This window comes from Oncorhynchus kisutch, linkage group LG4, assembly GCF_002021735.2.
Source record: "Oncorhynchus kisutch isolate 150728-3 linkage group LG4, Okis_V2, whole genome shotgun sequence".
Classification (NCBI taxonomy): domain Eukaryota; kingdom Metazoa; phylum Chordata; class Actinopteri; order Salmoniformes; family Salmonidae; genus Oncorhynchus; species Oncorhynchus kisutch.
Genome location: NC_034177.2, coordinates 48495420 through 48567508, shown reverse-complemented (window position 1 = coordinate 48567508; position 72089 = coordinate 48495420). Strand labels below are relative to the sequence as shown.

Genomic DNA, 72089 nt, shown 5'->3' with positions numbered 1-72089 from the left:
TCGAACACGCAAAAGGAGAGAGACCATTGGCTGAGCAGGGGAGGGTGTTTCAGGCGCATTCCACCCACACAAGTTGCTGGCTCCAGGTGGTGGGGTTGGCAGAGACGAGGCAATGAAGAGTTGTCTCAGGTCCTGATTGGCTCGCTCTGACTGGCTGTTAGACTCGGGGTAAAACCCGGAGGACAGGTTTGCCGACGACCCAATGAGCATACAGAATGCCTTCCATAATGGGGATGAGAACTGAGGACCATGGTCGGAGACCATGTTCACCGGATGTCCATGGATCTGGAATATGTGGTGCACCATGAGCTGGGCCATCTGCTTGGCTGAGAGTAGCTTGGGGAGGGGAATGAAATGGGCTGCTTTAGAAAACCTGTCCATCACTGTGAGGATAGTGGTGGTGGGAGACCAGTGACGAAGTCCAGGGATAGATGTGACCAGGGACGGTGAGGGACAGAAGTGGTTGAAGGAGGCCAGCCAAAGCTTTGCGAGGAGTTTTATTCTGGGCAAACACGGTGCAGGTGGCGACGAACGTGGAGATGTCAGGAACCAAGGTGGGTCACCAAAAATGTTGTCGTACAAAGGCCAGGGTCCAACAGAAGCCAGGATGGCAGGCCAGTCGAGAGGAACGCGCCCCTTCCAGAACCAGGGAACTGGCAGAGTCCGGGACAAACATCTGTTTAGCCGAGGGAGGAGAGACTCGGGGTCCGATGGTGTAGCAGAGGTGCTATAGAGGCATGACAGCGCATCCGGCTTCACATTCTTGGATCCTGGTGGTAGGAGATGGTGAAGTTGAATTAAGTGAATAGCAGGGCCATCGAGCTTGCCTGGAGTTGAGGAGCTTGGCGGTGCGGAGATATTCCAGGTTCTTGTGATCTGTCCATACTATGAATGGGTGTTCTGCCCCCTTTAACTAGTGCCTCCACTTCTCCAAGATTATCTTCACCACGAGTAGTTCTCAGTTATCCATGCATGTCGTAATTCCTTTCCATGTTTTTTTGACACGATGGGAGAGGAAATGCAGGGATGCAGCTTTTGATCTTGGGCCGGATGCCGGGACAGGACAGATCCCACTCCGACGTCCGAAGCGCCAACCTCCACCACGAACTGGTGGGACAGATCCGGATGGATTAGGATGGGGGCGGTAGTGAATTGGTGCTTGAGGTCCAAGAACGCCGGTCTGCAGCTGGAGACCACGTGAACAGGACCTTGGAGAGGTGAGTGCTGAAGGGGGGGGGGGGGGCCAGTGTGCTGAAACCCCGGATGAACCATCAGTAAAAATTGGCGAACCCCAGGAAGCATTGCAGCTGCACTCTGGAGGTAGTTTGCGACCGATCTCACCTTTCCAGGATCCACTTACATGCAGCTATGATTTATCCAAGGAAGGAGATGGTGGTACGATGGAATCTGCATTTTTCTGCTTTGACTAACAGCTGTTTCTCCAGATGACACTGGAGGACTTGATGGACATGTTGTTGAGCTGAGCGGGAAAAACTAGGATGTCATCAATGTAAATGAACACGAACCGGTTCAACATGTCATGGAGAATGTCGTTAAAACCTCTTAAGCCTACCCCCTACTTTTTCGAACATTCTGTTAAAAATCGCGCAACATTTCAACGTCCTGCTACTCATGCCAGGAATATAGTATATGCATATGATTAGTATGTGTGGATAGAAAACACTCTGACGTTTCTAAAACTGGTTAAATCACGGCTGTGACTATATCAGAGCGTGTGTTTCATCGAAAAGCGCAAGAAAATCTGGTCACTGAAAACTGAAAAAAGTATCAATGCGCCACTTGCATGTATTGTTGAATGGAAACTAAATTAAATGGGGCCGAAAGATTGCAATTCCTACAGCTTCCACACGATGTCGCCAGTCTCGTCATTTGCGGTGCCTTTGTTTCTTGGTCAAACGTACTAGAGAGATCACTTTCCATCCGGCCTCCGACAGGAAGTTTTGGAAGAGAGATTTTGGAAGATGATTTGAAATCGTGGAGCTATTGAATACACATCGCCCCGTGATCAATTTGATAGATTATTAACGTTTACTGATACCTAAAGTTGGATTACAAAAGTATTTCGAAGTGTTTTGTGAAAGTTTATCGTCAACTTTTTTAATAAAAAAAAATGACATAGCGTTTTCAAACGGTGTTTTTTTCTGAATCACACAGTTTCCATAGATGGCTATTTGGGGTATATATGGACCGATTTAATCGAAAAAAAGACCCAATAGTGATGTTTATGGGACATATAGGAGTGCCAACAAAGAAGCTCGTCAAAGGTAATGAAAGTTTTATATTTTATTTCTGCTATTTGTGTAGCGCCGGCTACGCTAATTATTTTGTTTACATCGCATTCAGGTATTTTGGGGTGTTGCATGCTATCAGATAATAGCTTCTCATGCTTTCGCCGAAAAGCATTTTAATAATCTGACTTGTTGGCTAGATTCACAACGAGTGTAGCTTTAATTCACTACACTGCATGTGTGTTTTAATGAACGTTTGAGTGCTATTAGCATTTAGCGTAGCGCATTTGCATTTGCTGATGGCTAGATGAGACGGTTGCGTCTCAGGTGGGCTTAACAGTTAACCAGGGCCTGGAACACAGCAGGAGCATTGGTCAGTCCAAATGGCATCTCCAGGTATTTGTAGTGCCCGCTAGCCATGTTAAAGGCAATCTTCCACTCGTCCCCTTCCTGTAGCCGTACCAGATGATAAGCGTTCCGGAGGTCCAACTTGGAAAAGATGGTAGCCCCCTGGTGACGCTCGAAAGCCGAGGCAATGAGTGGAAGCGAGTAACGTTTTTTAACCGTGATGTCATTCAGGCCCTGGTAGTCAATACACGGCCGCAGGGTTTGGCCCTTCTTCTCCACAAATAGGAACCCTGCACCGGCAAGGGAGGCAGAAGGACGGATTCCCCCTCCTAAATGTACCAGGGTAGCGTCCAAAAAACTATTGTCGGCCCCAGAGTCAATGGGTACCCGGAGAGATTTGAACCGGTTATCACAGCAGGATGGCATGGACAGGAGTGTGAGTAAGCCGGAGACTGGACATTCCCCGTAATGCCCACCAACATTCTTATACCTCCTTATGATCCGTGTCCTTTTACATGGCAGGTAGAAATGTAATGTCCTGTAGTCCCACAATACAGACAGCTCTTGGTGTTCAGTCTGTGTAACCGTTCGGCAGGAGACAATCTAGCTCTGCCAAGTTGCATAGACTCCGGAGGACGCGAGTCGGCAGACCTCAGTGATTCCTAAGGGAACTCGGGTAACCTCCGATTTTCTCGGCAATGTAGAGGTCAGAGACTTCCCGGGATACCTCGGAGGTGAAGTGGAATATATGGACGAGCGAGGTGGAGTGCTAACAGACCTCCACTCCCTCCTACGTTCCTGTAGTCACCCATCGTACCAGATGGTTAAGGCGATGAGAGGGAGGAGATCGATGGGCAGCTACTGGGCTGTGAGTTCGTCTTTCACCTCCTCCATGAAGGAATGTGTCGAACAGGGCTTCTGGGTTCCTGGCACTCTCGGTCGGCCAACGTGTGGAAATCGACTGCATAGTCTGCCACACTACGGGAGTCTTGCCATAGCCAGAGTAGCTTCTGAGCAGCTTCTCTTTGAAAACAGAGAATCAAACCCTTTCTTCACCTATGCCATGAACTTATCTAGACTGTAGCCCTGGCAAGAGCCCTCCTGGACATTAGTGTTATAAGACACGCTACCTTCGAGCAGTCCGTGGGAAAAGAAGAGGGCTATAGCTCAAAGATGAGGGAGCACTGGGAGAGAAACCACCGGCAGGTCCTTGAATCTCCAGCGAAGCGTTCTGGATGAGGTAAGGTGGGTTCTCGGCAAGTCGGGATGCCAGGGGGGGACGTGCTGCTGACAGTGGGGTTACTGAGAGGCTGGGAGGTTACGGTAGTGGCTGGCTGTCTAATACACAATCCACAGACTTGTTCCAGCAATGGATGGAAAGCACGGTCGTGGCGTTCTGTCAAGGTCTGGAATTCTTCCAAAAGACCTCAAAGTAACTAATCGCATCTCCCAATGGTGGCTCCTTTGGAGGAGACGGCGTTGAGGAGCTGGTCCAAGTCTGCTGGGTCAGTCATGGCCAGTTTGTACTATCACGACTTAGGATAAGACCGACCCAGATGCAGACAGTTCTTATCACAGATGCTTATTGACAAAACAGGAGGCAAGCAAACAACAGGTCAGGGGCAGGCAGAGGTCAGTAATCCAGGGCAGAGTCAGAAAGTTACAGAATGGCAGGCAGGCTCAGGGCATGCAGAATGGTCAAAACCAGAAGAACTAAAAACAGGCACTGGACAGAACAGGTGTATGGGGAAAACACGCTGGTAGGCTTGATGAGACAAGACAAACTGTCAACAGACAAACAGAAAACACAAGTATAAATACACAGGGGATAATGGGGAAAATGGATGACACCTGGAGGGGGGTGGAGACAAGCACAAGACAGGTGAAACAGATCCGGTTGTGGCAATGTTAGCTGAATCCAAGTTAAAACCAACTGACTGCAGCATTACTGTGAAAATGGAGTAGGCAAGTGGAAGGGGGTGAATGTAGGAAACTTGTTTGTCTGCTATATACTAAGGACCAAAATTGCCTGAAAAAGATTGGCATTACTAGACAAATTTACCAGTTTCATTTGAGGACAAAACTGTTTCCAGCTGTGACATACAGGTTGCACAATAGCTTGGAAGAAATGTTTGATGTACAAATTCCATGGCACATGGTGTATGAACTGATACATAAAAAAACAGCGTCACGTTCGTTGTACGGAGGAGACCAAGGCGCAGCGTAAAATGAATACATACTTTAATGAAGACGAAGAACACTTAAACTATACAAAATAACAAAAACGAACGTGAAGCTATGATACAAAAGTGCAAACACAGGCAACTAGACATAGACAATAACCCACAAAAAACCCAAAGCAGATGGCTGCCAAAATATGGTTCCCAATCAGAGACAACGATAAAACACCTGCCTCTAATTGAGAACCAATCTAGGCAACCATAGACATATATAAACACCTAGATGATAAACAACCCCATTAACCTACCAAACCCCCTCCCTGACCTAACCAAAACAATAAAGAAAACAAAGAATACTCAGGGCGTGACAGTACCCCCCCACAAAGGTGCGAAAACCAAAACCGGGTGGGCCTTTTTCACGGTGGCGGTTCGGGTGAAGGACGTGGACCCCGCTCTACCTCAGTCTTGGCCCAGTTAGGTGGCGCCTCTGGAGCGGGGACCCTCGCAGCGGATCCCGGACTGAAGATCATCATAGAGGGCGTCACTGGACTGAGGAGCGGCTCTGGCAGGAGGGAGATTCCAGCATCGCCGGCGTGACAGGCCGCTTCGGCAGCTCCTGTTTGGCTGATGGCACTGGCGGCTCCTGGCTGGCTGACGGCTCCTGGCTGGCTGACGGCTCTGGCGGCTCAGGACAGGAGGGAGACTCTGGCGGCTCAGGACAGGAGGGAGACTCTGGCGGCTCAGGACAGGAGGGAGACTCTGGCGGCTCAGGACAGGAGGGAGACTCTGGCGGCTCAGGACAGGAGGGAGACTCTGGCGGCTCAGGACAGGAGGGAGACTCTGGCGGCTCAGGACAGGAGGGAGACTCTGGCGGCTCAGGACAGGAGGGAGACTCTGGCGGCTCAGGACAGGAGGGAGACTCTGGCGGCTCAGGACAGGAGGGAGACTCTGGCGGCTCAGGACAGGAGGGAGACTCTGGCGGCTCAGGACAGGAGGGAGACTCTGGCGGCTCAGGACAGGAGGGAGACTCTGGCGGCTCAGGACAGGAGGGAGACTCTGGCGGCTCCGGACAGGAGGGAGACTCTGGCGGCTCCGGACAGGAGGGAGACTCTGGCGGCTCCGGACAGGAGGGAGACTCTGGCGGCTCCGGACAGGAGGGAGACTCTGGCGGCTCCGGACAGGAGGGAGACTCTGGCGGCTCCGGACAGGAGGGAGACTCTGGCGGCTCCGGACAGGAGGGAGACTCTGGCGGCTCCGGACAGGAGGGAGACTCTGGCGGCTCCGGACAGGAGGGAGACTCTGGCGGCTCCGGACAGGAGGGAGACTCTGGCGGCTCCGGACAGGAGGGAGACTCTTGCGGCTCAGGACAGGAGGGAGACTCTGGCGGCTCAGGACAGGAGGGAGACTCTGGCGGCTCAGGACAGGAGGGAGACTCTGGCGGCTCAGGACAGGAGGGAGACACTGGCGGCTCAGGACAGGAGGGAGACTCTGGCGGCTCAGGACAGGAGGGAGACTCTGGCGGCTCAGGACAGGAGGGAGACTCTGGCGGCTCAGGACAGGAGGGAGACTCTGGTGGATCCGGACTGTGACCCGTTGTGGTAGGTTCCGGACTGTGAACCGACGTATGAGGTTCCGGTCTGCTGCCCATCGTAGGAGGTTCCAGTCTACGGCCCGTCGTATAAGGTTCCGGTCTGCGGCCCGTCGTAGGAGGTTCCGGTCTGCGGCCCATTGTAGAAGGTTCCGGTCTGTAGACTGTTGCCGGACGCTCTGGACTGGGTACTGTTGCCGGACGCTCTGGACTGGGTACTGTTGCCGGACGCTCTGGACTGGGTACTGTAGCCGGACGCTCTGGGCTGGGTACTGTTGCTCTGGACTGGCGAGGCGCACTGTAGGTCTGGTGCAAGGTGCCGGCACTGGTGGTACTGGGCTGGGGACACGCACCTCAGGGCGAGTGCGAGGAGCAGGAACAGGGAGTACTGGACCCTGGAGGCGCACTGGTGGCCTGGTGCGTGGTGCCGGCACTGGTGGTACTGGGCTGGGGACACGCACCTCAGGGCGAGTGCGGGAGGAGGAACAGGGCGTACTGGACTGCCGAGGCGCACTATAGGCCTGGTGCGTGGTGCCGGCACTGGTGGTACCGGGCGTACGGGGGGGGAGGAACAGGGCGTACAGGGCTCTGGAGACGCACAAAATACCTAAAGAAGATGGCTGCCAAAATATTGTTCCCAATCAGAGACAACAATAAACAACTGCCTCTAATTGAGAACCAATCTAGGCAACCATAGACATATATATAAACACCTAGATGATAAACAACCTCATAAACCTACAAAGCCCCTAGACAGTACAAAACACATACATTACCCATGTCACACCGTGACCTAACCAAAACAATAAAGAAAACAACGAATACTCAGGTCAGGGCGTGACACAGCGCTTGATTTAACACAGAGTTTTTACATTTAAATTACTATACAAAATTCTTACCACCAACAGAATATTATATAAGGGTTCATTTTAAATGAATGTTGTGATTTGTCTGCCATTCCTGAACCTGTGACCAAAAACAAGCTACATGGAGACAATATCAGAATAAATGATCTAATGCTCTAAGGCTGAGATTGTTGTATGCCCCATGGGATGTTTTTGGTCACAGGTTCAGGAATGGCAAAAAAATCACAACATTCATTTAAAATCAACCCTTCAAATAGCAATGTTGGGCAATTTGGTAAAGCCATCAATCAACAATATAATAATTCTCTTGTATCTTTAATGTACAATCTGTGGCTAGTCTGCGATTAGAGGAGTTCAAAGTTCATGTGAGACATCACAGCACAGTTGAAAAACACATGAAAATCAAAGGTTGTCTATGGATATAGGTTGGATGGGCCGAGAGTAGCAAACGGTTGGGTTTAAAAAGCTCATGATCGGTACTAGTTATTACTGAAAACACTATATAGATGTCCAAATACTAACTATCCACAATGTTGTGTGTGTGTATAAATACATAAATACATATGCCTATGCTCAAAAAGAAAAAAGAAATAGCTACAAAAGCATTTGGTATATTATGAATTTTGAGAAATTAATTCGGATTATATTTTGAACACCTGCCCCCTGAAAGGTCTGTGCACGGCCCTGTTTCCCACACATGCCTGAGTCATATATGCTTCATAGCAGTAGCTAAAGCTACAAGGATGTACAGTACTGTACATATCCTGCTCATATCTACAAGGTACACAAAAGGCCTAACACAATGTTGGTTGTGGTCGTAGCCGTTTCATAGCATGGACTGACATTGGCTAATAAATAACTACAGTGCCTTCAGAAAGTATTCACAACCCTTGACGTTTTCAATTTGTGTTAAAGTGAGATTCAAAGGGATTTCATTTTCATTTTTGTCAACGATCTACACAAAATACTCATCTGATATGGATGAAAATATACTCAAATGACTTTGAGGGAAAATGCTTCACTGTCCCAATAATTACAGAGGGCACTCTATGACATAGTGAATTCACAGCCATATCAAATATTGTGGTGTGACAAAAAGCATGCAGGACATATGGATCTCAGAGGATGAAGAAATTAGCCATTAGTTAGCCACCTGACCCATGACCATACCCTTGGGTTTACCTTAGTTGAGGTCGATAAGTTGCTGCAGTTTAGGTCAGTCCTTTCTTCGATAGTCATTGTCAGAAATGTTACAGTTCTGTACTATATGTATATTCACAGCAACACAATGCTGTATTCACACTGACATATTCAACATGTTTGTTGGCTCTTTATTTACTCATGACGATAACAATGATATGAGATCAGATGCTGTTATTTAGATGATGGCGCCACCCATAAAATGAGTAGTTGTTTGTTTTAATACATCTTTAGAAGGAGTGAAGTCAGGGGAGATGTGTTATTTCATAGTTTTGATGTCTTCACTATTATTCTACAATGTAGAAAATAGTAAAAATAAAGAAAAACCCTTGAATGAGTAGGTGTGTCCAAACTTTTGACTGGTACTATATATATATATTTCCTTTGCTCTACAAGGGATACTGCATTTCTTTATATCAACATTTATATAATGATCAGCAAATACAACTCAGCAACACTGCATATTTGGATAAGTGTACTTTATTCATATCATCATATATATATATATATATGTCTGTTTTCATTTATACAATAATACAGTAAACAGTAGAGTGTTGCCCAGCTTTCGCCTGGGCAACACAATTACGTTTTCTTTTGGCACCCAGACTTACTTCCTGGAACACATAGACACAGAATTCCTCAATTAAAATTCTAACATTAGAAATAGGCTAAGCTAAACACCACTGTTCAGGGCACAGCTATATTTTCTGCCAAAATAAGCTAAAGAACATATCAGAACTGATACCATAACATATTTATGGCTCTTTAATTTTACTGTTATTTTACCAGGTAAGTTGACTGAGAACACATTCTCATTTAGAGCAACGACCTGGGGAATGGTTACAAGGGAGAGGAATGAGCCAATTGGAAGCTGGGGATGATGGTATGAGGACCAGATTGGGACTTTAGCCAGGACACCAGGATTAACACCTCTACTCTTACAATAAGTCCCATGGGATCTTTAGGAACCACAGAGTCAGGACACTCATTTAACATCCCATCCGAAAGACGGCAACCTACACAGGGAAATGTCGCCAATCACTGCCCCCCTGGGGCATTGAGATATTTTTTAGACCAGAGGAAAGAGTACCTTTACTTACCTACTGTTCACCTAACACCTTTTTTGCACTATTGGTTAGAGACTGTAAGTAAGCATTTCACTGTAAAGTCTACACCTGTTGTATTCGGCGCACGTGACAAATAAACTTTGATTTGATTTGACCACCTACTCGCCTCTCCACCACCACTTCCAGCAGCATCTGGTCTCACATCCAAGACCAACTCTGCTTAGTTTAACAGGCAAGCCAGCAGTGGGATGCATGGTGGTATGCTGCTCACTATTGCTCTCTTCACTATGGACTGCAGGGCTGTTGAGGCTCTGTGTAAAGACATCCAAAATAGCACCCTATTCCCTATATAGTGAACTACAGTGTATTCAGACCCCTTGATTTTGACATTTTGTTACATTACAGTCTTACTCTAAATTGGCAGATTTTTTTTCTCCCACCAACAATTTACACACAATACCCCATAATGACAAAGTGAAAACAGCATTTTAGAAATGTTAGCAAATGTATAAACATTTTTAAAATATTTGCTATGAGACTGGAAATTGAGCTCAGGTGCATCCTGTTTCCATTGACCATCTTTTCTACAACTTGATTGGAGTCCACCTGTGGTAAATTCAATTGATTGGACATGATTTAGAAAGGCCTCACAGTTGACAGTGCATGTCAGAGCAAGAACAAAGCAATTGGGTCGAAGGAATTGTCCGTAGAGCGCCGAGATAGGATTGTCAAGGCACAGATCTGGGGAAGGGTACCAAAACATTTCTGCAGCATTGAAGGTCCCCAAGAACACAGTGGCCTCCATCATTCTTAAATGGAAGAAGCTTGGAGCCACCAAGACTCTTCCTAGAGTCAAACTGACCAATCGGGGGAGAAGGGCCTTGGTAAGGGAGGTGACCAAGAACCCGATGGTCACTCTGACAGAGCTCCAGAGTTCATCTGTGTAGATGGGTGAACCTTCCAGAAGGACAACCATCTCTGCAGCACTCCACCAATCAGGCCTTTATGGTCGAATGGCCAGACGGAAGCCACTTCTCAGTAAAAGGACACGACAGGCCGCTTGGAGCTGGCTGAAAGGCACCTAAAGGAATCTGACCATGAGAAACAAGATTATCTGGTCTGATGAAAGCAAGATTGAACTCTTTGGCCTGAATGCCAAGGGTCACGTCTGGAAGAAGCCTGGCACCATCTCTACAGTAAGGCATGGTGGTGGCAGCAGCATGCTGTGGGGATGTTTTTCAGCGGCAGGGACTGGGAGGCTAGTCAGGATCGAGGGAAAGGCAAAGTACAGAGAGATCCTTGATGAAAACCTGCTCCAGATTGTGCAGGACTTCAGACTGGGGCGAAAGTTCACCTTCCAACAGGACAACGACCCTAAGCACACAGCCAAGAAAACAGAGGAGTGGCTTTGGGACAAGTCTCTGAATGACCTTGAGTAGCCCAGCCGGAACCCGGACTTGAACCCGATCTAACATCTCTGGAGAGACCTGAAAAAAGCTGTGCAGCGACGCTCCCCATCCAACCTGACAGAGCTTGATAGGATCTGCAGAGAAGAATGAGAAACTCGAAAATACAGGTGTGCCAAGCTTGAAGAGTCATACCCAAGAAGACTCTAGGCTGTAATCGCTGCCAAAGGTGCTTCAACAAAGTACTGAGTAAAGGGTCAATACTTATATAAATGTTATGTCTGTTTTTTTGTTGTATGCATTTTGTATAAAAATCTGTTTTTGCTTTGTCATTATGGGGTATTGTGTGTCGATTGATAAGGAGAAAAATCTATTTAATTAATTTTAAAATAAGGCTGTAATGTAACAAAATGTGGAAAAGTCAAGGGGTCTGAATACTTTCCGAATGCACTGTACATAGGGAATAGGGTGCTATTTGGGACTCAGACCTATAGCTCTGTGTTCATAGGCTCTAAGACGGACAAGAACATAGGTGATTCCACCACATTTCTGTTCACAGCTTAAACCACGTTTCAACCACGCAATATTCATACAATATGTAAAACACATGCAAACCTTCTGAAGTTAACTCTTTAAAAGCTGACATGAATGTTTTGTTGTGGCAATTTTTTACATTTTTTTATTGTATCAAGGGGGATATGAAAAAGAATACTCTTGTATCTTTTAACAAAACAACACTTACTCACACCAAGCATTTTAGGCTGCTCATGCTGAAACTGTCACTTTATGAACACCAATGTGTTTTTTATTTTATTTTTACCTACACTCCATTTTGCATGATAAAAACACTCTTCTAACAGAAAAGTGCTAGAGGAAAATGTCCCAAATACACTTGGTGAAATAAACAGGTTTTACCATTTGAACCGTTTCCTATAAAAAGAGTACAACAGCTAAAACATTACATGCAGGCAGGATTTTCTAAATTAAAGTGGAGTTTAATGCATTTTTCTGTCACATGTTATTTAGTGTAGAATTGCATTATAAGAGCTTGGTGTTGTGAAGTATAAGTGTTCAAATGAAGGAGGGTTATTGCTCTGACTGTGTCCTGATATTTAATATGGTTTACACTTAGGCTTAGGGTCCATTTGTTTGGATAGTATCAAAATTGTGTATTGAAATGAGGGTAATGGGTTATCATATAAGGGCCACAATGACAAGTAACAAGTTGTTTCCATTGGTGTGAGATCATTACAACCAGTTGGGCAATGATTCAACACTCTCTAGGTATGGTCCACAACACTTTCTAGCACTTTCTATACCATCGGTTCATGGTCACAGCGACAACCAACACCTATCAATGAGACGGGTTCTTGGTCTCAGGTCCTCCATGTTGCTGTTTTTTTCAACGGTTTGCCTCAATTCTTAGTAGTCTCCTGATGAGTTGGTGAAATGTCATACAAAACATTTTGGGTATAATAGAATGATGGCCATGACTGCGGACCCGACTTTTATTAGACTAATATTCATAATTCGGCTGCAATATCGTAGCCTAGGTTGCTGAGTACAACAAGAGTACCACACAATTTGATAGACAGTGGATAAACTGCTAGACACTGTCCTCACAGATCATATCACTTTTCTAAATAATGGTGAATTTTAGAGTCTGGTCCTCTACAAACTTTGATATATTCTGGCTTTTGACGTGCGTGTTAAGAACATTTTCTAATATTGTTACCTCAGAAATAAACATTTTAGCTCACTTTCTGTATAGGTTACTGAAGGTTATTTGGAACACAATTCATTAGGGTACTTGGTTACTGGAGTGACAAGTATATTGTTCAAGTAAAAAATTTTGAATTTCAATTCATAGCTTTGAACCACCTTAACACATTGTTAAACTGTACAGCTGTGTACATGCAACATACATAATATACCTTATGGGTGGTGAGGCTGCAACATACCAGAGCGGAGTTATAATTGCAGAATCTGATGCAAAACTGGTTTACTTGAAGCTAGACCACCTCTTTCTTGTGCATTGAGGGCATAGAAAAACATGGCGTTATCAGATCCTCAATGTCTGATCTAAATCAATATGGATATGTAAGATTTACCCTTGATTGCTATAGGGACAATAATTTTTAACTGTATATAATGGGATAAATGAAAGTTAGTCAAAGTAGCACATTCTTTTTTACATTTACAACAAAAGCCTTTCATACAATCCATTCATAAGCAATTAACAACACCATCATACATACATCATTCTATGGCTGTCTTAATATAGATAACGCATGTGTTTATAGATTCCAGTGTGCTGTTTAAGGAGGCTTTATGCATTGCAGAATAATGAGTTATATAGTCTTTATAAACCACCCTCAGACCTTTTCCTGCTCATTTAGTATTTCTATAGATGAGCTGAATCACTGACAGTTTCTTTCTCCAACTGCAGCAATATTATGCTGTCAGCATTCCGAGTAAGCAAATAAATAAATACATCACACAACCTCATCCCTTCCGTACGTACATAGCCAAAAACATCAAATAAAACAGATGGTTAAATCTGAGAATATTTCTAGATAACTCTAGATAATAGATTCTCAGGGAACGTCCAATGGAAACCAAGATGGAGAAGGAAGTGGAGTGGAATGCTGCTGAGAAGAAGTTGAGGAAAGTGAGGGCAGGGCGACTAGAGGTAGTCATTTATGCTTCAGTCCTAATGAAAGAAAGCCATTTATAGGTGTTTGTTCTATGCTGCGTTCTTGGGTAGAACCAGTGTCCATGCTCCAGCCAAACCTACAAAAAGTGCAAACGGGGGAGTGCTTGTGAAACCAACATTGTCCCGTGAAGTTCACTGTGTTTTGAACAGTTATTGGAATCTCCAGATGTTTCCATACGAATCACACTCTCCTTTTCAGCTTCATTTGATGAAATTTGATAGTAGATGACAGGTTAATATACTCTCGCAGGAACAACTCCCAGCTTATTGCAGGAGTGATAAGACAGCACATTTTTGTGTGCCATTATCTGGTTCTGGTATGAGAAGACTGTCAGTTTCTGGACAGGAAAGAAGCAAGTCTTTCACCGTAAGAATTGTAGTTTTATGTTTGCTCGCTCTTTCTTAGATGACTCCTCTGTACACCTAAGAGAGAGAGAAAGAAGTGGATGAATAGTAAATTAGTGTTAATCTTTACATACAGCGAGCTAAGAAAAATTATCCTAGTTCCATACTCTTTGTTGTCAAATATGGTTTTCCATCTGAGGTCACATTGATATGAAAAATCTCACCAATTTCCAAGGATTGAACAATTACACTGCCTCAATGATGTTCAATCTGTTCCTGTAATGGACAAAACATGTAGCATAAATCTATTGACATAACTAGATAACCTCACCACAAAACAACTAAATTATTTCGACACACGCAAACCTGTCAGATATTAAGATCAGTGAATTGATAGATTCAATTAAACAGATGAGTGAATGTCTTTACTTTTCAGAAATGTCATCTAGTGGAGGTGCCAAACTCTCTTCTGTTCCTGTGAAGTGGCCTCCTTCCACTGATTTCAGTTCATCTGATTGATGTTGGTTGCTCCTGGATTTCACCTGTTAGATAAGAGTACTACTTTGTTAAATGCCCAGTGCATTCAAAAACGTAATTTCCTGTGTTCTACTGTATATGTATTTCCACACTGAGATTGGAATAATACTGTGCAATTGTGAAAAATATGATAGTTGTTTGAAAAGACCACCTGAAATGTCTACTTGTTATGGTGGGATGTAGTTTTGGCCTGCCTGGTGACATCACCATGCTTTAAATTAGTTAATAAACTGATAAGAAAGAGTTCCAAACCTCTCTGCCAACAACATATAGTTTTCCCCTCCCCACCCAGACCACTCCCAGACAGTCCTAGCTAAATTCTTGCTTGAGAAATTACTCTTTGCTAAAAAGCAATTTTTGTTTATTTGTTACTATTTTCATTTAAAACAATCACAGTAACGTATTTAATTGTTACCCAGAAATGATTTCATATTTAAAAAAGGCTGTGTTGGACCTTAAAACACCAAGGAAACCCATGTTAACCCACAAAGACAAACAAAGTAAAATTCCCTAACAAAAATAAAAAAGAGAAGTCAAAGTAGCAGTTACTGGGAAAGAAACACCCACAGTCACAGACAAAACAACCATCAAAGACCAAAAAATGTACTTGCAATCAAAGAGATTGACAATTGCCAACAGTCAGGTTTTAAGTTGCAGGTCCTTAGTGTCAAAGAACAGCTCACCTTCCACACAAACAGAAACACTATGGCCGCAATAGGAATTACAAGTAGTGACAGGAGGCTTCTCTCCACTACTTCTGGCAGGAACCTCAGAGGCTCTTTCCCTGTAGGGACAGAAATGTTATCGAAAAGGTGCAAGCAAAGGAATCATACGAAATCGGACCATTCAAACCATTTGTATTTGAAAGCTGGCAAATAATTGTAATATATATATATTTTTTATTTCACCTTTATTTAACTTCTTTGGGACTGGGGGGCAGTATTGAGTAGCTTGGATGAATAAGGTGCTCAGAGTAAACTGCCTGCTACTCAGGCCCAGTTGCTAATATATGCATATTATTAGTAGATTTGGATAGAAAACACTGAAGTTTCTAAAACCGTTTGAATTATGTCTGTGAGATAATACATATATTATCACCTAATGTTGTGTTAGATCTTTTTATCAACTTAAGTTCTTATGAACACTACAAGTTTTGAACTTCTATTTGCAATTTATGACCTGTAGGACTCAATGATCTGAGCTCATACAACTCGTTTAAAAAAGCATAATGTATCGATTAGTTTGACAATAACAAATACTTAGATGAAACATATTGTGCTATTTATCACAGACTTTGTGTCAAAGTTTAACAAGGACTCTCTCCTCCTCACCAGTGTCATGATCAAAGATATTATCAAGAGCCTCACATACAGTATATTGTTTGGTCATTGTGCTGCCACAGAATGAATTGTGCGCAAGGCCACAAAAACAATTATATACTATTTTTCAGAGAGAACTTGTAAATCGGTCAAAATCGACAGGAACACAGCAGGAGGGTTAATGGAGAGGTACTGGTGCCCATCCACCAAAGAAGACAAATAGTCGTTTTTAATTCTGGCATATGATAACCACCACATTATATTTTAGACGACTTAACAAGATCGAAACAGAGCTGACTCCTATGACCATATCAGCATTGACCACTATCTGAATATGAGCGAATGCAACAATGATGTAAGATAACATTTACACTTAAAAAAAACACTTCAACATATACCTGATGTGGGGTATTGTGTTGTTATTGTAGTTGCTGATGCCTTTGTTGTTGTTGGACAGGGAGGTGGATCGCATTCTTCTGGCGAATCTCTATTCGAACGGGCCGTGTTTAGAAAATCTTCAACAAACTGAAAATAGTGTCCTGTCTGCCATTTCTCGTCTCTATAGTGGCACTCAAAATCAGACGTGATCACCTCCTATGGATAAAAAAAGGAAAAAATAATCTCAATGATGTGAAATTCAAAACATAAGCATTGTTAGCTTTAACTTTCCCCCTCCCAATGGTGCTCTCATTTAGCGATGCAGCAAATATTTCAAAGAACACAGCAGGGCAGAGATGTTTGAGCCCAAAATTAAGACATATAGGACAAGGGGGACTCAACTATCCCTATTGGATTATGAGCGAAGTTAATGAGTAATATGCTTTAACAATTTATTACATCTGCACTACGAACATATTTCTTCACTCTCATGAGACTACAAGAGATCCCCAGGCCCCAGGTCCCTTTGTGAATACCTGATCTACCTGACAGATGACCCAGTCCTCACAAGACAATATTGCTGAGAACTCAGATGTGAGCTGATGTGGTCACCGGGATATTTTTGCTAAGAACTTTTGTAAACTTGTTTATTAATTTATTCTAGTCTCTTGTATTTCTCTATTTCATGTCAATGGGCCAGAAAGAATTGCATTAATGTATGTGTTATTGGCCAGCTCCACTAGAAGCAGCTAGGTAGTCATCCCAGTCAAAGCCTCCAACAAGTTCTTAGCCAATTCAGTCTTCAATGTTTTGAAGCAGTTGACGTGTTCAACTAACCCATTGCACTATGGGTGGTATGCTTATTGCAATAATTGTAATTGGTAATGACATATTGGTATCATAAATATTATATGTACAGTAATGCACTTCAAAGGTGCATTTTTTAATAGCCTTAAACATGTGTCCTCATCAAGATAAACCTGTCATAGTAGCTATTGCAGTTACATTATTAGTATTAGAACCCAAGCACCAAACGTACCAAGTTCTTCATGTGATATCGCGTCTCTTTCAGCATTTCGATCAATATGCTGATATTATATTTGTTGGATGAAATGTTTCCAAACTTGTCTGCCAATCCTCGTAAACTGAGTTCCAAGTGGAAAACATTTAGCGTGACCCAACACATTCCACCCTGAAAAAGAAAACAATAATCAGGACATAAGAATCATGGCTACTGGACAGTTTTGACATTTAGGCATCACAGACAATCAATTATATTTTCTAGGAAATACAAACATTTGAAGTTATAATCATAGTGTAATCATGCTATTGAGAAGAAAACAAAATCTTACCACTTCTTTTGGAATATATGTCACAGGAATCTTGTAATCTTTAGGTATATTTTGTTTCTGTTCAAAAACAGACAATATCAAAACATTTTACCAGAAATGTTTGTTACCAAACTACTGATTTACATTAATGCAAATTAGTGTTGCACAGTATATCAAAACATCTGTACTTTTTTGATACTAGAGCATGAAAAACGGTTACTGTCGTCACTTTTCTCAAATGTGTCTCATGTCGTATACTGATTGAGAGGATCAAGTCTGCCTGTCAGTGCAGCCAATGTCCCCTTAGCACAAGCACACCATTCATGCAACATGTTGGCTCCCCACTCATGCTGCACAAAAGTTAATACACTTTAATAATGCAACAAGGCATGTTGAAATGTTGATACTGTTAATTACTTATTGTAAAACAATGTTCATACAGGCTAGAAAACCATACAAGATGATACCGGTAGCTTCCAGCTTTGTAGGCTAACTTTCCTTGCTAGCTTACAGATGACGCTGAAATCTATTCACTATCCTAGTACTTTGTTTGTGATGCAAAATATGATGATTTCAAAGCTAATTGTCACCAAAAACTTTATTAATTCACTTAATCATCTCCATCCCAAAGATACTTTCCCCCTTCGTCTGTCACGTCTCTTCCCCCCGAACTAAACTGACTGTGTGGGCGTGTGACTCATGAATGACGTCATTACTGGGTTTAAAGAGACAGCGGGCACTTTTATAAAAGAAGAGATTGCTACTTCTATGAACATTTTGTTGATTGGTACAATAAAATAAGTCCCAAATGGAAGGGAAACAGATTGTCTGTTATCTGTAGCCATATGAACGCAACGAAAACAAGCTCCAAACTCAATGTACAATATGCATATATCCTATTGAATATATATTGTATATATATGTATTGTGGATAGACCGCCTAGACTACATCTTGATTTCCCAGTTTATCAATAATGATTTACTATTCAAATAAATGATTCCCATTATGTTATTTATTTAGATTGGTAAAAACAAAGCCAAACATTAATGCAAACATAGCTGGCCCTGAAACATGTTGACATCAAATTTAAAATGTAATGATATTGAACTCAAAAGATTCCCAACTATTGAAGAGAGCAGTAGCGGAATGTATCTGTCTGGATCAAGTGCCATTCTGTGACTTTGGCTAATACGCCTGTTTTGCCGTGGTATGATGATGGTATAGTGTATTGCGATATTAAACCTGGTATCGGTATCGAAGTAAAAATTCCGGTTTCGTGACAACACTAATGCTAATGCAGGAAGTCCAACTGCATTACAATACCCATTAGGATAATAAGTGGTATTAGGAAACAATGACTGAATCTAAATGGATCAACGTATCAAAGTATAAAGTTCAAATGAATTGTGTGCAACTGGCATTGCAACAATGTTACGCATAAGCCTAATGGTTGATTTCGAAAGTATCCCTGGTTGAGAATAAAACTACATACTGGCAGTAACTGGATCGAGACAGCTAAATGCAATAAGAGCATTAGCCAAAGAGCTTTAATTTGCAGTTTTGGTGGCTTGAAGTAGTAAGTACTTCCGAGGACCTTACCAATAGTGAAATGCTTGTGATGTCATCTGTTACAGCATCTCCAAATTCACTTGAGTGAACTCCAAATGTGGTGCACACCAATAAATGGACACAGATGCGTATCCAAATCTGAAAACCAAGAAAGACAAACACACAACATCATGAGAAATGTCTACAGATAAATATTCTATTAGCGTAACTAGCTGTTGCCTACAATTGAAGAGTTTCATTTCAAAATGCTATATATCCATTTTCAGAAATGTTGGTATATTAGCTTTTATTGTTTTAAAGACATTCTTAAATAGATTGGTGTGTTTTGTCACTATCTAATTATGACATGGGGTTGTTAAATGACAGACGTACTGTATTTGTTTCAAATCTGTCACTTGATGGTTTCATTTCAGAGAATGTAAGGGGTGCGTAACTGGTGGCAGGGAAGTCAAATGCAGGAGAGCAGAACTAGGTAATAGCCGGAGCAGTTTAATTCCAAAACCAATGGCATCAAGAAAATAACAACTTGGGTACAAAACCAGACGCGTGCCAGTCAACATGTGCACAAGCACTTATAAACAAACAATACCACACAAAGACATTGGAGGAACAGAGGGTTAAATACACAACACGTAATGAGGGAATGAAAACCAGGTGTGTGGGAAAACAAGACAAAACAAATGGAAAGTGAATCGGCGATGGCTAGAAGACCGGTGACGTCGACCTCCAAACACCGCCCGAACAAGGAGAGGAACCGACTTCGGTAGAAGTCGTGACAGAGACAATCATGTATTTTTTGGGGGCAAAATGCTACTTTTCCACCTGACTCACTGATAATTGTTTTATAGAGAACAGTACAAATTTGTGACAAACATTATACTTTTTATAATTCAATACAGTAATATGAGATTTGTATGTAAAACATTTTACATTTGAGTAATTTAGTAGATGCTCTTATCAAGAGCAACTTACTGTAAGTGCATTCATCTTTAGATAAATGGGTAAGACATATCACAGTAAAATATACAGGATACCAACACTTAATTCCAGCTAAACAATGAATATATAGCGTTTCGCAAAAAAAAAACATTCTTATACACATCTAAAATCTATGAATAAAATATATGATAAACAATCATTTCTATAGAAAAAAAATGTAAAAATGTGGATATAGCATTTTAAAATGAATGATTTAATTAGACATAATCCACTAAAGTTAACCCTTAGGCTGATCTTAGTTGATCAAAGGTAGCAACCTGACACTTAAAAACCATCCTAGGCAGGAGAAGAGCACGTATCCACACAACTCACCATGGTGATGATACTGTTCCCTTAGAAGTCTGTCTTCAAACACTAGGCTCCGTAAAATAGACGGTGACAGACCATTAGTGCTCTAGTCCTTTCGAGACACAGCTTGACATTATATGGTTGTCATCAGCTAACTTGGATGCTTCTCTTTTGTTATTATCTAATTGGCCCACTTCAATCTTCTGAATTGCAGCCTTGGTATCCAGACTAGGCCTTTCACTGTCCAATGCCTGTAGTGTTCCAGGGAGGCCTGTGTGACAGTCTGTCTACACCTCACCCCTGGGGCATTTCCTCGCCCCTGGGGCATTCCCTCGCCCCTGTCACCCTTTCCCCCATGACAGTCTGAGCATGTTATGGGCAATTCCACAGTAACGGAATTACGCTTTGACCCAGTATTTTCACTTTTTTTTATGCCCCAAAAAACTAATTGAATTTAAAGTTTAACAAACCATAAAACTCTTTGAACAAGGACTACTTTTAACAATCGCCACTGAAAAATGTACAAAAACGAATTTAGTGATATAAAGTTGCAGATGCAAACTTTGGTAATGGAATTATGGTCAAATTTCCCTCAGGCGATGAACTGTTAAATATCTGCGCCGAATTAAGATTCAACGATGTCTGAAGAAAGAATGGGGTGTCAGCTGTGACATGACACCTTGAGTTTGAAATAATCTCGCTAACACTTTATTTTAAGGGGTCCTTATTACATGTGTAAATACACTGTAACAAGTATTGTAATTAAGTTTAATACTTCAGTTACACTGTAATAACAACATGTAACTGGTGATAATTGCAGTCTGTAATTACAGGGGTGTAATAACAAATGCTTGTTACCATGCCTGTTAAATGTTTAAAAAAATCCGATACCATCCCAACGCACCATATTTCAGCGTTAGCCAATTGAAAACCGACCACCTCATTGAGACAACTCTGCAATAAAGGTCTGGCAAAAACGTGTTCAAACGGTTGACATATAAAAATACTTAAAATTGTTAAATCATTTAATGTTCATTTGAAAATGGGTCAGTTATTTTAACCATCAATTACATTTTTGTAGACACATTAATAAACAGTTATGGTCAAATTGTGAGAGAGTCATTCGTGCTTGCCAAATTGTAACCTATGAAGCTTGTTTGAATAATGGTTTATAAATGCACTTAAAAATGTCATTAGACAAACTGTCGATCATGTAACCTTGCAAGGGTTTTCACTGTTGGAACATTCTCACTTTTGGATGGGATGCATTGGTGCAATTATTTATTTATCCAAGGAATTAAGGCATCATGTCAAGATCTGCCCATCTGCGCAACACGTTCGGAATAATGGCTACCTCGAACATGCCCAAGTGTTGAAACTGACTCCATGTAACAGTGTGTAAAGAACGGGATTGAGAAGGTCAGTGTGCAAATTCCAGACATGAAAGATTGCTTTAAAAAAACAAGGTGTTGTGTCAAATGTCAACACACGAGACAGAAAGTACATTTTCATGCAATTTGTTTAGCTTTTTTGGATACATTAATTCTTCCTTGACGATTTAGCGTAGGTAGTAAGCAAACGTTTGGTAGCTAACTGCAGCTAGATATCTATCAAACGTTAGCTAGTTTTTGTTGGGCCTACCAACTAGGCTAGCTAGTTAGTTAAAGAATAGACTTTCCATGCAATCTGTTTTTTTTGTTGTTGGATTAGCTAGTATGCTAGCTAGCTAGTTTTATAACCTTGACTTGCTAGCTAGCTACTTAAAGTTGGCAAATATGCTATGGTTGCTAGTCACTAGCTAGCTAACGTTAGCTGGGCTCTTCCCTGAACCTTTTTCTAAGAGTATCTGTTAGCTAGTTACTTGTGTCAACACAAACACTATTGTTGCTACCTGGATAACGTGAGAACTAGCTAGCTATCTAGCTAGTTGCATAAACTACAGAAATCATGAGGATGATAACTAGGGGTAATGAATAGAGTCTATGCTAAATTGTCAATACATTCATCTTCCCTACCACAGATTCCCACAAGGTCTCAGACTCCAGGATGGGAAAATGCTTACAAGAAAGAAACAGATGAGGTCAGAGACAGAGTTGTCCATTCTTACTTGTAATGTTAAAAAGGGAAGAAAAAGACATTCCCATATTTCTAAATTAGCTAGCTATCTAGGCTACTCACCATAATTTAGGCTAAAGATTTGAGTCACCACTAGAATAGTTGTTTTTTGTGTTATAGGCCTATATCTTTGTTTAATCTAATTAATACAAATGTTAATCTAACAATACAAATCTGTATTATCTCGTAAGATATGTAAAGTATTTTAACATGTTGCAATAAGGTTGACTAAAGTAGAAGCTCATCTTTTGTTTGTAGGTATTTTCACTTGGTAATGAGTTATAAATAAGTAAGTATAACTTTATAGTGAGCTATGATCAATATCTATATAATTACTTATTTATTTAAAATAGCTAAATCGTGTAACCAGCAACAATCTTGTACTTATTCCGATATTACAGATATGTTCTCTGTGGTATATTACTGTGTTTATTTTCTTACTTGGACGGTGCATTCAGAAGCTGACGATTAGATGAAGCTGACGATTAGATGTACGAGTGTTTATCCTCCCACTTGGATGACGCTTCCGGAAGTCTTAAAATAAGGGCCAGGTTCTCAGGCTATATAAGTACACATAAATTACAAGTAAGTACCATTCAAGATGCACTTCATTTTAAGTAGCTAAATCATGTGTCACGTTCTGACCATCGTTCATATGCGTTTTCCTTGTTTTAGTGTTGGTCAGGACATGAGCTGGGTGGGCATTCTATGTTGTGTGTCTGGTTTGTCTATTTCTGATATGGTTCTCAATCAGAGGCAGGTGTTAGTCATTGGCTCTGATTGGGAACCATATTTAGGTAGCCTGTTTTGTGTTGGGTTTTGTGGGTGATTGTTCCGGTCTCTGTGTTTGCACCAGATAGGACTGTTTAGGTTCTCACTTTTCTTGTTTTGTTTAGTCTGTTCATGTATAGTCGTCTTTATTAAAAACATGAATAACCACCACGCTGCATTTTGGTCCGCCTCTTTCACCAGAAGAAAACCATTACATCATGTGTAACTGCATGCACTTATGCAGATATTACTGTACTCTGTGGTATACTTGTGGGTTTATCCTCTCACTTGGATGGCAAACGGGTAACGTACACATTAATTACAAGTTATCATTTTATTCTAAACTGGGATGACAACCATATGGTAGACCTCAGTCAGTGAGGTTGACCTCTATCTGTAAACTCAACCAAGTTAAACACAGATGTTACACTCTTTTGGGGCAAGTGCTAATAACAACGAGTGGAGATTTTGAATAGTGCGCATTCACAGGTAGGTAATTAGAGTTTATTGAGCCTCTAACCTTTGCAATCTCTGACACCCAGCACATCTGTCCACAAGAGATTTACAACCTTGTGACAGGCATTACTGAATCAGATGCAGCTGAGAAGAAACTAGAGACTAAATTGGTGAATTTAGTGGAAATTGCCCATTTGTAACAAGCATGGTAACAAGCATTAGTTACACCTCTGTAATAACAGACTGCAATTACCACCAGTTACATGTTGATATTACAGTGTAACGATAAGTTATAATTAACTTCATGTTAGTGAAATTACATGTGTAATTACACTGTAATAAGAACCCATTCAAATGAAGTGCTCCCAAAATCTCTTTTGGTTAATGAACTACAGTAAGTGAAGTGGATTTACACCCTGGGTCCCTGATCTGTTCTACACAGTAATGTATAATTATGGATATTAATGTAATTTTCCTCATTTTTGATACCGATTTTTGGGTAATTCCATTACCAAAATTGGTAACATAATTCCGAGATTTAATCACTGAATAATTCATAAACAAAATTGTTATCAGTAAAAACACTAACTAACTGGTAGGTCTGCCTTTACGTGTTACTTCAGTGAACTTTCATTATCCTCCCTCCTGAGGGAGAGAAATTAGAAAATATCTTAAAGATATGTGAGTTTTGGTCACAGAATTACAAGACAGTATTTCTTAAACTTACAGAAGGTAGACAATTTCTCCAAAATGAAATATAAATGTTTACATTAGTTGGTAGGGGTCTTTACGTCAACATTATTGTAATTTGATGTATTTCTGACACCTTAAGACTTTCTGGTAGATGTTTTCTAAAATGTATGCACACATGACTGTAATTGCTTTGGATTAAGGCGCCTACTAAATGGCATTTATTATTATTATATATTCAGATCCCATTTCTATCTGTTTATCCAGAAATCAAAGTCTTAACTTATGGCACTTTTTTACATGGAAAATGTTTGAAACATGTATCTATGCCATTTCCCAAAACTATAGACTCTTAGCTTTCATTTGACATGCTCCTATGAACTTCAGATGTTGGTGCTCATGGGTCCTTTTCGATGGAAATTCCCTTATGCAACAGACCGACCTGACCCACCACTTACCTCCTCATAGCCCAGATAAAAACCCAATATTAGGAAGGTGTTCTGAACATTGTGTATATTATCAAGGGGCGGTTGCACCAGTTGGTTGTAAGTGGGTCATAACTCTACATCCAATGTAAAATGCACTCAATGCCGGACCTACAAATTTGACTTGTGGCAACACCTGGGTGTAAGCCCGTCTAGAGGTATGACTGGGCGTAGATTATACGCCTAGTAGAGAGCAGGAGTAGGTTTTCAAATTGGGACTATCGTCGTCATGATACGCACAGAAAATAATAGGAATCTATATTTTCAAAAGGATGTTTTATTTATTTATTTATTTTTATTTTTACAGGGACAGTGCACATTAATCAACATTTCAGTAAAAGTGCCGGTTTTAGCCAACCGGCTAATTTTCAACCGCAGTCCCTGGGCAGGTTATTAAAAACAATTACAATATAGACAATAGCAACATAGAACAAGCAAGACATAGCAACATAGGACAAGCAAGACACAGCATACAGACAGAGCAACATAGGACAAGCAAGACGTAGCATACAGACAGAGCAGCATAAAACAAAAAGCAGCAAGACAAAATTCATAAAAGCATGTGAGCATGTGAGTCTCGTGTTCATATTTCACAACCTCCACATAGTTTGAGTTGCCTATGAGTCGATAGCAAAAGAAATACACCTGATTTATTCTACATTATAGCATTCTGCCCTTTTCTGATCAGTGATAGATTAGCAAACAAATAGATTAGCTACCAGCACTATTTATTAGGCCAGCCAGAGATAAAATAACCGCATATATGCTACAGATGGAGATTCAGTAAAACCAAATCAAATTGATTGATTATCCGACAAGTCAAGGGCTTTTGGTTGGGATAAAGGCTACTACGTGTGTGAAGAGCAAAATAATCAACTTGTAGCAAAGTCTGACCAGTGCTAAACAAGGTAGACTAAAGATTATGATCATGAGCACTCACCTCAATATAGCTAATCGTAACCAAATATCCAAGCAGAGATTCAGTGAAAAACATTTGACATATCAAGATGAGTCCCCACACTTGTCTCAATCAAAAAACTGTGGTGAAATGATACACTATATGACCAAAAGTATGTGGAAACCTGCTCGTCAAACATCTCATTCCAAAATCAAGGCATTGATATGGAGTTGGTCCCCCCTTTTATGCTACAACAGCCTCCACACGTCTGGGAAGGCTTTCCACTAGATGTTGGAACATTGTTGTGGGGACTTGCTTTCATTCAGCCACAAGAGCATTGGTGAAGTCGGGCACTGATGTTGGGCGATTAGGCCTGGCTCGCTGTCGGCATTCCAATTCATCCCAAAGGTGTTCGATGGGGTTGAGGTCAGGGATCTGTGTAGACGAGTCAAGTTCTTCCACACTGATATCAACAAACCATTTCTGTATGAACCTCGCTTTGTGCACAGGGGCATTGTTATACTGAACCAGAAAAGAGCCTTCCCCAAATTGTTGCCATAAAGTTGGATGCACAGAACCGTCTAGAATGTCATAGTATGCTGTAGCATTAAGATCTCCCTCCACTGGAACTAAGGGGCCTAGCCCGAACCATGAAAAACCTCCCCAGACCATTATTCCTCCTCCACAAACTTTACAGTTGGCACTATACATTGGAGCAGGTAGCGTTCTCCTGGCATCTGCCAAACCCAGATTTGTCCGTTGGACCGCCAGATGGTGAAGCGTGATTCATCATTCCAGAGAATGTGTTTCCACTGCTCCAGAGTCCAGTGTACACCACTCCAGCCGACTCTTGGCATTGCGCAAACTGATCTTAGGCATGTGTGTGACTGCCTGGCCATGGAAACCCATTTCATGAAGCTTCTGACGAAGAGTTCTTGTGCTGACATTGCTTCCAGAAGCAGTTTGGAACTTGGTAGTGAGTGTTGCAACCGAAAACAGCAGATTTTAATGCGCTACGTGCTTCAGCACTCAGTAGTCCCGTTCTATGAGCTTGTGTGGCCTACCACTTCGCAGCTGAACTGTTGTCGCTCATAGATGTTTCCACTTCACAATAACAGCACTTATAGTTGACCGGGGAGCTCTAGTAGGGAAGAAAATGTATGAACTGAATTCTTGGAAAGGTAGCATCCTATGACGGTGCCGCGTTGAATGTCACTGAGCTCTTCAGTAAGGCCATTCTGCTGCCAATGTTTGTCTATGGAGAATGCATGGTTGTGTGCTCGATTTAATACACCTGTCAGCAACGGGTGTGGCTGAAATAGCCGAATCCACTAATTTGAAGGGTATTCCACATACTTTTGTATATAGTGTAGTTGACCACACACGGCTATTGCTTTAAATGATTTAAGACAGTTGGATGACTTTGGGAGTTTCGGGAAGCAACAATTTGATACATGCTTTCAATTGCATTAACCTACTTTATTCCAATATTTTCGCCATTCAGTGATATTCGAACTCCCAGTAATTACTTATTGATCCATCCAGTTGTAGTTAAGAAAACGTGCATGCATAGTGGTGGGCTTTGCAAAGTGATGGGCGAAGTGACAGCATCGCAAAGTTTAGAAATTCCACAAGGATGGTATGAATGTGCATAGCTTATGCCAGACTTAGTCTCATTTTGATTGTTGCAACAGGTGTAAATTCTGATCCCGAAGTCGGACATAGCTACGCTCGACCTAGCATTTAAGACCAACTTATTTACACTGATGTGCTACTGGCAAAAAGCATTATCGCCTGTACCCCAACTGATGAAGCATAGTGCCTATAAAATGTACACAGGCAAAAGCATGGGGTTTATACATCTGCATCCTGATTGTTATTATTAATAATTTTATCATACAGATGAATATATAAATAATAATAAAATGTTTATGTTGTTTATATTACAAAGTATGTTATTGCCCTTTTAAGGACATTGCCCCTTTAAGAGCTCTGTTAGTAGCTACACCTAAGCCATGCTTGAAACTCCATGCTACACAAGCAGATGAAGGAGTAGAGAAATAAATGTGGTAGCTGTTAACTGTTATCCCTCTTTTTTTAAAACAAAGGACAAAACTATTTTCAAAAGGTAAAGTCCCAGGTTTAACCTGCTAGGTAAAGTCCCCCCTTATCTCAGCTCGCTGGTCACCATAGCAGCACCCACCTGTAGCACGTACCAATTCTTCCTTTGGCCGCCTGTCCTTCCAGTTCTCTGCTGCCAATGACTGGAACAAACTACAAAAATCTCTGAAACTGGAAACACTTATCTCCCTCACTAGCTTTAAGCAGCTCACAGATTACTGCACCTGTACATAGCCCATCTAAAATTTAGCCCAAACAACAACCTCTATTTATTTAGCTCCTTTGCACCCCATTATTTCGATCTCTACTTTGCACATTCTTCCACTGCAAATCAACCATTCCAGTGTTTTACTTGCTATATTGTATTTACTTCGCCACCATGACCTTTTTTGCCTTTACCTCCCTTATCTCAGCTCACTTGCTCACATTGTATATAGACTTATTTTTCTACTGTATTATTGACTGTATGTTTGTTTTACTACATGTGTAACTCTGTGTTGTTGTATGTGTCGAACTGCTTTGCTTTATCTTGGCCAGGTAGCAATTGTAAATGAGAACTTGTTCTCAACTTGCCTACCTGGTTAAATAAAGGTTAGATAAATAAATACAATTATAAAAAATCCACAATCAGGCATGTCAGTTCAGTGCACACAGGGTAACAGAGAAAATACAATATTTGAGAATACATATTTCGTAGAAAAGACATGCTTCTGTCTGGAGATTTTATTGTGGATCTACAATGATCTCAAAAACAATCTCTCCACAATCCATATGAGGAAAATGTTGCAGTGACGGAGAACTTTATGCTTCAAACAAAGGAAATAAAACCCAGGTGTTGTGGTCATTATTTTACAATTAGCTATACCACAATTGAGCAAAAGTTCAAACTACTTTGGTGTAGCACTTGGTCTTAAAAAAGTGTCACGTGAGGCAGGAAAATGCCAGGTCCTGGTGGAACAGATGCCTGGGGACTATACACAGTGGCAAACTGTCACTGGTAAGATTAGGAAATGGATATAATAGCATCATACAGTGGCTTTGACATCTGGCTTTGGATAAACTGAGAGAACACAATGGTGTCAGAGTCTTGTGAGGGATGTTATGAGGGCTACTTCAGAGACTCAGCATGAATTGAGATTCTGTTTGTATCCCAAAAAAATCAGATTGGAATGAAAAATTATCAAGACAGTATAATAGTTCAGGGAACAATATTAATGACGTAAGTCTTGCAAAAAAGCCCCCTTAGGGCAAAGCATGTTAAGTTGTTAATTATAGACTTTAGAAGCATTTTTATAAACCTTGAATACACTACAAGTTCGCATTTCCAGCTGTGCATTTACTGCAACAGGGTTATCAAATTAAGATCCACCATCTGAATATGATTGGAATTTGTTTCCGGTAACTGCTGGGGTGAAGTGATCTTATCTGTAATTTGCATATTCTGGAGGACATTCCTGAAACATGATAAATCAGTAGTTTAGAGATGGTAAAGTTATGTTATCACTCAAAAGTTATACCGATTCAAGTTTACTGTAAAAACAAGGTAGTTACATATGATATAGTTGTTATTAACCAAGAAACTTAATGTAAATTAAAATCCAGTAGTGTATAACCTTTATAATTACTATGTAGTTACAATGTAACAACTTTTTCAGACACTACTCTAACTAGGTCAATTTAGGAGACAGGAGAGCACTAGGTATAACAATCTTTACCAATCCACTCTGTAATTACAATATTGTTACAAGTGAATATATAAATATATTGACAATGTACTTACCCAGGAGCAAGCAACATAATGTAAAGTGAAGTGCCATTTTGTATTACTTGTAGTTACAATGTAACAACCTTTGCAGGCAACAGGCTAACCAGGAGAAAAATAACATTTTCCCGTTTGACTTTTCTAATATGGATTTGAAAAATATTCATATTCAAACTATTAAAATTCAAAGCAATAACTATTATTAAAACGTAATAACTAGTTAGTAAAACATATGCACACAGGTTTGTAAAGCAAGCTATCATTTCCCCTCTTTTCACTAATAGTAGGTAACAGCTAGCGAAGCACTGGCACAATGTCAACACGTTTTCCAACACTGTCACTGGTTTAATCAGGAAGTGCATAGAGGATGTTGTCCCTACAGTGACAATTAGAACATATCCAATCCAAAGAATGTGGATGAATGGCAGCATGCATGCAAAAACTGAAAGGGTGAACCACCGCATTTAACTCCGGTACGTTGACTGGGAACATGGACAGGTACAAACAGACCATCCATCCACCTCTAAGTCAATCAGAGACAAAAATACATCATAGGGAAAAATTCAATGGCTCAGACACAAGACGCATGTGGCAGGGATTCCAGACAATCACGGATTATCAAGGGAAAACTAGCCACGTCACAGACAGACATCGACGCCTCACTCTCAGGAAAACACACCGCCGTCTTGGCTGTAACCGACATGAGTTGGACTTTCAAGTGTGTTAACCCTCGCAAGGCTGCCAGGATGGATGGCATTCCAAGCCGCATCCTCAGTGCAAGCACAGACTAGCTGGCTGGAGTGTTTAAAGACATTTTCAACCTCACCCTATCCCAGTCTGTTGTCCCCACTTGCTTCAAGATGTCCACCTTTGATTGTTCATGTAACCAAGCAAGCTAAGGTAACTGAACTAAATGACTATCGACCTGTAGCACTCACCTCTGTCAAGATGAAGTGCTTTGAGAGGCTGGTCAATGACCATATCCCCTCCACCTTGCCCGACACACTAGACCAGGGGTATTCAACTCTTATACTATGAGGTTCAGAGCCTGCTGGTTTTCTGTTCTACCTGATAATTAATTGCACCCACCTGGTCTAAATCAGTCCCTGATTAGAGGGGAACAATAAAAAACGCAGCGGAACTGTCTTTGTGGACCAGAGTTGAGTTTGAGGACCCTAGACCCACTACAGTTTGCATACCGCCCCAACAGCTCCATGAACAACGCAATTGCTGTTGCACTGCACACCACCCTATCCCACCTGGACAAGAGGAATGCCTATGTGAGAATGTTGTTCATCGACACCAGCTCTGCTTTGAACACCATAGTGCCCCCAAGATTGTCACTAAGCTCAGGGCCCTGGGTCTGAAACCCTCCCTCTGCAACTGGGTGTTAGACTACCTGATGGGCCGACTTCAAGTGGTGAGGGTAGCCAACAACACCTCCGCCACTCTTAATCTCAACGCGGAGGACCTGAAATGGTCCCACCACACTGACACCATGGTGAAGGTGCAACAGCGCCTCTACAACCTCAGATGCCTAAACAAAAAAGCCCCTAAAACCCCCAAACTTCTATAGATGCACCATTGAGAGCATTCTGTTGGGCTGCCCGATGCGGAATCTACACCGCCGTCAACCAAATGGCTCTCCACAGGGTGGTGCGTTCAGCCCAACGCATCACCGGGGGCAGGCTTCCTGCCCTCCAGGACACTTACCGAACTTGGTGTCAAAGGAACCTCAGACACCAAAGTCACAGTCTGTTCACTCTCCTACCATCTAGCGGAAAGAGACAGTACAGCTGCATCAAAGCCAAAAGACTGAAAAACAACTTCTATCTCCAGGCCATCAGACTGTTGCACAGCCACCATGTCATCTCCTGTAATAAGTGAGAGTATTAAGTAGAGGCAAAGATGAAGAAGGGGAAGAGACCGGTTAAATAAGGCTGTTTAAGCCTCGAGACAATTGAGACATGGATTGTGTATGTGTGTCATTCAGAGGGTGAATGGGCAAGACAAAATATTTAATTGCCTTTGAATGGGGTATGGTAGTAGGTACCTGGCGAACCGGTTGTGTGTCAAGAACCGCAACGCTTTTGGGTTTTTCAATCTCAACAGTTTCCCGTGTGTATCAAGCATTGGAGTCAACATTGGCCAGCATCCCTGTGGAGCGCTTTCAACAACTTGTAGAGTCCATGCCTGGAAGAATTGGGTCTGTTCCAAGGGCAAAAGGGTCTGCAAATCAATATCAGGAATGTATTCAGACCTCTTGACCTTTTCCCAAATTATTTTTACGTTGCAGCCTTTTTATCAATCTACACACAATAGCCCATAATGACAAAGCAAAAACGGGTATCATTCTTTTGCAAATGTATCAACAACCCCCACCCCCCCAGAAATATCACATTTACTTAGGTATTCAGACCCTTTACTAAGTACTTTGTTGAAGCTCATTTTGCAGTGATTAAAGCCTCAAGTCTTCTTGGGTATGACGCTACAAGCTTGACACACCTGTATTTGGGGAGTTTCCCTCATTCTTCTCTGCAGATCTCTCAAACTTTGTCAGGTTGGATGGGGAATGTCACTGCACAGCTATTTTCAGGTCTCTTAAGAGATGTTCCATCGGGTTCAAGTCTGGGATCTGGCTGGGCCACTCAAGGACCTTCAGAGACTTGTCCCGAAGCCACTTCTGCGTTGTCTTGGCTGTGTGCTTAGGGTCGTTGTCCTGATGGAAGGTGAACTTTTGCCCCAGTCTGAGGCCCTGAGTGCTCTCAAGCAGATTTTCATCAAGGATCTCTGTACTTTGCTCCCTTTTTCTCGATCCTGACTAATCTCCCTGTCCCTGCCGCTGAAAAACATTCCCATAGTATGGTGCCAGGTTTCCTCCAGACTTGACGCTTGGTATTCAGGCCAAATAGTTAGATCTTGGTTTCATAGATGAGAGAATCTTCTTTCTCATGGTCTGAGAGTCTTTAAGTGCCTTTTGGAAAACTCCAAGCGGGCTGTCATGTGCCTTTTACTGAGGAGTGGCTTCTGTCTGGCTACTCTACCGTAAAAGCTTGATTGGTGGATTGCTGCAGAGATGGTTGTCCTTCTGGAAGGTTCTCCCATCTCCACAGAGGGACTCTGGAGCTCTGTCAGAGTGACAATCAGGTTCTTTGTCACCTCCCCGATCAAGGATTGTCTCCCCCGATTGGTCAAGAATGATGGATGCAAATGTGTTCTTGTGGACCTCACCTCTAAACTTCTTCCATTAAAGAATGATGGAGGCCACTGTATTCTTGAATTCTTCAATGCTGCAGAAATGTTTTGGTACCCTTCCCCAGATCTGTGCCTCAACAATCCTATCTCGGAGCTCTACAGACAATTCCTTCGACCTCATGGCTTGGTTTTTGCTCTGACATGCACTGTCAACTGTGGGACCTTACATAGACAGATGTGTGCCTTTCCAAATCATGTCCAATCAATAAAATGTTCCGCAGGTGGACTCCAGTCAAGTCGTAGAAACATCTCAAGGAAGAGCAATGGAAACAGGATGCACCTGATCTCAATTTCAAATCTCATAGCAAAGGGTCTGAATACGTATGTAAATAAGGTATCTGTTTATTTGAAATACATTTGCAAAAATGTATATTAACATGTTTCAGCTTTGTCATTATGGGATATAGTGTGTAGATTGATGAGGTAATAAGGTATTCAATCCATTTTAGAATAAGGCTGTAACGTAACAAAATGTGGAAAAAGGCAATACTTTCCGAATGCAGTTTGGGGTCACTTAGAAATGTCCTTGTTTCATATATACAATGGAGACATTATTAATGTTGTAAATGACTATTGTAGCTGGAAACGGCTGATATTTTAAATGGAATATCTACATAGGCGTACAGAGACCCATTATCAGCAAACATCACTCCTGTGTTCCAATGGCACGTTGTGTAAGCTAATCAAAGTATCATTTTAAAAAGGTGAATTGATCACTCGAAAACCGTTTTGCAATAATGTTAGCACAGCTGAAATCTGTTGTTCTGATTAAAGAAGCAATAAAACTGGCCTTCTTCAGACTAGTTGAGTATCTGGAGCATCAGCATTTGTGGGTTCGATTACAGGCTCAAAATATCCAGAAACAAATAACTTTCTTCTGAAACGTCAGTCTATTGTTGTTCTGAGAAATGAAGGCCATTCCACGTGAGAAATTGCTAAGAAACTGAAGATCTTGTACAACACTGTGTACTACTCCCCTCACAGAACAGCGCAAACTGGTTCTGACCAGAATCGAAAGAGGAGTGGGAGGCCCCGGTGCACAACAGATCAAGAGGACAAGCACATTAGAGAAACAGACGCCTCACAAGTCCTCAACTGGCAGTTTCATTAAATAGTACCCGCAAAACACCAGTCTCAACATCAACATTGAAGAGGTGACTCCGGGATGCTGGCCTTCTAGACAGAGTTGCAAAGAAAGAGCCATTTCTCAGACTGGCCAATAAAAATAAAAGATTAAGATGGGCAAAAGAACACAGACACTGGACAGAGGAACTGTGAAGTGGCATCCCGGAGTTGCCACTTCACTGTTGACGTTGAGACTGGTGTTTTGTGGGTAGTATATACAGTGGGGAGAACAAGTGGGAAAACCTGCAAAATCAGCAGTGTATCAAATACTTGTTCTCCCCACTGTGTATATATATATATATATATATATTTTTTTTTTACACATATTTAACCTTTTTTTGTGTATGCATAAAACTACCTTAATTCTTCCATATAAAAAATAACAGTACCGTTCACCTTTATGAGTCCCGTGACACTTATGGGCTGACACTTATGGGGTTGTAGAGTAAAACGGAGAACACCATCGTGTTCATGAGTCTCATAATTCCATAGAGGGGTCAAAACAGTCGGACGCTAAAGACATTCGTGAGAAGACCGATTTTCCGGATGTCTCATGGTCTAACAAACACCGCTTAAGCTCTGTCACCTTTAACCTCCAATGCAAAAAAAGACACCTCTCTAGCTTAAACTGACAGATTTTGAAGGGGATTTTTGCATTGTGTTACTTAAATTGACACACCAGTGCTTGATCAAAATGAAAACGAGGTAAGTTGGGAAGTAATAGTAATTGGAGATTAAATTAACTTTTAACAAATCGAACACACATTTTCATAAAGAACTTAAATGAATGCTTCCTTGTTTGCTTCAGTAAGTCATAGCACATTTTAGTAGAAAAAGAACATAGCCAGGTTTCTGCAGTGCAGGTTTGATTGAACTCCAGACTAACATTAAAATAGAGGCACACTTTTCTAGTTCTTAAAAGGCCTGTGTTCATGTTTTGTTTGGTGCATTACTGCTCGAGGTATGTTGTGTTGGCTGCACTGCACTGCCTGATGACAGGGCCAGCTACAGGCATAGGTGACATAAGCTGTCTTTTTTTTTTTAGCTCAGTTAGGGACTCGAAATTTGGTTGTGCATCAGCAGTTTCTCTCATTATGTCATTCACTGAAATTTATTAAATTAGCCATGTCAGCAAACCATTTTTTGATTGGTAAATTAGTCTAGCCAGCTATCATGGCCGAATACCGATGCAGGGCATGTGCCCAGGTGCCCTGACCTCCTGGGGGCCCCCATGGATTTTGTTAGTCACTCTTCCTCAGATATCATTAACATGGCATAAGTATTGGCAAAATGTGTATAATTGCAGGAAATTAGCTGTAAAACTGCCCATTTTTATCTCTGCAACATGGCAAAATGAGTAGAATTGCATGAAATGTGTTATAAAATGTCTAAACCTCTCTCCTCCCCATGACAAAATGTGTAGAATTGCAGAAAGCTTGCTTTAAAACTGCAACATCTGCTCTACTCCCAATGGCAAAATAGGGCCGGCCCTGCTTGATGATGATTACCCATGTTCTCATTGTCTACAACCTACTTTGATTCTACAGCCACTTTGATCCTGCAGTATCATTAACCAAATAGACTCAACAGGCCCTCCAGATACCCAGGCCTGTGCCTTCCTCTCCAGCCCTCTCCAACAACATACAGTAATCTCATTGTACAAAAACACAGGGCCATGCATATCATTAGTACCACATGGCATATTTTAATTTAGGCCAGCAGTTTTTCACAGGAAAGACCCTGTTCCTAATCTCATCGAAATAATTTTGGTCTAACGACAATACAACATCTCTGCCAGTGCACTAAATATTTTATAAAAGGAGGAAAACATTTGCAGATAAAATCTGTTTTCAAAGTCTAGATGTTGTCTCATATGAGATGGAAGAAATTACTAAGGAACAAACTATTGTTTTTCAGTGGACTTGAGGTCTATGACCAAGGCTTTATGGTCCAGTGCATTGTTTACTGACTGGAATGGAACAATGACACGGTCTTGGTAGGCTTCTGGCTTCTATTGTGTCTTGTCCATCTTAACAACAAACAAAAACATTTCTGCAGTTCTCAGGTATTGCAAAAATCATATGTAATGGAAATCTGAAACATTTCTGATTTTGGTCTAAGAATGACAGTGTAAGCAGATTTAGAACATTGGCATTTGTGTAAAATAATGGTTTCATCATATCTGATGGTAACCCAAAGGCCAACAAGTGTGGGTAAAAGTGAAAACCATCAGGAAACGTAAAGTCTATGATAAAAAACAGGAAATGCGATTGACCTATTCCCACAGTGATTCAGAAAGCGGACCAGCGCCCACACAAAACGTGTATAAATCAAATCTGCATCTACAAATTGCATTCTGCCTGCCTTTGTTCACTCAGGTGCACTTAACGGCCCATGTTAACTAAATAAACTAATGGATACGATGCCATGGGGATTATACTGTCTAAAATGTAGAGGCTCACTCAATGCCATGTGGTCAACTGAAGAGATTGAGTACTGGAAGTACATTGCGTTGGCAACTAAAGAGCACATTGAGTAGTATATCTTCAGATCAATAAAATACTTCTACTACTACTACTACTACTACTGGGTCATTCCAAGAAATGAGTGCCTTTTGGCGTCCCTTTGATATTTTAAGTAGTAATTGTGCACAAATATAGCATTCTAAAACCTGTTATATTAAATGAAGTAGCCTTTAACATAGACCACATAGAAAACTCAATAAATCCGATTTTCTTAACGAATAAAAATACAGCATTTTGACTTCCTAGATGTCACATCCTCTGACTTCTAGGAATATGTTAACCCATTTAACTTGAACATTTATACAAGTTTTCACCATCATTGTAAAGCCATAGTTATTTTGTTGCTTTCACAAAGTCATTTTAAAATAATTTCAGGGAGAAAAAACCATGTCCCTCATTTTTAAGTCAACCCTGTTACATCAACAGAACACTTGTCTTAAAGGGTAACTAAATCCCAATTTCAGCATTTGCACAACCCCTTAAAAAACATTGTGGGTGGGGATATTGCTCATAAGTATTCATTTTGTGGGGGTGGGTAAACGTAGTTGTACCTGATCCCAACACTTTCTCTCTAGAGCATGCTTACCAGAAGTCTACTGGCAGCCTCTGATAATAAAAGCATGTGCATCGGCGAGTAAAAATGGCTCTGGACAGCTACCTCACAGTGGTGAGGCGCTGAGTTCCTGACACCTATTGCCACTTCTCTTTGAAATGTAGACTCACATTTATTGCACCTTTTGTGTTGGGAAGAAAAGTGCAATCATCACCTTTAAAAATGAAGATTAGGGGCTCTATTTAATCCAACCCGCATTGCAATATTTATGCAGTAGATCTTTTTCCATTGGTCAAATTAACTCACAGATTGGTCTGGGGTACTGTATAAAAACATACAACTACTACCAGGGTGATGCCGCTCACAGGAACCCTTTCACTTTTCAGAATTAGGCATGGGATGAATATTGTAAATAAAGGTGGGATAAGAATTTACAATCAGCTAACTATTTTGGCTGACTGCGCCAACAATTATATATTTCATACCTAACCCCTCCCACCTTCTAGAAAATGCCTCTAATCACTATTTCAAAAGTAGAGTTTAACTGTTAGGGGCAAAATAACTAGATTTACTACTAAAAGACCAAAATATATAACTTTTCCAACTGTCAAAATGAAGACCAGAATATATGTGTTTCACTCGAAGCCTAAAAGATTTGGTCTTCGATGAAAAAAAAGTTTAGGGTGAAACTATTCCTTTTTAAATATAGACTACCGTTCAAAAGTTTAGGGTCACATAGAAATGTCCTTGTTTAAAAAAAACTAACATTTTATGTACATTAAAGTAACATCAAATTGATCAGAAATATAGTGGAGACATTGTTAATGTTGTAAATTACTATTGTAGCTGGAAACGGCTGATTTATTTATGGTATATCGACATAGGCGTATAGATGCCCATTATCAGCAAACATCACTCCTGTGTTCTAATGGCACGTTGTGTTAGCTAATCCAAGTTGAGGCTAATTGATCATTAGAAAACCCTTTTGCAATGTTAGCACAGCTGAAAACTGTTTTTCTGATTAAATAAGCAATACAACTGGCCTTCTTTAGACTAGTTGAGTATCTGGAGCATCAGCATTTGTGGGTTCTATTACAGGCTCAAAATGTCCAGAAACAAAAAACTTTCTGAAACTCGTCAGTCTATTGTTGTTCTGAGAAATGAAGGCTATTCCATGAGAGTAATTGCCAAGAAACTAAAGATCTCATACAATGCTGTGTATTACTTCACAGAACAGGGCAAACTGGCACTAACCAGAAGAGAAAGAGGAGTGGGGGGCCCCGGTGCACAACTGAGCAAGACGAGAAGTACATCAGGGTGTCTAGTTTGAGAAATAGACACCTCACGAGTCCTCAACTGGCAGCTTCAGTAAATAGCAGAGGCGGGACCAAGTCATTGTTTTACAAGTCCCAAGTCAAGACAGGCATGTCCGAGTCAAGTCTCAAGTCAAGACCGTCAAGTCTCAAGTCAAGTATCAAGTCCTAAACAAGTCATAATGTGCTCTTCACCAAATGTAATACCATTTCATATTTTTAACAAGGGTAATAGTTAGTATTTTACATTCACACAAATTATGAATGCTTTTAAAAATATCTATATTACTTTCCAAATAAAAGTTATATTTCCATGGAAATACATGGGTAGCCATGATCTCTCTCTAGATGAAATAATTAAGCAGCAGAGTATCTGCAGGCAATCCAACATGGCAATTCACATAGAAATATATCACCTACAACAGTCTTTGCCGTATGGAATAGAGAATCGAGTACAGATCTATATATTGCATTTCTATGTGGAAAACTGTATCTGAATGCGGTGCCTCAGATGAAATAAGCCTCCGTTCTTCATCATCAATAGAGAAAGCTCAAAACAGCCGACGACAGCAGAGAGAGGGATGGTGGGATTTGTGTGAAGCATAAACACAATCAGTGGGTTCAAGCACTCGCCATAATCAGCAGGTTAGGAAGGGTACACAACCATTCTAGGAGGCCCTCTGCCACAAATGTGCTCATTTTGATATTTTCCAGCTCCAAACAGCGTGGTGGTGAGTCAATCTGCAAATCTAATCTAGGCAAGCAGTGAGGAGTGCACATAACACAGGCTCCAGACATCAAAAGCCAGCAAAAAGAAACCCATGAAACAAACAAGTTACACACACTCAAACACACAACCTTGTGTGATGGATAGCTGTCGACAATACTAGCCACGACTTACCGTTCTTTGTGCAGCTTGAAATGTCGAACAAAGTTGGAAATTGTTGCGCCTCCGTCTGTAATTTTCTTCCCGCATGTTTTGCAAGTTACAATCCGTTTTTTGTTGATACAGCATCGTCTTTATATATTTTTGGGTATCATCTTTCCAAGGGCTCCATCTGAATTCACCTGCTGACGTTCCTCTGCACTGCCACGCACAATTTGATTGGCTGCTGTCCGATTCAAACTGTAATTAAGAGTTGATGCGCTGCACACTTTTTAATAGCATCGTTTTTAATATTTGGGCTTGGGGATGGTAATCAAGTCAGGTCGAGTCATAAGGCTCAAGTCCAAGTCAAGTCATGAGTCATTGGTGTTAAAGTCAAAGTCGAGTTGAAAGTCCTCATATTTGTCACTCGAGTCCAAGTCATGTGACTCGAGTCCACACCTCTGGTAAATAGTACCCGCAAAACACCAGTCTCAAGGTCAACAGTGAAGAGGTGACTCCGGGATGCTGGCTTTCTAGGCAGAGTCCTCTGTCCAGTGTCTGTGTTCTTTTGCCCATCTTAATCTTTTATTTTTATTGTCTAGTCTGAGATATGGCTTTTTCTTTGCAATTCTGCCTACAAGGCCAGCATCGCGGAGTCGCCACCGTTTTCAACTGTGCTAACATAATTGCAAAAGGGTTTTCTAATGATCAATTAGCCTTTTAAAATTATGAACTTGGATTGGCTAACACAACGTGCCACTGGAACACAGAAATTATGGTTGCTGACAATGGGCCTCTGTAGGTATTCAATTAAAAATCAGCCGTTTCCAGCAACAATAGTCGTTTACAACATTAACAATGTCAACACTGTATTTCTGATCAATTTTATTTTAATAGACCATTTTTTTTGCTTTTCTTGAAAAACAAGGACATTATTAAGTGATTTAGAAATCCAACACGCGGCACCCCCTCCAACATTTCCTTGAAAATCAAATATCATGAATTACAGTAGCAGCGTCATAGACAGTGGGGGATTTATCCACAGCCACAGGGAAAAAGTAAACATAATTAACTATACATCCAACGGCTTGTTCTCTGCCTCGTACACATGTATAATCACACCCTAACTTTAGATTTGCCTACTTCTATTTCAAATCTACTGTTGACATCAATGCATGTCTAATGTGAAAACGCAGCGTAAATACAATCATCTGAGTTTGGATTCGGCTCATAATTTGCATTGATGGTCACACGCCTACAAATGGAAATGAGGCGGAAGACAGACATTACTACTTCACTGGAAATCACGAAGCTGTTTAGTCATGGAGAAAGTACAGAATCTTTCCTAGCCATGATTGGTTGAGATAATGAGGGGGCTGGTACATTCACGAGAGTATTTAATTACAAATATACTGCACATCCCCCTCTCCCATATTACAATTTGTGCCACCCATAAGTGAGAAACCTACATGCGAAGTATAGACCATATATTGTGTTCCCTACAGGCTATAGAAAATAACTATCCATCAGACCCAGTCCTACCTACAGGTTATGAAAAATATGCTATTTTTGTATTTCTGCTTCAGGTTTCCTAAAGGATAAAACCTCCACTTCTATGTCAAAGAAAATAAAACAAAACCACTCTAGCAAATACTACAGTGATGTCTGCCAACACACAACAGTAAATACTACAGTATACAACAGTCTGCAAAAACACAACAGTAAATACAACAATCTGCAAAAACACTACATGTTTTGTTTGATGAAATTATTTATATTGGATCAAATCCAACACATACTGAGTAACTGCCTCCTTATTTTCAAGTATGGTGGTGGCTGCATCATGGTATGGGCATGCTTGACATTGGCAAAGACTGGGGAGTTTTTCAGGATGAAAAAATGTGGGATGGAGCTAAGCACAGGCAAAATTCTAGAGGAAAACATACTTCTGTTTGCTTTAAACCATTTTCTGGGAGAGAAATTCACCTTTCAGCAGGACAATAACCTACAACACAAAGCCAAATCTACACTGAAGTTGCTTACCAAGAAGACAGTGAAAGTTCCTGAGTGGCCAAGTTTCAGTTTTGACTTATATCTGATTGAAAATATATATTAAGACAATTGTACTTAAGCCATGATCACCAACACCTTGACAGAGCTTGAATAATTTTGAAAATAAGAGACTTACAGCTGTAATCACTGTCAAATGTGTTTCTAACATGTATTATAAACTGGGTGGTTCGAGCCCTGAATGCTGATTGGAAGATTGTCGTAGTATCTCAGACAGTATACCATAGGTATGACAAAACATTTATTTTTACTGCTCAAATTACATTGGTAACCTGTTTATAATAGCAACAAAGCACCTCGGGGGTATGTGGTATATGGCCAATATACCACGGCTAAGGGCTGTATCCAGGCACTCTGCTTTGCGTCGTGCATAAGAACAGCCCTTAGCTGTACCCACTCCCAGGCCTTATTGCTTTATTGACTCAGGGGGGTGAATACTTATCTAATCATGTCCATAAATTCTACCAAATACTAATTGAGTGTATGTAAACTTCTGACCCACTGGGAATGTGATGAAAGAAATAAAAGCTGAAATAAATCATTCTCTCTACTATTATTCTGACATTTCACATTCTTAAAATAAAGTGGTGATCCTAACTGACCTTAGACAGGGATTTTTACTAGGATTAAATGTCAGGAATTGTGAAAAATGTGTTTAAATGTATTTGGCTATGGTGTGTGAAAACTTCAGACTTCAAAAGGTACAGCCCTACAGGTGATTGTTAGAGCCTATCCCCTGTATTATAGCCTGCATTACAGGCTCCTACAAACATGCTGCTGGTCAGTCAGGCTTTTGTTTTGCTTTAGGCAAAAGGGAAACAAATATTTCACTCAGTGCCGGTGCTTCACAAGTATTTCAAGTCTGGTCAAAGAATTCGTTGATCGTGATTTGCCTCTCTAATACCAGTCTGTGGGTAGAATGTATGGTAAAAAGTCATGACTGACAATAATGCTGTTAGTCTCAGCAGGGACACAGGTTGATTTAGCATATCTGAGCTGCTTACAGACCATCCAGTCTGACCCATTTTACTAGCATTCTCAGGCATGTGGAGTCTAGAGTACAGGAGACATAGCACCCTATTCCCTTTATAGTGCACTACTTTCCCCCTATGGGGAAATAGGGTGTAATTTGGGATGCAGACAGCCTCAGCAGCTTTCCATTTCACTGGCAATCATGCAAAAATCCCCTGAACTGTTGAACCACTTTCTTTCACTCAGGCCATGTTTTGTGGCTTTCCCTTAACACTTTCCAGAAGCTTAGCCCTCTGAATTGTTGCCTGGTAAATTATGACATAGACCAACAACAACAACAAAAAGCATCCCCCTGAAGGTTGACCTAATTGCGGAATGGGTGTCATCTTCCGCAGTCTCTACCCCCACCGAAAGGTTGTATACCTGAGGGGAAAATCTCACTCAATTCATAGCCTCATTGACCCCTTCCGCTGGATCACTATCTCTTCCTAAATATGCTCGGCTCTCCACAGGGGGGCACATCATAAAGCAGAGATACAAACAGGGCTGTCGGTGTGTGACCCCTCTCTGCACCCCCCCGGTGTCTCCACAGGTGCCTTGGGACCCTAACTTCTAAGGAGACCTTGGAGCCCACCATAAGGCTGATATACCCAGCCTTATTGTGGTCTTGGAAAGCTTGACTACTGAGGCATTTGGGACCTTCGAGGAAGGTGGTCATGGATATGTTTAATAGCAGACAACAACAAAAACACCAGAGGTACAGTATGTGTAGCTTATCTGTCGATGAGCATTTCTAAAAAGCAATGCACAAAGTTACGCACCTCACCTCACACATTATTTTCTTGATAGCCAAACATTTCACACATCCTGTATCGTATTATACTTTTATAGCTATATTTATTTTTCAGCAGCAGCTGCAGACTATTGCACAATGGGATAAAAAAAAAAGATGGTATTACTGTAGTTGACTTGATAAAAAATAAGCAAGAGGGAAATGAAAGAGGGGAATGTTTCCTCTTTTCTGTGAGCTACCATACATATGTCAAAACTATGAGTGGCTCATTGGAGTCAATAAAGTTTTGTTCCTAGCGATAGAGTACTCTAGATTGATATAACCCGTTTTAGCAGGACATTGCCAATAAGGGCTTCCACACAACATGGAACAGGCAGAACATTTGCGTTACTATGAATTATCAGGATTTATATAATACTTTAATTTAACCAGACAAGTTATTGAGAACACTGGATAGACAGTACATCATAGGCCTACCAAAGGGTGCAACGTTTCACAGCGTGCATAATGTATTTGTCAGTTGCTGTGCTGAAGTTGCTGTGTAAATAAGAAACAGGAATGCAAGTCTTGATGTGAGAAGTTCAATTATACTAACTGAATCAGAGAAAAAAGTTGTACTGACTAAAAGATTAGGCTACAGTAAAGTTCACACTGGAGGCTATGGCGAAAGTGAGAAACACCTGATTTCAGTTAGGCTCATATACCAAGTCTGGATACAAGGAAAGTTAGGATAAGGACTCTGGGTCTGCAACTGGATCCTCGACTTTGACAGGCCAACCCCAGGTGGTGAGGGAAGGCAACATTACCTCCATCACGCTGACCCTTAACACAAGTACCCAACAGGGGTGTTGGTGCAGTCCCCTCCTGTACTCCCTGTTCCCTCACGACTGTGTGGCCACGCACGGCTCCAACACCATTATCAAGTTTGCTGGTGACACCATGAATCCAGGACCTCTAACGGGCAGTGTGAAAAGAAGGCCCGGAAATAAATAGACTATTTTAGACTATTTTCTCTGCTGCCGCATGGCAAGAGGTACCGGTGCATCAAGTCTGACACCAACAGGCTCTTGAACAGCTTCTATTCGCAAGCAATACAACTGATAAATAGCTAACAGCTACATGGACCAAATTTACCTGGTATCTTTGACCTTTTATTTAAGTATTTACACACATCACACACACACACACACACACACACACACACACACTCCATAATTTGCTCACTCACACATATATACTGACTCTACACACCCACTCACATGCAAGCTGCTGCTACTCTGTTTATCTTATATTCTCTTGCACATGAAAATATGCTATTGGAACTGACTTTAATATTTCCTGTATTTAGTATGCTTCCTTAAATTGTGCATTTCATATTTCTCGTGTTTTTTGTTGTTGTTGTTGTAATACATTGAATATTGCATTGTTGGGTTTTGAGTTTTTTATTTTTTTATTTACAAAGGCATTTCACTGTACTTGTGCATGTGACATTAACTTGATATGGTAGGATCAACTTTAATGTCCCAGAGCAGAAAACTGTCTTAGAAACACACTGTAAAAACATTCCCTGTAAAGCTACTGCATTATCCTGGCACCAGAGTTACCTGCTTAATACTGTAATTTTGCTTCACAGCAGAGATGCTATAATATATTTCACAGTACTATTTTCCTTACTGTAAAAACATACAGCATCCCTGCTGTAAATTTACATGGATGCTGTAATGTTTTACAGTAAGGAAAATAGTACTGTGAAATATATTATAGCATCTCTGCTGTGAAGCAAAATTACAGTATTAATCTGGCAACTCTCATGCTAGGATAATGCTGTAAATTTACAGTGACATTTTCCCTAAAATCTAAAAGTAAGAAAAACAATACATTTGAACATAAAATAAATGTATTCATATTGGTAACATAAACAAATGAACATAATTGACCATAGAAGTTACAGTTAACGCATGTAACCAGATAAGAGCATCACTAATCTAAAACCGATATTGTGTGCCTGTGGGGGAGAGAGAGACAAAGAGAGATGGAGTTAAAAATTGGGATTGGGTACAATCCTAGATCTATGATCAGGGGCAACTACTATGGGTAAGGGGGTTCCCAAGGAGGTGAAACACACAACGGGATAGTTTGGGCAGGAGAGCATCCAGAGAGAACTCAGAGAACGCAGCATCAGGTGTTCCTCATGGGGCTCTAACAAGCATCCTCAGTTCTGATTTGTTAGTTCTTCTCACCCTTAATTAGGACATGTATAGAAAAATAAAGAATATGAGAGGCAGAGCACCAGGGCAGTTCATCTGTGGGCAAAAACACAGGTGACAAGGGGCATATCAAACTGGTGTTGTGTGCGTGCTTGCCTCGCTAAAGTTCTTAATTCAAACTCAGTAAACTCTTGGAACAATGGGGCAATGTCGGGGTTGAGAAAAAGCCTGCTGTTCTGGGCCACCTTTTCATGCACTTTGTCCCATCTTCAGGGTTCATCATCTTGGGTTGATTCGAACTTACAGCATATATCCAATATAGTTTATGAAATCAATGGAGTCATTGAACAAAAATCGACAGCTAGATACACATACTTCAAACCCTTGCTAACTAATAAAACATTTCTGTAGCCTACACAAATCACACAGATTATTTACCAGACTCAAATTTTCCTTTCTTTTCCACCAAATGTTTACGTACTACTGATCACTAGCTACCGCCAGTGACACTATGACAGGCTACAGCTGCCCAGTGCACCTTAGGTCAGCAGGCACCTCGATACACACTGGTCATTCGCAGCGGCTTTAGAGTACAGCCCACGGTTTATGTGCAAAATGTGGCCTGTCAAGCCTCCCAAAAAACATTGTGCCAGTAATATGGGTCACATCCTTTGAACTGCTAGTAACATGCCATTTCTCTGTAGTAATGGTGAAAACATACCGCTTCATTATCATTTAGGAGGTGATGCTTTTCTAGGTCACACAGCAAGATATTTATGAGCAATTTAGAGCAGACCAAAATTTCATGTGTCAACTTCAGCTAGCTAGCTAAGCTAAGAAAACATGCAGTGATTCAATTCAATAAAGATACTTATAAACAAGTCAAGGTACCTACCCAGCAGCTGCTGAAAATATTCTTCCACCACAGACGCTTCTATTATTCTATAAAATTATATTATTTTATACAATTGCTCAGAGAAAGAGATGTTGTTTCACTAATGTAGAAGTGTTTAGAAACAGATTATATTCTTAATTATAATAAAAAGTGACTCAAAGGACAATACATTTACCATTCATTTCTATTGGGCACAAAATAATCTGAAACGCAACCAAAATTAATTGGAAATGCATCCAACAAGTCTATATAGTCACACGTTTGATTTAGTCATTGTGTGCTAGGAATATGGGACCAAATACTAAACTTCACTATTTCATTGATAACTTATCTTTAGGGGTGTCAATTTTGACCTCTACCTTTGAGAATTCTTTATTATTTGTTAAACAAAATCACTCTGAAGCAATTGTATTTGTATAAAATCATTTCCCAATTCGAGCAAACAATACACCTCAGGATTTGAATTATTTATGTTATATGGTCATTATTTTATTATCTCTATCAAGGGTGTCAATAATTTCAGACCCCACTGTAGGCCTACATAAATAAACGACCTGAATATTGTTAGGCTATTCAAAAACAGGATGTTGAGAGGCTGTGTAGAATACTGAAGTACAACAATTTTCCCCACCATTGATGTAAAAATGACAAACATTTCTAAAGATGAGCATTTGGGAAGTATTCATACCCCTTGACTTTTTCCCCAACAAAATTACATTACAGCCTTATTTTAAGATGAATTAAATAGTTTCTATTTTTCTTTCCATCAATCTACACATAATACCCCATAATGACAAAGCAAAAACAGGTTTAGAAACTTTAGCAAATGTATATAAAAAAACCTGGAAATATCACATTTACATAAGTATTCAGACCCTTTGGCAGGGATTACAGCCTCGATTCTTCTTTGGTATGACGCTACAAACCTGAAACACCTGTATTTGGGGAGTTTCTCCCATTCTTCTGTGCAGATCCTCTCAAGCTCTGCCAGGTTGGATGGGGAGCATCAGGTTCAAGCCTGGCCAAAGAGTTCAATATTGGTTTCATCAGGGAAGAGAATCTTGTTTCTCATGGTCTGAGAGTCCTTTAGGTGCCTTTTCGGTAAACTCCAAGTGGGCTATCATGTGCCCTTTACTGAGGAGTGTGTCCCGTCTGGCCACTACCATAAAGGCCTGATTGGTGGAGTGCTGCAGAGATTGTTGTCCTTCTGGGAGGTTCTCCCATCTCAACAGAGGAACTCTGGAGCTCTGTCAGAGTAACCATTGGGTTCTTGGTCACCTCCCTGATCAAGGCCCTTCTCACCCGATTGCTCAGTTTGGCCGGGCAGCCCGCTCTAGGAAGAGTATTGGTGGTTTATTAAAACTTAATCCATTGAAGAATGATGGAGGCCACTGTGTTCTTGGGGGACCGTCAATGCGGCAGAAATGTTACGGTAAATGTTACGGTATTCCTTTGACCTCATTGCTTGGTTTTTGCTCTGACATGCATTGTCAACTGTGGGACCTTTTATAGACAGGTGTGCCTTTCCAAATCATGTCCAGTCAATTGAATTTACCACAGGTGGACTCCAATCAAGATTCAGAAACATCAAGGATGATCAATGGAAACAGAATTGACCTGAGCTCAATTTCGAGTCTCATTGCAAAGGGTCTGAATACTTATGTAAATAAGGTACATTTATTATTTTTGTTGTTTTATAAATTTGCTAAAAATTCTAAAAACCTGTTTTCTCTTTGTCATTATTGGGTATTGTGTGTAGATTGAGGAAAACAAGTAATTTAATCAATTTTAGAATAAGGCTGTAACGTAACAAAATGTGGAAAAAGTCAAGGGGCCTGAATACTTTCCCAATGCAGTGTATGCAGTGTGCCAAAACCAATAGCCTGTATTACACTTTCATTTCAGTACCCCCAAACCAAAAACCAATGGCACATCAAAATACTGTACATACTGTCATGAACTTACAGTATGTTTATCATTGCTTATTACCTAAGGTTATAACCTTAAACCACAAACTACCGTGATTTCATGAAAGGAAAACGATTAGGCCCTACGCGCGAAAAGATTGTACATTATTGCACACAATTCAACATGGGCGCACTCATTGCACACATCATGGGATATGTGCAGGCATATAGGCCACTAAATGTCATTCCTGTGTTACTGTGATACGATATCTGAGAAAAATCTAGGATGATTAGGTGCCTGGTCAGTTCGGACACCCAAACATAATTACCGTTGGCATTTTCTGTTTGGCCGTATTGGAAAAATGGGGAGTGAGGTGCTTAACTTAACAAACGTTTCCAAAGACGCTGACCACTAAAGGAACGGGCTTCATGTCAATGATATTGATGCATACTTCTCAAAATCTATGGACAGAAATAGGCCAATTCACACCTTTCGTTTTCTCACCTGCCACTCGAATACGCGCACCGCACCAGGCGTAAAAGGACATGAAAATAAGACAGCATATAACAAGAAAGTGAGTAAGAAAATATTCAGTTCCGATGTTAACTTACTTTTGACTTCTTCATATGGAACGAGAGGAGTAAATCCAATGTATTCGAAACCCTATTTTATCTTACTTCTGCGGGGAGGAAAGGGGTTTTCATCATCCCGCGTGCACATATCCAATGCCCCAGTCAGTAGTATCCGAACAGGGAAAAAAATATTAAACCGCATAAAACTGCTGCAATAAGCTCTGTTGTATGGTATCCACACATCATAGCGTGCGCATGAAAGTGGACTGCGAGACCATTGTGAGTTGAAGGCTTTTTTTTTTACAGGGCAACACCTTTTATGCGCGCTTCAAGTGCCGCCCACAGGAACCGATCCCGCCCGTCTGCTGCTCTACTATATGGAATGCCAAAAGGTTCAAATCGTCTTACCAGGAACATGCATTAACACTTGTAATTTTCATTTTTCACTTGCTTTCTTCAAATGCTTGTTATGGTCATTTTTGACCCCACCCTCATCCACCAGGAGGCGCCACTTCAGCCAGTCAGCTCCCTGCCCCAAGGAGATGAGGGGAGAGGGCCCAGTGAGGGGGAGGCAACCCCTGGAGGGGTCCTAACCCTCGCCCATGGCCACCAGGCGGCACCACGCATTCAGCCAGCTCCCTGCATGGGCTGGGACAACCCAGGGAAGGGTGGGGGGAGCACCAGTTAAGGCCACCAGGGGGCGCCACTACATCCAGACAGTTCCCTGTCTCAGCTATAGAGAGAAAGAGTAATGCCGTATTTTTGCAAGCTTAACTCCGCCATGGTTCGTTCAGCAGCCTAAGACATAATAAATTGCACTTTTGTAGTTTATTTGAAATAATTCCCAGAAACAACTTATTTGGTAAATGTTATACGTTTTGTTCAATGAGATCATCTAACGCCACATTTTGTACATTTTTATGCATTTATGTACTTTTTTTAAAGCACATAAAGGCTTCATAATTCATGAAGGTCATGTTAAATGACTGATATTATCTCATAGAACAAAACGTATAAGATCTCCTAAGCCCGTCTTAACCTCATACCTCACTACCATCATTACATTTTAGTAATTTAGCAGACACTCTGGTCAAATTTTGCTAAATACGTATAACTCATATCTCTGCGCCATCTTTTAGTATTTTCCTCACAGTAACACACATTTTCAGCCTGTTGGCCTTTTACATCAATATTTATTCCTTTATTGCATTGAAAAATCAATTCAGTTCCTCCACAATGAAATTAATGGAGGCCAACTGAAAAGTAGGCTGCTGTGACTGATTTTACACTAAATTATTGACGACTCTATGAACATTTTCCAATGGGTCGACTTGTTCTGTGGTGTAGTTATTTGGTGTAGTTATCATCTAGGGTACCATGTGATAATAAAGCAAAGGTCCTATGTGGCTTAGTTGGTAAAGCATGGTGCTTGCAAAGCCAAGGTTATGGGTTCAATAGGCCGTCACTGTAAACTAGAATTTGTTTGTATATATAGTTGAAATTGGAAGTTTACATACACTTAGGTTGGAGTTATTAAAACTTGTTTTTCAACCACTCCACACATTTCTTGTTAACAAACTATAGTTTTGGCAAGCCGGTTAGGACATCTACTTTGTGCATGACACAAGTAATTTTTCCAACAATTGTTTACAGACAGATTATTTCACTTATAATTCACTGTATCACAATTATAGTGAGTCAGAGGTTTACATACACTAAGTTGACTGTGCTTTTAAACAGCTTGAAAAATTCCAGAAAATTATGTTAGCTTCTGATAGGCTAATTGACATCATCATTTGAGTCAATTGGAGGTGTACCTGTGGATGTATTTCAAGGCCTACCTTCAAACTCAGTGCCTTTTTGCTTGACATCATGGGAAAATCCAAATAAATCAGCCAAGACCTCAGAAACAAATTGCAGACCTCCACATGTCTGGTTCATCATTGGGAGCAATTTCCAAACACCTGAAGGTACCACGTTCATCTGTACAAACACCATGGGACCACGCAGCAGTAAAACTGCTCAGAAAGGAGACGTGTTCTGTCTCCTAGAGATGAACGTACTTGGTGTGAAAAGTACAAATCAATCCCAGAACAACAGCAAAGGACCTTGTGAAGAAGCTGGAGGAAGCAGGTACAAAAGTATCTATATCCACAGTAAAACAAGTCCTATATAGACATAACCTGAAAGGCTGATCAGCAAGGAAGAAGCCACTGCTACAAAACAGCCATAAAAAAAGCCAGCCTACAGTTTGCAACTGCACATGGGGACAAAGATCATACTTTTTGGAGAAAAATCCTCTGGTCTGATTAAAGGAAAAAGGGGGATGCTTGCAAGCCGAAGAACACCATCCCAACCGTGAAGCACAGGGGTTACAGCATCATGTTGTGGCGGTGCTTTGCTGCAGGAGGGACTGGTGCACTTCACAAAATAGATGGCATCATGAGGCAGGGAAAATTATGTGGATATATTGAAGCAACATCTCAAGACATCAGTCAGGAAGTTAAAGTTTGAAAAACATATTTCAACCAGGCAGGTGCCCCACAAAAGTCAGAAATAGTGAAATAATAAATGCCTTACCTTTGATGATCTTCTTCTGTTGGCGCTCCAGAAGGTCCCAGATAGTTCACAAATGGTCCTTTAGTTTGATAATGTCCTTTTTTATATCCATAAAAATTCAGTTTAGCTGGTGCACTTCAGTCAAGAATCCAACCAGTTTCCCTCCATCAAAATGCATACAAAATGAATCCCAAACGTTACTAATAAACTTTTCCAAACAAGTCAAACAACGTTTATAATCAAACCTTAGGTACCCGAATATGTAAACAAACAATACAATTTAAGACAGAGAATCGTTATTGGTGTATGTACACTTCCGACTTCAACTGTACATTTTAAATATTGTATAAAATACATTGCCTTCAGAAAGTATTTTTACCCTTTGACTTATTCAACATGTTGTTGTGTTACAGCCTGAATTCAAAATCCCATAATGACAAGGTGAAACATGTTTTTATTAATTTTAGCAAATTATTGTTATAATTATTATTTTTTAAATGTACTACCTTTTCCACCCCAATTTAGTGATATCCAATTACGATATTGTCTCATCGCTGCAACGGGCTCGAGAGAGGTGAATGTCAAGGCATGCATCCCCCGAAAACATTATCTGCCAAACGACGCTCTTTTACACCCGCCCACTTAACCCGGAAGCCAGCCGCATCAATGTGTCTTTGGAAACACTTTTCAACTGACGACCAGAGTCAGCCTGCAGGCGCCTGGTCCGCCGCAAGGAGTCTTGACTTCATTCAGGACAAAAAGTGAATTGCTTTGCCACATTGTTTTGCAGTATTACTGTAGTGCCTTGTTGCAAACAGGATGCATGTTTTGGAATATGTTTGTTTTGTACAGGCTTCCTCCTTTTCACTCTGTCAATTAGGTTAGTATTGTGGAGTAACTACAATGTTGTTGATCCATCCTCAGTTTTCTACTATAACGGCCATTCAAGTCTGTAACTGTTTGAAAGTCACCATTGGCCTTGTGGTGATATCCCTGAGTGGTTTCTTTCCTGAGTTAGGAGGTACACCTGTATCTTTGTAGTGACTGGATGTATTGATACAGTACACCATCCAAAGTGTAATTCATAACTGCACCATGCACAAAAGGATATTCAATGTCTGCTTTTTGTATTTATACCCATCTACCAATAGTTGCCCTTCTTTGCGAGCCATTGGAAAAACCTCCCTGGTCTTTGTGGTTGAATCTGATGTTTGAAGTTCACTGCTCGACTGAGGGACCTTAGATAGTCATTTAAAAATCTTGTCAAACACTATTATTGCCCACCGAGTGAATCAATACAATTTATTTTACTCGCCATAGCAAAGGGGTTGAATACTTACTGACTCAAGACATTTGAGCTTTGAATTTCTTATTAATTTGTAAAAAATTCAGAAAAAAATGATTCCACTTTGACATTTTGGGTTATTGTGTGTAGGCCAGTGACAAAAAAATCTCAACCTAGTACATTTTAAATTCAGGCTGTAACATAACAAAATGTGGAAAAAGTCAAGGGGTGTGAATACTCTCTGAAGGTATTGTATGTCATGGTCTAGCCTACTGCTTGGGCTTTGTCATCGCAGACCAATAATTTAAAAAATCCTATTCCCTATTTTTATTTTGTGAAATGGCTTGAATATTTTGTTCAGGAAATATTCAGGACAAAAACCGTTGTTATGCTACTGTCACGCCCTGATCTGTTTCACTTGTCCCTGTGCTTGTCTCCACCCCCCTCCAGGTGTCGCCCATCTTCCCAATTATCGCCTGTGTATTTATACCTGTGTTCTCTGTCTGTTTGTTGCCAGTTCGCCTTGTTTGTTCAAGCTTACCAGCGGTTTTCCTGTCAGCGCCTATCTTTTCCCAGCCTCTCTTTTCTCATCCTCCTGGTTTTTGACCTTTGCCTGTCTTGACTCTGTACCTGCCCGCCGGACCTCTCTGCCTGACCCTGAGCCTGCCTGCCATCCTGTACCTTTGCTCCACCTCAGGATTTACTGTACTCTGCCTACCTTGACCTGTTTTTGCCTGCCCCTGTTGCTACAATAAACATTGTTACTTTGACAGTCTGCATCTGGGTCTTACCTTGATTCCTGATAGTTACACACACAGTATTTAAATACTTGGATTGCTCACAACTTCCTCCAGCTATATCAAGTCAAGACCAAGGTACTTATCATTGGAGCCAAAGCACAGAGAGAGAATCTGGCCAGACATGGTCACCTCCCTGACCAAAGCCCTTCTCCCCCGATTTGACTGGCCGGCCAGCTCTAGGAAGAGTCTTGGTGGTTCCAAAGTTTTTCCATTAATAAATCTTCTTACGGCTAGGGGTTCCGCTTCATACATTCACAAGTGCAATACACCAAATTAAAGATACACTTCTACCCATCCTGTCCAATTTCAAAAATGCTTTACAGCGAAAGCACACCATATGATTGTGTTAGGTCAGAGCCTAGTCACAAAAACACACACAACCATTTTCCAGCCAAAGAGAGGAGTCACAAAAAAGCAGAAATAGAGATAAAATGATGGCATCAGATAGCACTCATAGGACTTTATGTTACACAATATATAAAGTTCATAAAGTTCATATTTATATCCAAAAATCTCAGTTTACATTGGCGCTTTATGGTCAGTAATGTTGTGCCTCGAAAACATCCGGCGAATTTTCAGAGAGCCACATCAATTTACAGAAATACTAAATAAAAAAGATACAACTATTATGCACAGAATTATGGATATACTTCTCCTTAATGCAACCGCTGTGTCAGATTTAAAAAAAGCTAATGGAAAAAGCAAACCATGCAATAATCTGAGTACGGCGCTCAGACACAAAAACAAGCCATGCAGATACCCGCCATGTTGTGGAGTCAGTAAAAGTCAGAAATAGCGTTATAAATCTTCAATTACATTTGATGATCTTCATCAGAATGCACTCCCAGGAATCCCAGTAACACAATAAATGTTTGTTTTGTTCAATAAAGTCCATCATTTATGTCCAAATACCTCCTTTTGTTAGCGCATTCGGTAAACAAATCCAAACTCACGAGGCGTGGCAAGTCCAGGCGAAAGTTCAGACAAAATGTTCAAAAAGTCATATTACAGTTCGTAGAAACATGTCAAATGAAGTATAGAATCAATCTTTAGGATGTTTTTAACAATAATCAATAATGTTCCAACCGGAGAATTCCTTTGTCTTTAGAATTGCAATGGAACGCAGGTCGCTCTCACGTGTGCACGCGTGATCAGCTCATGGCACTCTGGCATGCATCTGTTTGAATCAGCTCTCATTCACCCCCACTTCACAGTAGAAGCCTCAAACAACGTTATAAAGACTGTTGACATCTAGTGGAAGCCTTAGGAAGTGCAATATGACCCGATAGGCAATGAGTTGAAAAACGACAAACCTCAGATTTCCCACTTCCTGGTTGGATTTTTCTCAGGTTTTCGCCTGCCATATGCGTTCTGTTATACTCACAGACATCATTCAAACAGTTTTAGAAACTTCAGAGTGCTTTCTATCCAATACACCTAATAATATGCATCTGGGCCTGAGTAGCAGGAGGTTTACTCTGTGCATGCTTTTCATCCAAATGTGAAAATGCTGCCCCCTATCCCAAACAGGTTCTAAAGAATGATGGAGGCCCCTGTGTTCTTGAATTCTTCAATGCTGCAGAAATGTTTTGGTACCATTCCCCAGATCTGTGCCTCGACACAATCCTGTCTTGGACTTCTGCGGATAATTTCTTCAAACTCATGGCTTGGTTTTTGCTCTGACATGCACTGTCAGGTGTGTGCCTTTCCAAATGATGTCCAAACACTTGAATTGACCACAGGTGGACTCAAATCAAGTTGTAGAAACAGCTGATGGATGATCAATGGAAACAGGATGTACCTGAGCTCAATTTCAAGTATCAAAGGGTCTGAATACTTATGTAAATAAGGTATTTCTGTTTTTAATTTTCTATGAATTTGCCAAAATGTTTTAAAAAACTTTTTTGTTTGTTGTCATTATAGAGTATTGTGTGTAGATTAATGAGGGAGGAAAAATGCTAATTTAGTACATTTTAAAATAAGGCTGAAACATAGCAAAATATGAAAAAAAGTCAATGGTTCTGACTACTTTCTGAATGCACTGTATAGTGTCATTAGAATGTGAAGGAAATCACTATTCAAGACAAAGGCTGGAGGAACATTTTGCTTCTATAAAATAATGAATAAACGATGGAGGGTATTTGTTTTCGAATGGACTAATAGCTTGTTACTTCAAAATGAATTTTTTTGATATCCAGACAATAGAAATGAAAAAACATTGAGGCATTGAGCTCTAGAATTGCATTTGTCATCACAGGGAGTCTGTGTAGTGCAATCAGTCATAACCTCAACTACTATCCGTAGAACACTTTTCTGATATCAATTACAACAGAATTTGGTTTTATTGTCCACAGTTTAAAAAATATGAAATACATTCTGAATTATCATAAAAAAAATTGCATATAAAAACAAACAAAGAGAAAAACATGGATTACACAATTATTGAAGACGCTATCTGCATCCCAAATTAGTCCATGGGCCTTGAGGTTCCATTTTTTTTCATTGAGGTTCCAAGTTGATTTTCATTAAGGTCCATGTTAATATCACGTTTCAGGTAAGACCCAAATGCAGACTGTGTTGAAGTAACATTGTTGATTACATCAACAGGGGCATAATCCAGAGTAGTGGCAAAGGCACAGTGCGGCAGGCAAGCTCAGGGTCAGGGTCAGGTCAGGCAGAGGTCGGTAATCCAGAGTAGGGACAAAGGCACAGGACGGCACTGGTTGACTTGACAAACAAGACGAACTGGCAACAGACAAACAGAGAACACCGGTGTAAATACACAGGGGATAATGGGGGAGATGGGCGACACCTGGAGGGGTGGGGGGACAAGCACAAATACAGGTGAAACAGATCCGTGCGTGACAGTCTATTTTGGTATGATAACCACATTTAGCTATCTCCTATAAGTGGTTATCACTGTCATTGGTTTTTGGGTCAATAGCATTGAAGATATGAAATGTAATTTTGTATTATTATCAGGGGAAAAAAAATGTATCAACTTTGTCGTAGAAATATTGGTCCAATAATATTTCTCAGGAACTTGTGAATTCAAAATAGACTTTATTACAAAGTAACAAGCCAAGCTGGTCCATGGATCAACTGTCTTCCCAGCCTCGGCACACTCCTTTAATAAAGTTTTCATCCTTACATCACATACATAGTTACTCCTCTTTTCATCCTTACATCACATACATAGTTACTCCTCTTTTCATCCTTACATCACATACATAGTTACTCCTCAACTCTTTTTTGCTTCGTGCCACAATTTCCCTCCCTAAGTTATTTTTGAGGCGGGCTTTTTCTCGCCTCTACAAATCATTTAACACTACAATCTTTGAGGAGGACTTTTTCCCGCCTCCACAAATCACTGAACCGATTATATTGGTGTCGCAAATGATAGTTTGGCAAAAAAATAATAGGGGTCTTTACAAGGCTGCAGTCGCAAGTACATTCATCATATAGATTATATCAGCACCCACCAAGGCTATAGTCATAAATACATTCATCATATAGATTATATCAGCACCCACCAGGCTATAGTCATAAGTACTTTCATTATATTGATTATAACTTATCCAGGCATACATCTGGATTACATTGTGTGTCTGTTTCCTTTGTATATTGGCTTTTCTTATGCTATACAGGTGTGGTTACAGGTTCCTTCAAAGCTTTTAATGATTCTGTTACATTACATTATTATTTCACAATATGCTACTGAAAAATCACCATAACTTGAGGTATGAAATAATTGGAATGTTAATGAAATCTTCATGGGCCCACCTTGGGGGGTCAAAGGTCGTACCTGTGTATTTTTTGGAGTACCCTAGATGATGGCGACCCATTGAAAAAGTTACATAGAGTCATCATATATTTAGTGTAAAATCAGTCAAAGCAGCCTATTTTCAAGTTGGCCGCAGTTCATTTCAGTGTGGAGGAACTGAATTGATTTTTAAATGCCATAAAGGAATAGATATTGGTTTAATAAGATCAACAAAGGCTAAAAATATGTGTTACTGTGAGGAAAATGCTAAAAGATGGCCTAGAGATGTGTTTAGCAAAATATTACCAGTGTCTGCTTAATTACAAAATGTAAATGTAAGAATGGTATGAATAGACAATACATCCAAAAATTAGGTCAAGGTTGAAGACGGACTTACAAGATCTTATATGTTTTCTTCTATGAGATAAAACCAGGCATTTAACATGACGGTTATGAATTATGAAGCCTTTGTGTTTTATGTGCTTTATTTGAATAAATACACTACTGGTGAAAAGATTTAGAACACCTACTCATTCAAGGGTTTTTCTTACATTTTTACTATTTTGTACATTGTTGAATAAAAGTGAAGACATCAAAACTATGAAATAACACAATATGGAATCATGTAGAAACCAAAAAAGTGTTTAATAAATCAAAATATGTTTTAGATTTGAATAGCCACCCGTTGCCTTGATGACAACTTTGCACACGCTTGGCATTCTCTCAACCAGCTTCATGAGGTAGTCACCTGGAATGCAATATTTCAAATAGCAGCTGTGCATTCTTAAAAGTTCATTTGTGGAATGTCTTTCCTTCCTAATGCATTTGAACCAATCAGTTGTGTTGTGACAAGGAAGGGGGGTGCCCTATTTGGTAAAATACCAAGTCCATATTATGGCAACAACAGCTCAAATAAGCAAAGAGAAACGACAGTCTATCATTACTTTAAAACATGAAGGTCAGTAAATACAGAAAATGTCAAGAACTTTGAATGTTTCTTCAAGTGCAGTCGCAAAAACCATCAAGCGCTATGATGAAACTGGATCTCATGAGGACCGCCACAGGAATGGAAGACCCAGAGTTACCTCTGCTGTAGAGGAAGTTCATTAGAGTTACCAGCCTCAGAAATTGCAGTCCAAATAAATGCGTCACAGAGTTCAAGTAACAGACACATCTCAACATCAACTGTTCAGAGGAGACTGCGTGAATCAGGCCTTCATGGCCGAAGCACTGCAAAGAAACCAATACTAAAGGACACCAATAAGAAGAAGACTTGCTTCGGCCAAGAAACACGAGCAATGGACATTAGACCGGTGGAAATGTGTCCTATGCTGTGGAGTCCATTTAAAATTTTCGGTTCCAACCGCTGTGTCTTTGTGAGACGCAGTGTGGGTGAACAGATGATCTCTGCATGTGTATTTCTGACCGTAAAGCATGGAGGAGGATGTGTTATGGTGTGCGGTGGGTGCTTTGCTGGTGACACTGTCAATGAGTTATTTAGAATTCAAGGTGCACTTAACCAGCACGGCAACCACAGCATTCTGCAGCAATACGCCATCACATCTGGTTTTGGCTTATTGGGACTATCATTTGTTTTGCAACAGTACAATGACCCAACACACCTCCAGGCTGTGTAAGGGCAATTTTTTTTTACCAAGAAGGGGAGTGCTGCATCAGATGACCTGGCCTCCACAATCCCCTGACCTCAACCCAATTGAGATGTTCTGGGATGAGTCAGTCTGCTGAGTGAAGGAAAAGCAGACAAGTGCTCAGCATATGTGGGAACTCCTTCAAACCTGTTGGAAAAGCATTCCAGGTGACGCTTGTTGAGAGAATTCTAAGAGTGTGCAAAGCGTGGCTATTTGAAGAATCGCAAATGCAAAGTGTATTTGGTTTCGTCTAACACTTTTTTGGTTACGACATGATTCCATATGTGTTATTTTGTAGTTTTGATGTCTTCACTATTATCCTACAATGTAGAAAATAGTAAAATAAAGAAGAAACCTTGAATGAGTAGGTGTTCTAAAACCTTTGACCGATAGTGTAAATGCTTAGCTGATGAAGATTATCTCATTGAACAAAACATTTCCTAAGCCTGTATTTACCAAATAAGTTATTTTTGGTAATCATCAACAACAAAAAACATAGGCTGTTGAACAAACAATGGCAGAGATAGTGCTTGCAAAAATACGACATTACTATCTCTCTCTATAGCTGAGACAGGGAGTTGGCTGGATGTAGTGGCGTCCCCCAGGAGGCCTTGGGCGGGAGTTAGGACCCTTCCGGGGTTTCGCCCCCCACCCTCACAGGGCCCTCTCCCACCATCTTCTTGGGACAGGGAGCTGGCTGGATGAAGTAGCACCTCCTGGTAGTAGTGGGCTCGGGTTCTGCCCCCCCCTGTCTGGGGATCGGCTCCTGCACCCTGGGTCATCCCCAGCCCTCTTTTGGTGTATTTAGTGGCGCTCTACACAGAGTCTCTGGGTTAGAGCATTAACATCACGTAAATGCACACTGGACAGGTGTGAAGAGTATGTTTAAATATGACCATAACAAGCGTTCTAATCACCTGTAAATGCTCACTGGACAGGTGTAAAGAACACTTGAAAAAAGCAAGTGATCAATGATCATTACAAGCATTTCAATCACCTGTAAATGTGCACTAGACAGGTGTAAAGAACACATGTAAAACAACTTTTGAAGTGAAAAATCATAACTAGAAGTGTTAAACTCTCTGGGATATGTGGGACGCTAGCGTCCCACCTGGCCAAAAGTCAGAGAAAATGCAGAGCACCAAATTCATATAAAAATCAAACTTTCATGAAATCACACATGTAAGATACCAAATTAAAGCTACACTTGTTGTGAATCCAGCCAACATGTCAGATTTCAAAAGGGCTTTTCGGCGAAAGCAAACAATGCTATTATCTGAGATTAGCACCTCCGTAAACAAAGAGAGAAAACAAATTTCAACCCTGCAGGCGCGACATAGAACGCAGAAATAAAAACATAAATCATGCCTTACCTTTGACGAGCTTCTTCTGTTGGCACTCCAATATGTCCCATAAACATCACAAATGGTCTTTTTTTTCGATTAATTCCGTCGATATATATCCAAAATGTCCATTTATTTGGCGCATTTGATCCAGAAAAACACTGGTTCCAACTTGCGCAACGTGACTACAAAATATCTCAAAAGTTACCTGTAAACATTTCAAACTACTTCTGTAACACAACTAGGTATTTTGTAAAGTAAATAATCGATAAAATTGAAGACGGGATGATCTGTGTTCAATACAGGAAGAAAACAAACTGACGCTACCTTTCTGGTCACGCGCCTCTAACAAACAGTACACTTGAAGTGACCCTCGTTTTGAACAGGGCTACTTCTTCATTACACAAAGGAAAAACCTCAACCAATTTCTAAAGACTGGTAACATCCAGTGGAAGCGGTAGGAACTGCAAGAAGGTCCCTTAGAAATCTGGATTCCCAATGAAACCCCATTGAAAAGAGAGTGACCTCAAAACAAAAAAAATCGGAATGTTTTTTCCTCTGGGTTTCGCCTGCTACATAAGTTCTGTTACACTCACAGACATGATTCAAACGGTTTTAGAAACTTCAGATTGTTTTCTATCCAAATCTACTAATAGCATGCATATCTTATCTTCTGGGGATGAGTAGCAGGCAGTTGAATTTGGGCATGCATTTCATCCGGACATGAAAATACTGCCCCTTGTCACCAAGAAGTTGAGATGTGTTCCGGGTAAGACAATTTGAACCTTTTGGCTTTCCATACTCCAAGGTCCATCATAGCCTACAGTCCTCATCAGTGGCGATGAACATATTGAGGTAAACTCCACTTTATGGTGTGAGACAAACCAATATTCCTATCTGTAGCCTATAACTCCAGGTAGCCCACAGTAGCCTTATTTTGATAACTAACATTTTGCAGAAAATACCTGCCCATGCACTGGCATGCTTTAATAGCATAGATAATCAGGGGAAAGACAGAATATCAAAAGTGTCACACAATAGTGGTAGGTGGATCATTTGTACAGATCTGCAATGTGTTAACTAGCAATCATACCACACATAAAATTATTCAAAGCTGCACCAATTTGCACATGTGAAAACATCCCTAAAGCTCCCCTATTGATCTTGTTTAGAGACAATACAATTATCCTACCTTAACTAACCTACTGTACAACACCACATTGCAATGAATAATTGCTTTATTGTTTTCAAGTCAATACACATTTTAAGTCTAGGCTGTAAACAAACCCTGTGATTTGAATATTTCATTCAATTTATTCCATTTGTATCAGTTGGGGGTCTACTCTCAACCATATAGAAAGGCACATTAGCAGGCCAGTCTGGCTGTATTTTAAGTTCTGATACTGAGATGCACTGCCTGTTGCGGATCATGATTCTCTCAAGTCCTCCTATAATAATGTGGCCACTTATGCTCCCAGCAGGCCCAGTTATTCAGGAAAGCTTAACATGCACCACTCTCTGAGTCAAGCAGCTATTCCTCATGCGGAGTCGTGCACCTAGAACCTAAAGCTTCAATATAGCCTAAATATTTGTCATTTAACTTTGAAAATGTATGCCCTTTTATGTGTGGCATAAACACGACCAGTCACAATGTTTTAATCTGATTAGGCTACTTGAAATGTCTCCTCTTGGCTACCTGCACACGTGTGCAACTGACAGATGTTATGTTGGAGGGAAACGTTTGAGTAAGCTATCTTCAAGAGATAAGGCCTAGTTAGTGAGGATTTAGCCTGTGATGAATACATTATACAAATGTATTGGTGATAAATGCAGTGTCAGATTACACCAAAGTCTTCCACACTGCCCACTACAAGAGACATGGGTTGTCAATGGGAACCGAGACCAAAGGCAATGCGAGATATGGTCTCACAAACCAACCACAAGACTCAGAGGGGAAGAACATTTGGCACTCAGCTTTCCATGGTAACTCTACAGCAGAATAGCATAACTCGCTGTGGGTTACTGCTAAAAAACTCTCTGTATTTTCACAATGTATAATAGTGTAATTATAATAATGTATAATAGTATAATTATGTTCAAAATATTGTAGTAATTTCAAAATCTCCTCTGTACCACTTCCCAGGCAACCATGTCCACAAAAAAATGTGGCAGTTGGCACCACCATGCCAGTAGATCCCTAGTTAGCATGACTGCTGTGAAAGACAGATCATCCAAACCTCCACTGGCCAAGCGGTCAAGGAGTGTTGATGACTGTAACAACATTGCCCAATCCAGATGATCCCTCATACCATCCCAGTGAAAAAGCTATGGGTGACCATACAATTCAACAGCAAGTCACTAGATTACTTGCTCTACCATACTCTACCATTGTCCTGACGAGAGACTTTTTAACAACCACGTTCTGTGTCAGTACTAGGAAATATTACTACTCCCTAATCTATCAATGTACATCTTTGTATCAAAATATGTTGAATAGGTAGCCTTTAAGTATCGTAGTGGTGGAGAGTACACAAAAATTGCTCAACTTACATACAGTGCCTTGCGAAAGTATTCGGCCCCCTTGAACTTTGCGACCTTTTGCCACATTTCAGGCTTCAAACATAAAGATATAAAACTGTATTTTTTTGTGAAGAATCAACAACAAGTGGGACACAATCATGAAGTGGAACAACATTTATTGGATATTTCAAACTTTTCTAACAAATCAAAAACAGAAAAATTGGGCGTGCAAAATTATTCAGCCCCATTAAGTTAATACTTTGTAGCGCCACCTTTTGCTGCGATTACAGCTGTAAGTCGCTTGGGGTATGTCTCTATCAGTTTTGCACATCGAGAGACTGACATTTTTTCCCATTCCTCCTTGCAAAACAGCTCGAGCTCAGTGAGGTTGGATGGAGAGCATTTGTGAACAGCAGTTTTCAGTTCTTTCCACAGATTCTCGATTGGATTCAGGTCTGGACTTTGACTTGGCCATTCTAACACCTGGATATGTTTATTTTTGAACCATTCCATTGTAGATTTTGCTTTATGTTTTGGATCATTGTCTTGTTGGAAGACAAATCTCCGTCCCAGAGTCTCAGGTCTTTTGCAGACTCCATCAGGTTTTCTTCCAGAATGGTCCTGTATTTGGCTCCATCCATCTTCCCATCAATTTTAACCATCTTCCCTGTCCCTGCTGAAGAAAAGCAGGCCCAAACCATGATGCTGCCACCACCATGTTTGACAGTGGGGATGGTGTGTTCAGGGTAATGAGCTGTGTTGCTTTTACGCCAAACATAACGTTTTGCATTGTTGCCAAAAAGTTCAATTTTGGTTTCATCTGACCAGAGCACCTTCTTCCACATGTTTGGTGTGTCTCCCAGGTGGCTTGTGGCAAACTTTAAACGACACTTTTTATGGATATCTTTAAGAAATGGCTTTCTTCTTGCCACTCTTCCATAAAGGCCAGATTTGTGCAATATACGACTGATTGTTGTCCTATGGACAGAATCTCCCACCTCAGCTGTAGATCTCTGCAGTTCATCCAGAGTGATCATGGGCCTCTTGGCTGCATCTCTGATCAGTCTTCTCCTTGTATGAGCTGAAAGTTTAGAGGGACGGCCAGGTCTTGGTAGATTTGCAGTGGTCTGATACTCCTTCCATTTCAATATTATTGCTTGCACAGTGCTCCTTGGGATGTTTAAAGCTTGGGAAATATTTTTGAATCCAAATCTGGCTTTAAACTTCTTCACAACAGTATCTCGGACCTGCCTGGGGTGTTCCTTGTTCTTCATGATGCTCTCTGTGCTTTTAACGGACCTCTGAGACTATCACAGTGCAGGTGCATTTATACGGAGACTTGATTACACACAGGTGGATTGTATTTATCATCATTAGTCATTTAGGTCAACATTGGATCATTCAGAGATCCTCACTGAACTTCTGGAGAGAGTTTGCTGCACTGAAAGTAAAGAGGCTGAATATTTTTGCACGCCCAATTTTTCAGTTTTTGATTTGTTAAAAAAGTTTGAAATATCCAATAAATGTCGTTCCACTTCATGATTGTGTCCCACTTGTTGCCGAATACTTTCGCAAGGCACTGTATAAGCACTGACTGAAGAGTTAAGGCTAGGGGGACGGGTGGCTTGAAAGTGAATTGGGACTGGGAAGGGTTGTGACACTGCTATGAGAGCTTTCCATCCCAGAACCCCTGTGTGCCCAGTGCGAGACCTGACAAGGAGGAAGCCATCGATGGATATGTGTCCCACATCAGCGATGCAGGGGGAAAGTGAAGACTGGTCTCTATAGACTCTGCCACCAAAGGCACCAGAAGTATGTTCGTTCCTAATGTACATTCAATGTTTAAGCGCCTGTTTATGATGAAGATGATTAAGAAGTGGTACACATGCACCGCTCATACAAACACACACAAACAACAAACCGCACACTAAACTAACCTCTCTCTTTTCTCTTTGTCTCTGTAAGTACAGTTGAAGTCAGAAGTTTACATACACCATAGCCAAATATATTTAAACTCAGTTTCTGTTTTAGGTCAGTTAGGATCACCACTTTATTTTAAGAATGTGAAATATCAGAATAATAGTAGACATTCCCAATGTGTCAGAAGATTACATACACTCAATTAGTATTTGGTAGCATTGCCTTTAAAACCTTTTGTGACTAGGGGGCAGTATTTTCATTTTTGGAAAAATAACGTTCCTGTAGTAAACGGGATATTTTGTCAGGACAAGATGCTAGAATATGCATATAATTGACACCTTAGGATAGAAAACACTCTAAAGTTTCCAAAACTGTAAAAATATTGTCTGTGAGTATAACAAAACTGATGTTGCAGGCGAAAGCCTGAGAAAAATCCAATCCGGAAGTGCCTCATGTTTTGAAAGCGCTGCATTCCAATGTGTCCCTATTGAGCAGTGAATGGGCTATCAACCAGATTACTCTTTCTCCGTATTCCGAAGGTGTCTACAGCATTGTGACGTAGTTTTACGCATTTATGTTGAAGAATACCCGTAAGCGGCTACATTGCGCAAGTGGTCACCTGATGGCTCCCAGAGTGACTCTCGTGTAAAATACAGAGGTAGCCATTACTCCAATCGGTCCTACTGAAAAACGAATTGTCCCGGTGGATATATTATCGAATAGATATTTGAAAAACACCTTGATGTTTGATTTATAAACAACGTTTGCCATGTTTCTGTCGATATTATGGAGCTAATTTTGAATATTTTTGGGCGCTTTCGTGACTGCAATTTCCGGGCGATTTCTCAGCCAAACGTGAAGAACAAACGGAGCTATTTCGCCTACAAAAATAATATTTTGGGAAAAATTGAACATTTGCTATCTAACTGGGAGTCTCGTGAGTGAAAACATCCGAAGCTCATCAAAGGTAGACGATTTAATTGGATTGCTTTTCTGATTTCCGTGACCAAGTTACCTGCTGCTAGCTGGACAAAATGCTATCGATAAACTTACACAAATGCTTGTCTAGCTTTGGCTGTAAAGCATATTTTGAAAATCTGAGATGACAGGGAGATTAACAAAAGGCTAAGCTGTGTCTCAATATATTTCGTTTGTGATTTTCATGAATAGGAATGTTTTCTAGGAATATTTATGTCCGTTGTGTTATGCTAATTAGTGTCAGTCGATGATTACGCTCCCGCATGCGGGATGGGGAGTCACTAGAGGTTAAATTGTTTAATTTGGGTCAAACGTTTCGGGTAGCCTTCCACAAGCTTCCCACAGTAAATTGGGTGAAATTTGTCCCATTCCTCCTGACAGAGCTGGTGTAACTAAATCAGGTTTGTAGGTCTTCTTGCTCGCACATGCTTTTTCAGTTCTGCCCACACATTTTCTATGGGATTGAGGTCAGGACTTTGTGATGGCCACTCCAATACCTTGACTTTGGTGTCCTTAAGCCATTTTGACACAACTTTGGAAGTATGCTTGGGGTCATTGTCCATTTCGAAGACCCATTTGCGACCAAGAATTAACTTCCTGACTGATGTCTTGAGATGTTGTTTCAATATATCCACATAATTTGCATGGTCCCATGGTGTTAATACTTGCGTACTTTTGTTTGCACAGATGAACGTGGTACTTTCAGGCATTGTGGAGGTCTACAATTGTTTTTCTGAGGTCTTAGTTGATTTCTTTAGATTTTCCCATGATGTCAAGCAAAGATGCATTGAGTTTGAAGGTAGACCTTGAAATACATCCACAGGTATACCTCCAATTGACTCAAATGATGTCAATTAGCCTATCAGAAGCTTCTAAAGCCATGACATCATATTCTGGAATTTTCCAATCTGTTTAAAGGCACAGTCAACTTAGTGTATGTAAACGTCTGACACACTGGAATTGTGATACAGTGAATGATAAACAGTGACACGGGGCTGATGGGGGGGGGGCTGCTGACTGTGTTTGTGTGGTTGGGATACATGTCTTCAGCCGTCAACCATATGGTATACACTTAACAATACGTATCGAGCAGCCTTCTCCCGCTACAAATGCTGCCAGTACAGCCCAGAGAGGAAGTCTATGCAGCTCATACTAGTCAACACCCTCCCTCCACTGGCATACAACTTCACTCACCTGGCCCTAGAGGAAGTGTAGTCCCTCAGGTATGGAGTCCACAGCGGTGGAGGACCCAGGGATTCCTAGCTTTACGGAGAGACTCATGGGCCAATTCTCCTCCAATGGGTTTGAGGAGGTGAGGAGAGACGACTCAAGGATTATGCAATTGAGAAAAGGCCATGCTGCCAGGAACAGTCAGGAACAAGAAATATAAAACAGGAAGTACAGAGAGAGGAAAGACAATATCTGCCTCACAAACGCTTAAACTAGGAGACCCGGCCTACAGACTGTACTTTCCAAAGGTCAAGAAGGGGTGTATTCAGCATAACCCTTCAAGGCAAAGCCAACACACCACAAGTAAATAAATTATAAAGTAGTAAACATTTACTTTGAGTGTCTTTCACTGCTACTTCCTAGATTAACTGACCTTGTCCCATCCCCTTTTGACCTCAGGTGTGATCTCTCCCCTCTCAACACTGAGCATGTCTTGCACTACTAGATTCCACTGAGACGTGTTCATCTTCATCATCATGAAGGAGTGTACATTTGAATTTGTCTCTCTATCTGTACAGGACTGAGTGCCTATCACTCTCCCAGCACTCGGACTGGTCAGACACCAAAGGATATCCTGTACCTGCAGCAGTTTCCATGATCAACTTGGACAGCCTGATCCCCCCCCCCAACATCTGTCAATATGGTAACACCTGCTAACCTATGAAAAATAAAGATTCATTATACTTTGTTTTCTGTATTTCTATGATTATGATACACTCATCATGAGAAAAACCTGTCCATTACTGTTTGGTTACATGAGGAGGCAAACAAACTGTCACGCCCTGACCTTAGTTATCAATGTTTTCTGTACTATTTTGGTCAGGTCAGCGTGTGACGAGGGTGGGATATGTGTGTTTTTTGAATTGTCTAGGGGTTTTTCTATATCTATGGATTTTTTTGTATGTCTAGGTATTTGTAGGTCTTTGGTGGCCTGAATTGGTTCCCAATCAGAGACAGCTGTTTATCGTTGTCTCTGATTGGGGATCCTATTTAGATTGCCAATTATCCATTTTGGTTTTGTGGGTTATTGTCTATGGTTAGTTGCATGTCAGCACTCGTTATATATAGTGTCACGGTTGTATTATATACTTTGTTCAGTGTTCTCTTTCATTTAAGAGGAATGTATTCATATTATCACGCTACGCCTTGGTCTCCTCGTTATGATGAACGTGACACAAACAAACTAAAATGAGTACTTTTACCATAACATCAACCTTTTATTCCATTCAATACGTCCACTACGTATTTAGTCCTGTTTATTACTGTTTGCAAATGATACATGTTACCATAAAATAAATATTTTACACAGATGTAATACATTCACTATACTTGCTTATTCAGTCTTCGCTGACGCAGTTATGTGAAGAGCCTGTTAATTTAATTACATGAGGTTCATGGATGCAACATAAAAACAACAAAATTATGACTTTTACCTTTCATTCCATTAAATATATTCATTATACTTACTTATTCAGCCCTCTCAGACTCAGTTATCCATAATCTGCCCTGTATATGTTCATGGCATGTTGTCACAAGACCAGGGTGACCTGCCATGCAATGGCATGGTTCTTCTGGAGGCACATGCCTACATCTTCTGATAACATATTGAAATAAGTTATGCTGCAATATTGCATGGTAAGGCTGATAAAGTGTCTCTTACGATGAACTACAAAGTATCCTACATAAACATGTGGAATGTCCTGGCAGAATATGTTCTCTGTCTGACAATGCCCACAGTTACACCATATCAGATCAGATCTGGTGATCAGATAAGATCAGACGAAAGACAGCATTTCTGTTGCTCACTGTCCACAATCTCTAGTAAGGACTCTACAATTCCAGGCAATATCGTCCTACATCATCACATAACACTAATTTCCACTGGGATCAAGCTAAACTAATTCCAAGCTACCTATAGCCAGATTAACATTAAGGGTTGCAACGTTTTCCAAATAGACTTACAACTGTGTTATGTCCTGCATATCCCTTGGGTTTTGCACTGGCTCATTATCTTCCTCATTCATTTCATGGTTAGACTCTGGCTCATGCATGTAAGGCTGCATGCTACCTTGCGCCATTGCTGTGCTGACATTACAGTTGAATTTCCGATTAAGTAGTCACGTGACTTTGTTTTGGTTTGCATCAGCCAATCAGAACTAAGAAACATTAATATTTGTAATGTGATTCCCACGCCCATAGCTTTCTTCAAGCTGTTTCCAGGAGATATTCTCACTTCAGTAAAAGCTCTTTTTAAAATACTTATTGACGAGTAGGACACTTAACAGCGTTTATTGAAATCAAGAAAAAATTTAAAGGGTGGCATGAACCTTTAACAATAATTTGACATCCCCACAGATGTATTATGTAATAACTATGGAGTGCTAGAGGGAGCATGGTATTGCATCCAGGTAGGGATACTACACCATGTCTCTCAAACAAAGAGAGTCTAAATACCCGGTATGAAAAGTGATGGAAAGACACACAAGAGAAAGTTATCACTGGCAGCCTTGTCAAGTGACTCCACAGTAGAATGCCTATGTGTGTGTGTGTGTGTGTGTGTGTTTACTGTTTTTAAACATAACATTGTACAAGTGGCAGCAACATGCTGAATTTTGACGAAGAATTCAATTTGAATATTAAAACCAAATTCACAAAATAATGGAAATCGAAAAATAACGATCATCCTCATCTGTTAAACAGGCGAACCATGGCTGGGATGGTGCTGCAACGAAAATGCTCAGTCCTGCAGTGGATCAATCAATAGCATTTACTTGATTAATTCCATTATACAACAGCAGTTGACACAAAGTGATATAATCAGTTCCAGTTTAGTTGGGGGTCTGGTGTAGATTGCTGGGGTGGGCGCATATGGCGGTAGGGATCGGATTATAGAAGATGAACGTTCCTTGTGTGTGTGGAATGATGGGGCCCGCTGCTTTACGAGATTTCACTTTCTGTAGAATTCCCAAGGTTGGACTGTTGGAGCAGGGCATGCTGGTGAAAAGGAAAGCGATGGTGTTGGGTTTATGGGTGGTAGGGACTGTGTTACATTTAAACGTGATTTATTAATTTCATTGGCTATACCATGTCTATTGTCAGGTCTAAGATCCTCTATGTCGAAGGTTTTCTCCGTTTGGGAAAGGTTGGTTAAGTCTTGATGCTCTTATGCCACTGGACAGGATCTTGCTTTTTGAGGGCTTGGATCATATTTTTTATTTATTTTTATTTCACCTTTATTTAACCAGGTAGGCGAGTTTACTACTGTGACCTGGGCAAGATCAAGCAAAGCAGTGCGACAAAAACAACAACATAGAGTTACACAAACAAAAGTACAGTCAATAACACAATAGAAACATCTATGTACAGTGTTTGTAAATGTAGAAGAGTAGGGCGGTAAGGCAATAAATAGGCCATACAGGTGAAATAATTACAATTTAGCATTAACACTGGAGTGATAGATATGCAAGTAGAAATACTGGGGTGCAAAAGAGCAAGAGGATAAATAGCAATATGGGGATGATGTAGTTGGGTGTGCTATTTACAGATTGGCAAGCTGCTCTGACAGCTGATGCTTAAAGTTAGAGAGGGAGATATAAGACTCCAGCTTCAGTGATTTTTGCAATTCGTTCCAGTCATTAGCAGCAGAGAACTGGAAAGAAAGGCGGCCAAAAGCTTTGGGGATGATCAGTGAAATATACCTGCTGGAGCGTATGCTACGGGTGGGTGTTGCTATGGTGACCAGTGAGATAAGGGAGGGCTTTACCTAGCAAAGAATTGTAGATGACCTGGAGCCAGTGGGTTTGGCGACGAATATGTAGTGAGGGCCAGCCAACAAGAGCATACAAGAGCATACAGGTCGCAGTAGTGGGTAGTAAATGGGGCTTTGGATTGGAAGGATAATCAGTTTTACGAGGGTATGTTTGGCAGCACGAATGAAGGAGGCTTTGTTGCAAAATAGGACGCCGATTCTAGATTTAATTTTGGATTGGAGATGCTTAATGTGAGTCTGGAAGGGGAGTTTACAGTCTAACCAGACACCTAGGTATTTGTAGTTGTCCACATATTCTAATTCAGTACCGTCCAGAGTAGTGATGCTAGTCGGGCGGGCGGATGACGGCAACAATCGGTTGAAGACCATGCATTTAGTTTTACTAGCATTTAAGAGCAGTTGGAGGCCACAGAAGGAGTGTTGTATGGCATTGAAGGTCGTTTGGAGGTTTGTTAACACAGTGTCCAAAGAAGGGCCCGATGTATACAGAATGTTGTTGTCTGCGTAGAGGTGGATCAGAGAATCACCAGCAGCAAAGCAACATCATTGATGTATACAGAGAAAAGAGTCGGCCCGAGAATTGAACCCTTTGGCACCCCCATAGAGATTGCCAGAGGTCCGGACAACATGCCTTCCGATTTGAAACACTTAACTCTATCTGAGAAGTAGTCGGCGAGACAGTCATTTGAGAAACCAAGGCTATGGAGTCTGCCGATAAGAATGCGGCGATTGACAGAGTCGAAAGCCTTGGCCAGGTTGTTGATGATGGCTGCACAGTACTGTCTTTCATCGACGGCGGTTATGATATCGTTTAGGTCCTTGAGCGTGGCTGAGGTGCACCCATGACCAGCTCGGAAATTCAGCAGGGGGTGCTGAGCTGTTGGCAGGGGTAGGGGTAGCCAGGTGGAAAGCATGGCTAGCTGTAGAAAAATACTTATTGAAATTATCGATTATCGTAAATGTATTGGTGGTGACAGTGTTTCCTAGCCTCAGTGCAGTGGGAAGCTGGGAGGAGGTGCTCTTATTCTCCATGGACTTTACAGTGTCCCAAAACGTTTTGGAATTAGTGCTACAGGATGCAAATTTATGTTTCAAAAAGCTAGCCTTAGCTTTCCTAACTGACTGATTATATTGGTACCTGACTTCCCTGAAAAGTTGCATATGGGACTATTCGATGCTAATGCCGAATGGCATAGAATGTTTTTGTGCTGGTCAATGGCAGTCAAGTCTGGGGTGAACCAAGGGCTATATCTGTTCTTAGTTCTACATTTTTTGAATGGGGCATGATTATTTAAGATGGTGAGGAAAACACTTTAAAGAGCAACCAGGCATTCTCTACTGATGGGATGAGGTCAATATCCTTCCAGGATACCCGGGCCAGGTCGATTAGAAAGGCCTGCTCGCTGAAGTGTTTTAGGGAGCGTTTGACAGTGATGAGGGGTGGTCGTTTGACTCATTACGCAAGCAGTGATCGCTGAGATCCTGGTTGAAGACAGCAGAGGTGTATTTAGAGGGCAAGTTGGTCAGGATGA

The 72089-nt window shown here is 40.9% G+C and overlaps 1 protein-coding gene across 1 annotated transcript; it reads right to left on the bottom strand.

The window, feature by feature from the left end:
- Positions 1 to 11681: 11681 nt before the first annotated feature.
- Positions 11682 to 49033, bottom strand: LOC109889631 (kit ligand). The gene is made up of 9 exons (XM_020481202.2): positions 48781 to 49033; positions 19131 to 19238; positions 17552 to 17608; positions 17239 to 17391; positions 16220 to 16415; positions 15186 to 15286; positions 14395 to 14507; positions 14190 to 14241; positions 11682 to 14043 (listed from the first exon to the last, which is right to left on the bottom strand). The coding sequence occupies exons 1-8, from the start codon at positions 48793 to 48795 to the stop codon at positions 14211 to 14213; spliced, it is 774 nt and encodes a 257-aa protein (XP_020336791.1). The 5' UTR covers positions 48796 to 49033; the 3' UTR covers positions 11682 to 14043; positions 14190 to 14210.
- Between the last annotated feature and the right edge of the window lie 23056 nt (positions 49034 to 72089).

Excerpts from the sequence above, each read along its gene's own strand:
- LOC109889631 (XM_020481202.2), bottom strand. Across the intron at positions 15,287-16,219 it reads AACACAATACCCCACATCAG|GGAAAGAGCCTCTGAGGTTC; the intron begins GTATATGTTGAA and ends CTGTCCCTACAG. Across the intron at positions 14,508-15,185 it reads TGTTTCTGTTTGTGTGGAAG|GTGAAATCCAGGAGCAACCA; the intron begins GTGAGCTGTTCT and ends CTTATCTAACAG.